This window comes from Jatropha curcas, chromosome 7 (genome assembly GCF_041381405.1).
Source record: "Jatropha curcas cultivar XTBG-Jc1 chromosome 7, XTBG_Jcur_1.0, whole genome shotgun sequence".
NCBI lineage: Eukaryota > Viridiplantae > Streptophyta > Magnoliopsida > Malpighiales > Euphorbiaceae > Jatropha > Jatropha curcas.
The window spans coordinates 20,079,628-20,151,716 of NC_143157.1; the positions used below are offsets into that span (position 1 = coordinate 20,079,628).

The following is a 72,089-nucleotide window of genomic DNA, read 5'->3' on the forward strand; positions in this document are numbered from 1 at the left end:
TTTTTATCTTATTTTTTTGCTAACCAAATTGCAATTTGTAATTAAAGAAATTTAACCATATCCTTTCTAAATCAAAACTGAATCATCTAGATATGTTTATTTAAAATAAATTTAAAAAATGTAAAAATTTTCAAATGCCTCATTTACATATATTATTTGAAATAATTATGTTGAAGCTAAATTATAAATTATCATTATGATAAATTTTTAAAAATTATTAAATTATTATTAATAATTTACATAATAATATAATGAAATAAAATATAATTAGACACAATAAGATAATAATGGCAAAATTTTAAAATTTTGAAATGCTTAATTATCTATATTTATTTATTTGTATTATTATATATTTGGGTTAAAATTTTTTAATTGGTTAAAACTAAGGTTATTTTAGGATATCTTAAATTTCATAAGGACAAGATCGGCAATCACATTATTTCTCATTCTCACTTTTATTTATAATATAGATAGAAGGTAGCACTTTATAAAAAGTTAACCCATGTAATATTTAACTTTTAGCGTTTTATAAAAGCTAATTAAACAGCTAACAGTTAAACACTATTAAGGCTCTATTTGACAATTTCAGTGGTTCTAGTAGATGTTAGCTGTCAGTTATTTTACTAGCTGTTAACGGTTAAATATTAGCTACTAGTGGTTAATTGTTTAAATATTGGTTTAAAATAAAAGTGTTCAGTAAAATAAGTGTTTGATTAGCTGTTTAATATAGAAAGACAAAAAAGGATAAGGTCATATATAGAAAACAAGGCAAAAACAAGTGATGGGCATAGACTTAATAAAAAATTGTAAAACGCTAAACGTTAATGAGGATAACATCTCGTGGAACATCGTCTCAAACTCTAAAAGTTATGATAGATATGACATTACCGAACACAATAAATTAAAATAGTATTTTAACCCAATTAAAACACTAAACATTATTCCAAACGCTCTTACCAAACATAACCTAAATAAACTAACAGCAATTAAAACAATTAATTTTACCGAACAGATCCTTAGCTTTTAGCGTTTTATGAAAAGTTATTCAAATAGCTAAATGTTATTAAAACAACTAACAACTATTGAACCAACTAATTTTGCCGAACAGAACCCTAACTTTTAGCGTTTTATAAAAAGTTACTTAAACAGCCAATAGCTAAACGCTACTCAAACAGCTAACAGCTACTAAAATAGCTAATTTGTTGAACAAACCCTTAGACTTGTGTTCGGCAACAATTGCTTAATTTGCTTTTAGCGTCTTGACCAGTCAAAATGCTAAACGCTACTACCTCTGTTCTATAATACTTGTCACATTTAGAATTTCACATCCCTTAAGAAAACCATTAAATTTATCTAAGTTACAATAAATTATTGAGTACATTGACTATATTATCCTTAATTTAATACTAATTCTCTAAGAAAATCATTAAATTGAAATAATAATTATTAGTCATATATAAAAAGTAAACATGGAAAAAATATTTATTAATCATTGGAACCGCAAATGTGACAAGTACTTTGGAACAAACTATTTTCTAAAATGTGACAAGTATTTTGAAATGGAGGTAGTATTTTTTATAGTATTTGGTAACATAGCGTTTGAACTAATTTTTAGATGTTAAGATAACATATTATAAAAACTTAATCCATGTAATATTTTGTTTTTAGCGTTTTATAAAAAGTATTTAAACAGTTAGTAGTTAAATGCTACTAAAACATCTACAAGCTACAAAAACAGCTAATTTTAAATGTAATGTAACATATTATAAAAAGTTAACTTATGTAATATTATACTTTTAACATTTTATGAAAAACTATTAAATAGCTAACAGTTAAACGCTATGAAAACAATTACCAGCTACCAAAACAGCTAACACATATTAGAAAAAGTTAACCCATGTAATATTGTGCTATTAGCAGTTTTATGAAAATCTATTAAACAGCTAGCAGTTAAATACTACTAAAACAATTATCAGCTATCAAAACAATTAATTTTGTCAAACAGACCATAATCCTCACATATTACAAATTTACTTTTTTGGTCAACTTCAAAACAAATGAAAATTTTTCTCATCAATGGTCCTTTAAGAATAAAAATGACAAATACAACTCTAAAAATATGTATCTTTTAAAGAATGAGAACTTTTAAAAAAAAAAAAAACAAAAAGAAGAAATTTTCACATTTTATTCTCCAACAAGTAATCAAAATCAATTAATCTACTATCTAACAAGTAATAAACCCTAATCTATGATAATTGAAATATTGAGATTGTAGTGAGTGGGTTGGTTTCTTCATTCCGACAAAGACAGATATCAGTGCTCACCATATCCTTGAATCAGGTTGTCAAATTCAAAGTCAAAGTCAAAGTCAAAGTCAATGACAAGCATAAATCAGAAGAAGTTAAATAACTACAGCCTGAGGGTGCCAATACAAACTCAATTACAGTTCTAGTTCTACCGTTATAAGTATAAGAACTAAGGCTAATTTGCCTAACATTTGACAAAAAAAAAAGGTAATTTAACTCTAAATTTATTTAAAATAATTAAAAAAATATAAATTTAACATTTTTATCAATTTAGACCTTATTTTTTTAAGGTACTTACAATGTTATAATCATTGTATAGATCATAATTATGATCGAGTTGTATAATTTATTACAAAAATTAACTAAATATAGAATAAAAGCAAATGATACATAAGTATATATTTTATTCCTCTTTATCTTGATTGATGTTTTTATTTAAACTAATTGGTAGTGCACGATACATAACTCAATCCAAATTGATCGAACTAAATTTTTATTTAATTTTATTTTTTTAATCTATCTATATATAATCCTTAAGCCAAAAAAAAAAAAAAAATCAAAAAGCTGGCTTAACATTCTATTCGTTCAACAGTCTCTTTTATTTTCTTTTTTAAATTTTTGAATTTTTAAATTTATTTTTATGTCTTGTGTTCGGACCATTTAGAGTTATTTTTTAAAATCCACTCTCGTTAATGGATGTTAGTTGGATGTTAAAATTATTTGAATTATAAATTTAGCTTTTATCTAGAATTAGTTGGATGTTAAAATTTGAAATTCAAGATTTTTTCTTCTCTTCTTGAAAGTGGCATCATCTACCGCTACAATGTCTATATATTACTGTATTTGAGTCTCTGCATATTGCACATTCACATTTGCTTTATCATATTTTTTAAACATTTTTGTTATTCATGTGCAGGATATGGACAAGAATTTGAATCATGCAAATGGATTGATATTCAATCATTCAAGTTTTCCTAAATGGAGGATAGCCAAAATGATCAAATTTTAATTGTTGCATTATGGCACTGTAATTTGTTGTGTTATCTATTGTTTGTCTTTTCTCTTTTAATTTAATTATATTAGAACTATTATAAATTTTGCCTACACATATTACTCGCTAACTAGACACTTTATTACTATAATACAGCTTAAATTTTGTGATTTGGAATTTTATTAAGTGAGATTAAAATTTCTCTCTTTATTCTAATGAAAAAAAAAATATGTACATGATATTTATATATCCAATCATAAAATTATTAATGAAATCGAATAATTTTGTGGGTTATACAGTATGAGGCAGTCCTCCTCTTTAAATAAAATCACCAAATTGCTGATAACTTTCGTGGTGAGAGAATTCGAACTCGAAACTTCTCACTCTCTAAATCTTCTCCAAGAGATAGAAAAACCAACCAGACCACACCTAATTGGGTATAATTCTAATTATTGTAATTCAAATGACTGCATTTTTAATATGATGGTACGTTAGCATTTAGAGTTAGACACCTTTTAAGCATGAACTTGAATTATGATCTTGGTATCCAAAATATTAATTTTTGAAATTTATGTAAATTATGAAATAACATTTAATAAACTGTAACATAATAAGTGGCGCAAGGCGCTGACTTTCAGCTAGTTTATATGTAAACAAAAACTTAACATAACCTAATAATTTAGTAGTTTAAACGTGGTCAAATTTCTTTTTATGTAAACAAATCAAATTATCATCTGTTAAATTTGTGTTTTCTACTTTTTTTTTTTTAGTATAATATATTAGGATTTCATGAAAAACTTCAAATCAATATAAATAATGCATACAGTATATAATCTTCACCTGAATATCAGATATAGAATAAATTTATTATAATTAAACAATTGTTATTCGTTGATCTCACTTATTATAATTGGAAGGTGAACTTGAAAAAATTAATAGATCTTCAAAGTGGCTGACTAGACAAACTCCCTAAATCTTTCGCACATAATATCCATGAACTAGTTACTTATAACAAACATAGAAGATTTGCACCACTAAATCCAATGGAGAAACATGCCACGTTACCAGGTTTCAAAAGACAGATATCATAGTATATACAAAAAATTCTCCACAAATTATACATCTGTCCAAATAAACCAAAACAAATGCAAAAAACAAAATAAAAACTCTACACAAGATGAAAAGATCACAAAAACTCCACGAAGATAGAGATAAACCGCGAAAAATAGCAAAAACATCAATAACTTAGATCTGTGCCAAATAGTTATAGATCTGTAACTTATTTACAAAAAATGAAAAATTTACAATGAAATAAAAAATAATAGGGAGAGGCTGTCACGAGAGACAAAAATTAGCCCTTTTCTATATTTACATGCTTAGGGTGTGTGGTGTGTCTACTTATAAAAAACAGTTTTCTGTTAGAAAATAGTTTTCTTAGAAATGAAAACTAAAAAATAGAAATTGGAAAATGTGTTCACTTGGTAACAATAAAAAAATCATATTTTAACTTAACTTCACAAATATCATTCATAACTTTCATAATTAAAAGAAATAAAATGTTATAAAATAAATTTAAAAATTTTTTATGTAAAATTTTTTAAATTTTTTAAATTTTTATTATTGATTATTTATAATAATACTATCATTTTATATCATTTTGTAATTTTTTTAAAAAATAAAGGATATAATATATTTATAAAAATAAATTTAATTATTTAAGCATAATATAAATTTTTATGTTATTTAAATATTTTAATTTTTCAATAAAAATATTTTATAGAAAAAATTAGTTATTGATATTACAATTTTAATTATGAAAATGTCATTTTTTAAAAATGAAAAACAGTTGAAAAGGAAAAATCTGGAAAAAACTTAAAGCCGTTTTCCAAATCTTAGTTAAATTTTAAAAAATTGAAAAAATATTTCCTAATGTTTCAAATAGAAAACTGATTGATTTGAATATAGAACTCTGTTTTCCAGTTTTCTTAAAAAACTTTTCTAGAAAACTTACAAGCGCATACACCTTAAATTTTTATATGTCAATGGAGAAAAGGAAATAAAATTCTAATTTTATTATATGCTCTTCCCTTCGTACTTTTTTTTTAATTTTAATTTTTTTCTATTTTCCTTATTTTGCTATTTGATTTACTATGGATATGCTCAACTAATTAATTTTTGATTTTTGACCTTTTTCTTTTATCTATGACGTTGAAGCGTAACTATAAACTTGTTTTTATTTTCATTATGGCCATCAAGCATATTTAATTATATAGTTTTGTTTTAATTATATTAACTTTCAATATTTTTCATATTCATTTATATATTTTTTATTAAAATCAATATATAATATTAAATAATAATTATTACAAATACAATAAAAACATGTAATATGCAAATTAAATGGGTACAATAATAAACATTTGAAAAATAAAATTTACATTTTTCTTAAAATGAATTTACCCAACCGATTCATACCCTGCCTCACTCTGCCTCGCAGTGGAACGGATGGCGAGGCGCAATAGCAAAGCCGGCCTGGGGATCAAAAAATAATTTTATTTAACTATGGGCGATATAAATAAAATTTTTTTTTTCAAAAATTTTTTACATTAAAAATTAATTAATTTTTTTTTTAATTTTGGGGAGCCACAGCCTTTTGGCTAATGAAACAAAATCTCGTTTAGCTCTTATTATGGCAAAAAGTATATTCAATTTTTAAACTTTGAGTTTTAATTCCTCAATTTATTTGCAGACATGAGCCTTTCAAATTATATTTTTACTAAATTAAACCCTTATTTATGAGGTCATAAAATGTACAGTCACTTGGGAGAAGGAAGATGACAATAATTACAAGATTAGGGTTCTTTTGACAGTAAAAATTAAGAATTTGATATTGTTTCCTTCAATGTTCTGATTTTTATTTACCTTTACTTCAACATCGAGATGAAAAATTGAGATTTTATCGTGCCATATTATTGTTAAATTTGTTTTTAATGTTAATAACTTCAATTCTTGCTCTTAGTTAATAAGGGTTTGATTTTAAAAATTTAAAGTTGTAATGGCACTGTCTGGAAAAAAAAAAAATGCACAGGCTTAATAGGTGAATCTTACAAATTCAAGAGCTTAAATAAATGTTTTGCCTTCTATTTTTGTTAAAAATTTTAAAAAATTTATCAAATAAAAATCTCAGTAAAATGCACTTATTTATATAAAAAATTCCCATTTAATTTCTTTAATTGATAAAAAATAAAGTTTAGAAATTAAAATAAAAAAATTTGACAATAATTATCCCATTTAGGTGGACTCGAAACCCCCTTCTAAGTTTTGACCAAAAAAAAAAAAAAAAAAAACAAAAGTCAATCACATAAATTGGAATTAAAGTGTCCGAAATTTATTTTTTTTTAGAAGAAATAAAACTAGAAATTTCATCCGGAGGAAACTGTACACAACTGTAGGATGAATATAGATAAATATATTTTTACATTTTTATATTTTTGTATAGAATAATACACCACTTATACAAAGAATAAACAAATACAATATTGATTTCAAATATTTGATATTTGTGCTTTAGGCGAGGAGATCTGCACCACAATAATGATAATAATAATTCAAAATTAAATCCGATAATAAAATACCAAAATATGAACAACAATAAATCTCAATATTTAGGGACAATAAATTAGATCTTATACAGATCTAAAGATTATATACAAAAAAAAAAAAAAAAAAAAAAAGGAAACGGGGTGACTATGGGTGAGAGCTTATTGGTGGCCGTCGGTGAAAGAAGAAAATAGAGATTTTAAGTTTTAGGTTTTGGAAGAAGCAAGAAAAAATCTGGTGTTGAAACTTTTCACCCTTAAAATTTTTTTATAATATTTAAGAAAATTATAATCAAATAATAAGAAAAAATATACTTTATTCGTTCCATTTTGTTTGTTTGTTATTCCTTATTTAAATATCAAAATGTTTTCAAGGTTTCTAAATTTATATATGTAAATGATTATTTTTTTCATAATAACCTTTATAATTATTCATTAAATGAAAACTTTTTATTAATATCCTAATAAATTAAAAATAAAAAATTTATAGATTAAAATTTTAATATGTGTATTTTTTCATATCAAGCAAACGATAAAAGACAGAGAAAGTATATACCAAAACCGTGGAAGATTCATCCACTGGACTAAAACGGATGGCTGTTGGTACCTTTTGAAAGTCAGAAGATTACAGGGATGATAGTGATATTAAAGAAAATTTCAAGGGAGGTAACTGATATTATACCTTTTCCTCATCTTCTCAATTCAAGACCCTGTACAAAGACCAGAAAGAATCGCAATGTACCTTAGTCTTGTAGTATATTTATTAACTATTACTATTATGATATAAACAACTCCCCAGCTTTCTCTTCTCTTTCTCTCTTCCTCTATGTTGCTTTTACCTGCATATGTTACGGCATATTAAAGGAAGTGACCTGTTCTTCCCACGGATTTTGCCATTGCCAGCTGGGAACACTACCAGAGGTCAAAGTTAGTTTCAATTTGTGCTGTTGTTTGGTTTCTAAGAAATTTTAAAAAGCAGAAAAGAAAAGCAATGGAAAATAAAATATGGGTTTTCTATTTGTTTGAACTGTTTGCTGAATAAACAAATAAAATGGAAAAGTCAACATATTAACTGAATTAAAGAAATACCTTGCGCCTTTTTATTTTCTTCGCTTTTGCGTTAACACTACATTAAAAATTTATTTTATCAAAGAGAGATTTTTTTGCTTTCTCTCTCTATTGTTTCTTGTGTTACTGTGTACAATTTGATATTTCAATATCTGCTAAAGAAGGTGATTATGGGTTTCGCTTATCTGATTTGTATTGTAATTTCTTGTTCTGTTTCAAAATCTGTTGGGCGAAATCTGTGTCCAACGTTAACTGTTGATTCAGTTCAGGAGCTGTGATATTTTCCAATTTCTGTCATCATTTATCTTTTTGGTGTTTGAAGGATCTGTTGTTAGTGGGGGGAATTCTTAATTTTTGATTTTATTCCTCCACTAATTTAGAATTTAGTACAATATTTATATGTCCATCATTATATTTGCCTTTGCTGCAGCTCATTGAAAATTATTACTTTCACTATTTCAGTTTTGTGTTTTATGTCCTCTACACAAGGAATTAAATATTTTGGCTATGCAGAAGTTTATTTGATTTGCTATTTGTTTTATCTAATTATTATGCCATGTGTTCTGCTTCCTGGGCTCTTTCGCCTTTTCTTTTCATTTTCTTCAGATTGTTAAAATGGTAATATCCATATTTTGAGGGCTCTGATGTGAACCTTTTCCGTTTATGAACTCATATCCTTTGAAGAAATGTGACCCATGTGTGTGTCCATTAGCTCGGGTTTTAGGCAGAGGAATGGATTTTATGGGGAAAAAAATGCATATCCATTATTGCATAAATATGAATGAATATGAGAATAACATTTTGGGCTATTAATGGAAGTGCATAAAATTTTGTGGGAAACTAGTATAAACTATCCATGCTGGCATCAGCATCTTATTTGGTTGACAAATTGATTTCTTGCATTTCCCTTCCAAAGTTTTTGTTAATGTTGAACAAGTTCTGGAAAAGCAAAAATAGCTCATTTTATGAGGTATTTGGGTTCCATAACTACATGTTTATCGTTTAGTTTTGCAGGACAAGGTACAACAACTACCATTGGAGATATTCATTTGCATAAACGTTCCGGTGATGACTTGTTTCCCTTCGTTTTTCAAAAAGAAGGGATCTCCCCCAACTAAACGTGCTACAGAAGTTGACGAAGGTATGCATTTGCATATGGACTTTCTTGTTCTATTAGCAAAGGCCATAGATAAATTTTGTGGGCATTGGAGGATAAATTAAATGATATGATTTCTGCTAGGACCTGTTTATAGCACTATAGCAGTTTAGATGACTGAATTGAATGGAGAAATAGTTACATAAGCTTCCTAATTCTATTATTCTCTAATGTCCTTTTCCTCTTCCATATGCTGAAGATTCTCATGAGTTATCGTGGTGCAGTTGTTTCAAGTGTTCAGAATACAAACTTGTACACTTACAAAGAATTGCGAATAGCAACTGAAAATTTTAATCCAGCCAATAAAGTTGGAGAGGGAGGTTTTGGTTCTGTCTACAAGGTGATTCCATGAGTTGTGGCGATTAGCAGACTGTTTTCTTGATTTAAATGCAAATGCCTGATAAAATTTTCTTGAAATATACAGGGAGTGCTCAAAGATGGCTCAGTCGTGGCTATAAAGGTACTATCAGCTGACTCAAGACAAGGGTTGCGGGAATTCTTGACAGAAATAAAATTAATTGCAGATATAGAACATGAAAACCTGGTTAAGTTGTATGGTTGTTGTGTTGAAGAAGACCATAGGATCTTGGTCTATGGCTATCTCAAGAATAACAGCCTTGCACAAACTCTTCTTGGTAAATCCACCTTTTTATTCTTCAATTGAATTGATCAATTTTGAGGGAATAATCATTTTCTCTTTGCCTTTAAGGTGGAGGTCATAGCAGCATCCAATTCAGTTGGCCTACAAGGTGTAAAATATGCATAGGTGTTGCGCAGGGGCTTGCATTTCTTCATGAAGAAGTCAGTCCGCATATTGTTCATAGGGACATCAAAGCAAGCAATATCCTCCTTGATGAAAATCTGATGGCCAAAATTTCAGATTTTGGCCTTGCAAAGCTTTTCCCACCCAATATGACCCATATAAGCACACGTGTTGCTGGAACTGCGTAAGTTTATATGTTCTACCACACCTGTTCAAGTGTGCATGGAATCCATTAAAGTTTGCTTACAGATGCAAGATTGTATTATACTTGATGGTTTTAAAATCAATTGCAACTTGTATAGTTTGGTATAACCTACTAGAACTGTCTATTGCACTATTATTCTGTTTGGAAACTCTATTGTATTCAAGAAGGGTAAGTTTCATTGGTTGAGGTCCCCTCAGAATCAGAGTGTATCTGATAACTTTAAAATCATATCAAGAAGATAACCTTTACCATCTTTAAGCTGAGATCATATAATATTGATCCTTCCTTTCCTTCTTAGAGATGATGCGTTGGCTGCTATTACACTTGGCTTTTAGTTAGTTTCATATTCTCATGTTTGATGTTTAGCCCTTCAGTTTTCTCAAAAATCAGTCTGAAGTCTGTGATAACATATTATCAGGATCATCAAATGTGATTATTATGACTAGTTGCTGACATGATATGATATTTGAATGGTACGGAATAATATGGAATTTTTTTTTTTTTTTTTTTTCATTTTAACCAGATTTTCCTTTTTGATTTTTTTAGAGGTTATTTGGCACCTGAATATGCTATTCGAGGACAGCTGACAAGGAAAGCAGATTTATACAGTTTTGGTGTTCTAATCCTGGAAATTGTTTGTGGGAGGTCCAATACGAACAGGCGGTTACCCCCAGAAGAGCAATATCTTCTTGAACGGGTATGGATTTTTTAAGTTCACTATATTTTTATCTCGTAATGGTGCTCATTACTGAGATAAAAATGTATGTTTTGTGGTGAAAAGAGGTGATAAAGATAATCATTTTGCACATGCATGCAAAAGACACCGGAGAATCCCCTTGATGAGCCTGTCTGTAGGTTTCTAAAGTGAATACTGGCTCATGTATTTTGAACCAGGGGATTGATTTCCCACTTCTAAGTGTTCATTTTATTGGTAAGAAAGATATCTCGAAATTAAATTAATAAATCAGAGCCATATAAACATGTTTCCTAGAAATGTGGAAAGCATGAATTGAAAGGATATCAGTGTCAAGTGGTCCAAGAGTGTTTAATACGTGATAGCCCTCAGCATCATTGTGGAACAGCAACAAGTTTTTTATCTAACTTTTCTACTTTTCCTGTCTTTCTTTTCTTTTTTTTTTTCCTTTTTTTTTTTTATTCTTTTTGTCTAATCTCAGAAGTGTTGTTTAATGGGCTTATCTCCAAGTTGTTTCTCTAACATTTCTTTTTATCTATTTTTACTCCTCTTGTTTATGTTTTAATTATTATTCTTTTAGCAAATCAAAATTTGAAAGGCTAAAGTTCGAGCTAAATGAGAAGCTCTCATTTGGTTCTTGATTCTTTGACGGATTAATAGTAATAATTTTCTTGTTGCACACAAAGAGACCTAATAAAGTTTTGCCTCCAGGTGACGTGTTGCATGCTGATAAGGGAGTAGGTTTTATTCTCACAAATTGCCCCATTGGTAATTATGAGGAGAATTATGTGTGGAAACACTAGATGGAGTATGTGTAAAGCTTTTGATAGCAGGAAAGATGCTTAGGTATTATGCTGTATGTTTAGTATTTCTTTGGAAAGAAATGCTCATATTATTAAGAATTAGAGGTCTTTATTTTAGTACAATTGTTGAGGGATAAAATAGTTTCATTGGCCTCATTACCAGTCAATTCTCCATCAGTCTTTACCTTGCAGTCTATCTCCCTGTACCTTGAAGTTCTATCTCCCAGTCTTAGTAGAGACTCTTTCCATTCTTCTCCTCGCAGTTGAATAAATATGATCCTTCATTTGTTGTTGAGGTGCAAACTTCCTTTCTTCCGACCTTCAAGAATGGTTCACTATGCAATTCTGTAGAAGCCTTGGTCAGCATCATCTTTTCCTTTGAGAAAAATCTCTTGGTGTAGGTGTGAAATAAATAGACCAGCAGATTCACTAGACTTTTCCTGCAATTCTACGCTAGTGGTTGATTTTGCAATATAGCTTCCAGTAACATTCAAGAGAAAACTTTTGTTTTTGTATACTACTAACTACATACCACAATAGGTTGAACTTTTCAACTGCATACAAAGCTTATCTCCATATAAAGCTTCCATACAACTGACATCAGATTTGGGGTATTGGTACCATACGAGAAGCGTAGGCCTAGTGGTCTACCTGGGTCGATCAATGTTTCATCATCTTTTATCTCTGATATTTATTCTTTTTTTTTTCTCTTTTTTCTGAAGTGAGGTGTCCTCAGGTGAATTTGTAAAGGACGGGGGAAGTTATGAACATGTTGGAGTATTTTTTACACTACCAGTGATCTTAAAAGAGTAGTTGTGAGATAAGACAGACCTCTAATTCCAGTAAAGTATGAAAGTAATGAACTAAGGCTAAGTTTCTTATACGCTGTAATGAAATATAACTTAATGTAATTAGATTGATTTTTAGTTTAAAAATTAAATCAAAAATGAATTTACGTTTGATTATGTGTACCAAGCGTATATATCCTAAGAGTTTATATGATTATATCACAACATTCAATTGCATCATATACTATGTTAAGTTCCTAGTCATCAATATTCTGTTTCTATGCAAAGACTTACAAGTTTAAGTTATGAACGCTTTGTCTAACTTTCTTCTATCAAATGTATGATTTAACGGGCTCCAAAATCATCTTTCTTTCTGATTGACTGGGTCGAAAAGTAAGAGATATTATTATTAAGGAAATATGATAATTGCAGGTATGGGAATTGCATGAGAAGGGAGAACTGGCGACTTTGATAGATCCATCATTGCATGGAGATTATGACACTGAAGAAGCTTGCAAATACATGAAGATTGGTCTTCTTTGCACCCAAGACATACCAAAGCTGAGACCAACAATGTCCACTGTGGTTAAGATGCTAACGGGCGAGATAGATGTGAATGACTATAAAATATCAAAACCTGGACTGCTTGCTGAGTTCATAGCTTTCAGAGGTAGTGACAAAAGAAAGAAAGCTAACGTCTCATCTACTACAGGATCTGCCGGTTCAACTAAGCCGGGCGATGACAATTTATCTTCATCATCGGGGATGGCTACCTCATATGCTACTATGACCTTTAATTCTATATATGATAGAAGCAATTAACTTGTGACATTTTTACGTGTCTTCTTCTTCTTTTTCCCAAGGGGGATTATAATGGATGCTATGTTTATTGTTTAGTTTTGTATGTTCCCTTTTGGTTTTTTAGTGAGGTGAGGTTGTCCTTGTAAATCAAGAGTTTTCCCCCACCTTTTTTTTTTCCCTAGTCCATATTTCCGTTGATCACTATTTTTTTTTTCTTTTATCTTGTATTTAAACTACACCATATACTTATGAGCATTCCTTCATGCCATAAATAGATATTCCTGTAAATATCATGTATTTTTTTTTCCTTTTTTTTTGGAGAAAGGGTCTATGCAATAATCAATAACCCCCATTTGCATTTACTCTTAAAATTATCTCTTCTTACTTTAATTGTTTACTGTAACATTTACACTCCAATCAAGCAATTATCATCTGACAGCAAAAATTAAACCTAATATTTTACAGAACTGCTGCTTTAGCATTGTTCTAAATATTTTACAGAACCATTATTTTAGCATGTTCTAACTCTAAACTCTTCTGACTTGAATTATTCAGGAAATCAGCTGCACAAAAAAATCATATTCTCCTTTAGCATTGCATTTACATCTTCTCTTCTTGCAACTTCTCTATCTTGCAACTCATCTAACCTTGTACCAAAACAATGAAAATGGGTATTAACAAGCTAAAATAGTTTATGAAAATCCAGAAACTAGGCATGCTATTGTTAAATGATAACCTGAAACGAGAAAGATTGCCACAAGGAAGTTAGTTTGTACTAGTGAACTGATATATCCTGTGAGAGAATGATATAAGACCTACCACAGGAATCTCATGTTTAGTATTATTTTTGTTTTTGATTTTTGGTTTCTTTTATTTTTGTATGCTAAAAGTTTGCATCTTGGAAAACAGATGATGGAACAAAGAAAAACTTATGATTTTCCCTTATTGCAGTAACATGGTTTTTTATTTTAAAACACCAAATAACAAAAATCTGGTTTATAATAGATTTTTCCTTTATCTTTCAGTTTCAGGAAAATAGAAAAAGGCCCCTTTATCACCCCCACGAACGAACCAATAGGGCGACTAGCCAACAAATGGAGATAGAAAAGGTAATAGTGTTAGAACATAAGAATGGCAAATCAACAAACTGGCAAAAGAATTGATAGCCGTTCTGTTGCGGAAGCATAAAACCCATTTTGCAATGGGGCAACCTATCCTGTTTCAATGCGAATACTGGAAATCACAGTTCACGGACCAATCCAGCCACCAATGCTTGAATATTGTTGTAGCAGAATAATTTATTATTACTAAAAAACTCCTTCAACAGTGAATCCGAGACGGATGGAATTTTGTAAACCCAAGTTTTTCCATAACATCAATGGAAAATTCAACTCAATGACTTGGCAAAGAATGTAATGAGCAGCAAAGACACGACTTTCTCCGAGGAAATGCAACAAATCATTATCCATAAGAGGTCCACTGAATAGAAACACAAAGGGCTCAAGGATCTGAAAATCAGATTGATCAACCACAGGTATATTGTGCAGAATAACTAAGCAAGTGGCGATGCTAAATCTAAACCTGAAGGGATTTCATTGGTTTGAAAGAGGTTCATGAACTAAATCAACTCAGACTTTAAGCTTCTCACCACATGAAATGCTCTAATTTTATACCCCAGTAATTCTTAATCGTGCAACAAGATATTCTAAGTTCCATCATTAACCTTCTAAACATATTTGCAGCCTCATTGGAATGCACTATGGATTGCCCAGCTAGAGCACCTGTAAAGTAATCACTCAAAATAAGATAGCTTCCAATAGTAAGATAGAGGAATTGAACTGTCAAAGACCACAAAACATTTTGCATTCTAGGGTAGTTTCTAACCGATAGCATACTTGACAAGGAAGAATTCACTTGATATTAATGTTTCTGGTTGTTGCACACTCAACTCAAGTCAAATAAGCTTTAGTAAAACAACTTGGCGCTTAAATTTCTCTTTCTTTCCTTAACATTTGAATAAGAATTCATAGAGGTGATGATGGAAATTAACTGGAGAAAAGAACCGTCTATAACCATCATATTATAACATTTACAGCAGGGGAAACAAATAATAATAAACACTCAAAAAGTATATAAAAATCAATTTCAGAACCAGTTAAGAAAGATCCCAAAAATTTCTGAACACATGTGAATCCTAACTTACAAAATTTGAATGAACATAAGCAACATAGTCTAAATAAAACAAATACTGGTTTTCCTATGATTTTGACATTATGAGAGGAGAGAATTCAACTAAGGCCATGCTACTAGAACTTAAGCAATGGAAAACTCACTACATGTGTCCTCTTCCACAGGAGGGCGGATAGACGAAAAACTAGGGATGGCAATGGATAGGGTTCGGGTTGGGTAATGCAATACCCATACCCATGCCCATACCAAAAACCAATCACATCTTCGATCCCCATACCCTACCCAATACCCTATTGGGTAGGGAATGTTATACCCAGCCGCAAAACCAATGGATTTCGTTATATCCATGGGTACCCATTATCCCTATATACCCATGGGTATACATTACCCACGGATACTCATTTATCCACTTACTCATATTATTTAAAAATTAGATTATATTGAATTAAAAAATTAAAGTATTTATCCAAATGATTTATATCATACATAAAAACGTATGAAAATAAATTAATACATAAATAAATGTTTGAACAATAATAAATTAAAATTTTAATTCCAAAGTTGTTCTTCTTATCATAATACTTCACTCAAATGTAATGGTAGTAGACTATTCAAGTGTAATTAAAATCAATTAATAGAATAACTAAAAAACTCATTTAATAAAATCACTAAATATAAAATATTATTATTTGAACACTTCATATCACTATTATCATTATGCTTTTTCTCCATTATTTGAAATTGAAGTTTACATGAAATATTAAAAATTAAATTTTAAATTTCATGATATAAAATTTTAAAAATTTGACCAATTTAAATTAATATGTGAAAATTAGGTGAAGTTATTTTGCATTACACTTTATTAATAAAAGTAAAATTATAATTTATAAAGATAATTTACAACAAGTAACCCAGTTTATTAAAAATTTTATACCATAATTTTTTAAAAAATAATAAATATTTCAATCTCTTGGGTTTGAATTTCGGGTATGGGTTGGGTTTGGATTTATAATAGTAATACTCATATTCAAAATAAAACTTTCGGGTTTTATCTATACCCTACCTAAACACGGTCAAAATCCTAAAATTCGGATTTGACTGAGTTCGGGTTGGGTGCATACCCATCGGGTCGGGTTGATTTTGCCATCCCTATGAAAAACAGAAGAAGAATAACTAAATCATAAAATTTACCAAAATTTATAACAAATAGGAAACGCAAACCTTGAAATCCCCCTCCCCTTCCCTTTTCTGATTGCCAAAATTGACAGGTACTTTTCAATAGCATTGCTCATTGACGAAATCCTGTCACAAATCGTTCAATACCAGCAAAATCGGATACTGTGTTCACATTGCAGAAGGTTCCAGGACTATTATTCTTCAAGTAATCAACAAGAAACTTGCATTGCTTCTCGCCATTTGTCTGCAATAAGAAGATGAGAAATAAGGTAAAATAATTTTCTAGCGCATAACACCAACCTTACCAAAGTACTGCCCATAGCACTCAAGAGAAGAACCGATTCTTTAATTTCCTAATTCCAATTGTCATGTTGTAGGATTATTTACAATGAATCATCAATAGCACACATCTGATTTTGATGATGGTAGAGTGAACTAAAATATTTTCTTTTCTTTTCTTTTCAACTTAGGAGATATATGAGCTACAAAGTAAATTAAACACTTTAAGATGTACCAACATCACTGTCAGCATCTTAGAATATAAATAAAAGCCATTTATCAGCCTCCCAAATATTTCAACGCGTACACTTACATCTTTGACAAATTGTATGACAATGACTGATCAGCTTCCCATGAATGTATTAAAGAAAAAAAAAATTGAAAATCAAATGAAAAATGTTTCAATCCATAATCTAAAGATGAAAAGTACACTCTTGCATGTAGTAAACAAGACACGATACCTCAAAAGCAAAAAAGCCCCCAGGTTTCAGCATTGCAGCAGCTCCATTGCTAAGATGAAGAAGGTCATCCATGCCGCTGATACCACCATCTAATGCGAGCCTTGGCTCATGTTGACCAACTTCAGCTTGTAACCCAGAGATATCATCACTCGGTATGTATGGAGGATTACTAACAACACCAGCTAGTTTCCTTTCAACATCCATTAGCGGTTCAAACCAAGATCCTTTCCTTACCTCAATAACATCCTGATTTGAACATTAAAAGCAGAGGTTAAAAATGACAATAAGACGATTAGCCCTAGCAAACTGGTATACAGAAGAGGGCAATGATAAACACTGAGAAAGGAAAATGATGGAACTATTACTTCCTGTGTAATAGCCAATATATTACCTCAAAATAAAAAATTACATCGTCACATCATTATACTTCCACCATTTAAACATTATCCTTGTCAAAACTTCACTTATCTTCTCACAAGAAACATCCATTACATATTGTTTTCTTATCAAAGGAGCTATGTTATTACCATATACAATATTAAGACAAAATTGTTACTGAACAGCACCACTATAGGCAACTAATTTTAATTCATAAGCAACAGAACAAGGCATTTTTTGTGAATCTGATACAAATGTATAGCTCCAGTTAATGGAAAAATTATTGATAAAACAGGAATTATTATCAAAATCCAATACCTTCAAAGATAATGAACTATATATAGACAATACTGCAACTTCTTTTTGAAATCCAACGAACTTCAGTTGCACTGAGACCTAGATCAAGATATTACACAAACTATCATCTGCCTGGTCACTGATTCAAGTTCAGATGATTCAATAAAAACAGAACCATTTGCACAGGGTATTACATCGAGTGAAAGTTTCAATTTTCTAAGTTGAATTTTTTTTTTTTCTACATCAAACCAACAATATCTCTCTTCTCATAGATTCAAGAGAAATGCATTACAACATGTTTTCAAAATCTAACAGACAAACTATATTATTCTGATGACTATGCAAATATTATCAACAAAAAAAGAAAAAAAATCCATCAAAGTAAAATTCAGATGACTAAGCAAATATTGTCAATAAAAGAAGAAAAAAAATCCATCAAAGTAAAATTCAGAGCATCACTAATCCTTTTCCTTTTTTTTTTTTTAATTTGAAAAAGATGCAAGTACTACACAATAATCCCTTGTAATTATAATTTCTTCACAAACCTGCAGGCCATATCTCTCTACATTATCAGTGGCGACAGAAACTGCGACTCGACTTATATCAGTAGCAAATACTCTTCCCTGATTTCCCAAAATCCTGCCAATATCAATCGCAATAGCACCACTACCAGTCCCTAAATCTGCCCACAAACCTTCTTTCAACTCTCCACAATTCAAAATCACATCTTTCACCAAATCAACAATTAATTCAGTTTCAGGCCTGGGAATCAGGACCCCTTCTTCTACACTCAACACCAAATCCCTCCAGTGCTCACACCCAACAATATACTGAAAAGGTCTCCTCTCCTCAATTCTCTGCCTCCAAAGAACATATAGTTCATCCAAACATGCCCTTAACCTAACATCCATGGAGTGATTTTCAATACCCAGTTGAGATATCAGTGAAGGGTCTTCAAGTGAGTCTTCTATTAGCCATTTGAGTTCTCTACAAAGAAGACTGGAGTCCGGGCCATTATCTAAGTCAACAAAAGAGTTCCCAATTGAGGAAGCAAGTTTTTTAGCCCAGTCATGCCATTTTTTGAGGTCGGATAAAGAGGTTGAGTATGTGGGTGGCCTTAAAAAGAGTGGGGTTTTGAGTTTTCGCGGACAGAAGGTTGTTGATGAGGATTTTGTAGAAGAGCAAATGGGTTTGGATAGATGGGCAAAAAGAGATGGAATACGACCAGCAGAAAAAACAGAGCAGCTGAGCTTCATCTTTTCTCGGATTTAGCTACGGTTTTCTGGTTCCCCGTCTTCCCTCATGATTAGATTGAAATGGAGGGGGAGACGGTATGGTTCTAAAGCTCATTAACAAAAATTCAGTGTTTCACGACATTGGGGATTAAATGGCGATATCGTTTTGTTCTTGAATGACGGTAATCTGATAGTAAACGGCCGAACGGTCTTGGTCGGGCAAGGACAGCACGTAAACCTACAAATATTTATCGGGGTCATTTGATTTATGTTCTGTGGCAAATCAGAAAATGGCAATGGCGATTTAGTCCGCAAACGACATGTTCCAATGCGATACATCTCTTGTAAAACGACAATCTCACATCTGACGGAACTCGCACGTTCCCTTAAATCTAATCTGATGTACATTTCAGGATTGAGTTTAAGCACAATGTTGTCCATTCAGTTATTAATTTTTGTTCCTCTCCATATAATTTTTTATTTAACCATATAAGCCCTGAACTGAGTCGCAAAATTATATTTCATCCTTCACCGTTTAATTTATAATTTATAATTTTTCTTCCGGATTGTCCTGTGAATCTATGTTATTGACTAACGTTTAATTTATCATCAAACCTCAATAAATAAATAAATATATATATATATATATATATATATATATATATATATATATATATATATGTGTGTGTGTGTGTGTTAAACTTTTTTATCAATATCGGATACTATTATCGGGGGACCGCCTAATCCGGCTCTGAGTTTAGTCACAGTTAAGTCTTTTTACTCCTCATTGCAGGTGTATTTAATGGGAATTGAAATTGAGAGATTAGCCATAACTCGTAGATATATATATATATATATATATAGCAAATGTCCATTTTTTTGTTTGACATATTACAAGTCCCATTTTGACCATACTTGTATAAAGATATCCCAAAGTGTGATGTCAAATACTCTTTATCCAACCAATCTATTGAGTTTGGCGAATAAGGTGGAGGAAGATGATAACACCACCAACACCAACTCTACACGGTCAATTTTCAGCTCACCAAAAATACTTCACAAGCAAACTCATTTTCCTTCCTTCCTTTCTTTCTTTCTTAGTGTTTTCTTGCAACTCTCAAAACTTTCCAAACCCCCACCAAAATATATGAAAATAGAAGCATTGCCAAGTCAAGCTTATCTCCCAAACTCTTAATTAAGCCCAATAATAAAACTATTTGCTTTTTTGTATAGACTTATATTTAATTTTTCATAGTAACGCCAAATTTGGTGTGTTAGCTCATCTCCTGATATTCTTCTTCTCTTGGCTTAGACATACTTTGTTTCTTCATCCCACTTTCACTATCCTTACTTCTCTATCCTTTCATTCTCTTCAATGGATTTACCGGTGAAGTCGCCGGTTTTCGGTGACCAGAAATTCTCATATAGACTAGAAACCAATAATTTATCCTATAAGTTATGCAGCAAATTTGATGAGCTAAAATGGGTTTTTCTTGGTAAAACTCAAAATAAACCTACTAAATTTATTCTCAAGGAAGTAACCTGTGAAGCTAAGCCCGGAGAAATTACCGCCATTGCGGGTCCAAGTGGTGCAGGCAAAACTACATTACTAGAAATTCTTGCAGGAAAGATTTCTACTAATGAAGTCTGTAATCATGTTTTTGTAAATGACAGGCCAATGAATGCAAAACAATTTCGAAGGCTATCAGGCTATGTTACTCAAGATGATGCGTTGTTTCCATTACTTACAGTGCAAGAAACACTAATGTACAGTGCACTTTTAAGACTGAAAGGAGGAGCAAAAGAGGCTACTAATAGAGTCAAGAGATTGATGAAAGAACTTGGACTAGAGCAAGTTGCAAATTCAAGAATTGGTGATGGATCAAATAATAAAGGGGGCATTTCAGGCGGCGAAAGGCGCAGGGTTTCGATCGGAGTTGATTTAGTACATGACCCTTCTGTTGTTTTAATCGATGAACCTACTTCAGGTTTGGATTCAGCTTCAGCTCTACATGTAACGACGTTGCTTAAATCAATGGCAGTAAATCAAGGTAAGACTATTGTTCTAACGATTCATCAACCTGGATTTCGAATCCTCCAATTGTTAGATCATATTGTTTTGCTTTCCAATGGATTTGTTATGCATAATGGTTCATTACAATTCCTTGAACAAAGACTTAAATTGTTTGGTCATCATATTCCTCACCATGTCAATGTGCTCGAATTCGCTATTGACGTTATAGAAACATTGGAGATACAAAATCCTGTTTCGATAAACATTACTCGACGGATTACTCAAGAAAGAAGCAATAACCAAGAACTAGAATTCCATGGGAGGACAACGAAGATACTAAATTCGCCATTTGAGGAGGTTATGATACTGGGAAAAAGATTCTGCAGCAATATTTTTAGAACCAAACAATTGTTTGCTACAAGAATAATACAAGCATTAGTAGCTGGATTTTTACTTGGAACCATATTCTTTAATGTAGGGAATCAGAAAGGAAAAACTGCTTTACAAACTAGAATTGGGTTTTTCGCTTTTAGTCTTACTTTCTTGCTATCTTCAACAACAGAAGGATTGCCAATTTTCTTGCAAGAAAGAAGAATATTAATGAGAGAGACTTCAAGAAGTGCCTATAGAACTTCTTCTTATGTTATATCAAACACTCTCATATTTCTTCCTTTTCTTTTACTAGTTGGCCTTCTTTACTCTACTCCAGTTTACTGGCTAGTGGGATTGAGAAGAGAAATTGATGGGTTCTTCTACTTCTGTTTAGTGGTTTGGATGGTGCTTTTGATGTCAAATTCTTTCGTAGCTTGTTTTAGTGCATTAGTGCCAAATTTCATTATGGGTACTTCAGTAATTTCAGGGCTAATGGGATCTTTCTTTTTATTTTCTGGGTATTTTATATCAAAGAATAAGATTCCCAATTACTGGATTTTTATGCATTATTTGAGTTTATTTAAGTACCCATTTGAGTCTTTCTTGATCAATGAATATGGAGGAGAAGAAGGTAGAAGAAGGTGCATAGAAGTTGATGATAGAGGAGGAATGTGCAGTTTGTATGGAAGTGAGTTTTTGAAGCAGCAAGGTTTAAAAGAATCACAAAAATGGAGTAATTTAGGAGTAATGTTTAGTTTTATTATTGGGTATAGAGTGCTTTGTTATGTCATTTTGTTGTATAGATGTTATAGAAATAGATGAAATATTTTTCCTGATTGTAGAATTTTCTTTTTTTATCTTTGTGATTTTACTCACTTTCTACAGGAAGATGAAGCCAATCCATAATAAAATTTGTCAATTTATTTATTATAATAAAAGAAATTCCTGCTATCTATGTTTTGGCTTTGGACAAAAAGGATATCAATTCCTTTTCTTTCTTTCTTTCTTTTTTCTTTGGTTATATATATATAGTTTGATTTGATGCAAATATTCTGCAAGTAGTTTAATAATTGAAGACCTATTTTATAAGGTTAAACTTTATAATAATCTCTCCTCATAAAAAATTTCTGATGAGGCAAAAATAAAAATAGGATGGACTATTATTCTAATTGGACTATAATATATAGGGATGAAAGTAAGACGAGTATTTTAGGGTACTCGCTCCGCTCCAATCCATTGAGAGTACGAATATTTATAAATGGATTTGAGATGAATACGGATGTTGAAATTACTATCTGTAACGGATATGGATAAAATACAGATATAAGACTCAAGGTACCCAATAATCATTATCATATCTAATAAATAGTTTACTCATTTATTAGTAAAAAAAAAAAAATTGCAATTTAAATAAGTTTGAATTTTGATAGTTTAAAAATTGCAATTTAAATAAGTTTGAATTTTGATAGTTTAAAATTATGGATACTTTATTTATTTAAAGAGTGTTTTTAAACGGATTTAACACGGATACGGATAGTAAAAATACTGATACTCTGCCAGACAAAGTCAGGAGTGTTTGGCTTCTACAAAATTTTTTAAAGTAACAAAAGTTATAGAGTAGTTGCTAGTTTAATGGTAAGGGTATTGTTGCCAAATCATGCGACTTGAGTTGAATTCTTCATAGCTGCAATTGTTTTTCAGCTAATTATTATATCAGTTAGTTTTTGCTAGTTATTATATCAGTTAGTTTTTGTTTGGGCAGTTTGGCAATATCATTAATTTTCTGAATTTTTTTTGAAAACTTAATAATTCATTAATAATAAATATAAATTGTGTAAGTCATAATATTTCTATAGGAATAATAAATACAAATATAGAAAATTGGAATATGTTCTTCATTTTGGCAGAAGAGGTTAATTTTTTGAATAAAAACTAGTCCATTTTCAAATAGGATAACAAAATAAACCTTCCATAATATTGTCTCGAATATTGTTTTTTTGGAAACGTTACAACTGACACTTGCAGAAGAGTTTAATATACCAAATTTTAATGAAAGAACAGACCACACTACCAAACTCCATTGGTAAAAGAAACTTACCCGAAGTTGAAGATCTGAAATTTCAATCACAAGCAACTAACTATCTATCTTGTCTTTTGAACTGACTGAGAAATATAAGATCCACATAAAAATTTCTTAATAACGAGGAACAACCCCATAAAAGGAAAAAAAATATTAATAACCGCACTAAGAGAGTACCAAAAACACTCAAGATCTATAAATTTAAATGACTAAATCTAAATTTTGTTCCAAACGATCGTAGATTTAGAAATTATTAAAAAGAAAATTAAACAAAATAAAGAAAAACGATAGAGATGGATAAAAGAAACCACCGCCGACCAAAGAAGACGATTCATGGTGATTTAAAAATAAAATCTAGAAGAACACAAAAAAGAGAGAGCCACAGACAGATACGACTAGAGTTTAGAATTGGAGCCCCTTATTTCCATTTCAACAAAGTCCCAATTAGTTGCAATTTTTTTTAGCTAATTATTACATCAGTTAGTTTTTTGTATGCACAATTAGCTATATCATTAATTTTAATTTTAGGTTATATAATTTTACTTTATTTTTAAATTTTAGTTTTGAGTTTGATTAATTCTATGAATACATAAAAATTCACATAAATGTTAAAATAGACAATTATAAATATGAATTTCAATTGTTTATTATTGGTTATTTAATTAAAATTTAATAACTTAAAAACTTCATAATTTTAAATTCATTAAATGAAAACATATGATATCTAATTCATTTAAAGGGATAAATTTAATATTACAATCCATGATTCCATTTTAATATTTTTTAAAAAAATTAATATGAATTACATTGATTGAAATTTAGAATTATAATAATATATTTAAAATTTTTTAAATGCTAATAGTTATTTTTATTGTAATTTATACTCCGTACATTTTAGGAAGTCATTGTTTTTTTTCTCATTGAAAGTCATTATCTATATTAATATTTTTATTATTTTATTGTCATTTATACTGTTTTATTGATGTGATTATACTATTTTTAGTGCCATATAATTATATTATTTTTAGGTGCTTTTTTATTCTATTTATTTTTTATTCATCATATGGAGTTAAACATATTTTTCTCTCTATAAAAAAATCCCGATTCTGTTACTGCTCGCTCCGCTTTCATCCTTAATGATATCCTACTGATTTACTGTGAAATTTAGAGTATGACTTTCAAGTGGTTATAGGTTTGAGACCTACTACTTGAGAAATTTATGATTTAACTAAAAAAAAGAACTTCTAACATTTGTGAAAGAAATTTACCTTGATGATTTTCCAAAGTTAATGCTTGATATGGCATAAAATTACTGTTTTAAAATAATTAATTAAGCCAATTAGGTATGACCTTGTTAGCTCCTGATTTCCTCTAAAAGAATAGGGGAATTAGATGTTTTCAAGTTGAGTCAGTTTACTCATTAAATCTATCTGTATCAATATAATAAATATATATAATACAAGTATGGAAGTTGATATGACATAAAATTTTTGATTTCAAGTGCTGACATCTAACTTGGTATTATTTAATTTAATTAATCTATTTTTATATTTATGATTTTGCTGAAAATTAGGTTAAATAATTGTTATTAAATAATGATATCAAATAAAATCTTTGGCTAATGAATCTTAATTATGACTAAGCTCTGAGCTGGATTAGACGGTTCCTAGTAATAATCCGGATAAAGGTGATTTACACTAAAAAAAAAATATCATGAGTGATTGTATTAATAACGTCAAACCAATAGTGAGGAATTGAAAATACAATCTTCTCCATATCATTTTAATTCTTAATTTAAACTATAAATTTTCATATGTAGAAGTACAACCAACCTTTTATAACTTTCGTTGCTTTAAAAATATATAAATTTCATTTTATTTTCTTTAAAATTTTAGAATAACATTGGTACTCGGTGGCTTCATTCGCCGGTGGTGGGCAGTGGTGGCGCTTCAGGAAGTCGGTACACTGTGAATCCCTCTAATTTCGGGATGGGATCTTTCTCTGCTCACAATTTGAATTTGAATGGGGATGATTTGGTTGGCAAGTGTCATGACAGGAATATAGGGGAGAATAGTAATGCTGGTGGACTCTCGGGTCAGTATTTTTCTGATGGATTGGTTTTCGTTTCGTTGATCCCAAGAGGCGCAGAGCAGGCCAGGATACAAGTGTTGAGATGGGCCATGGTATTCGTATGGATAATGTTGTTTCTAATGTTACAAAAAACTTTGTAGAGGCGGGTCTTGGTTCCCATGCCCACCCAGCGGAATGAGGTCTCTTAATTGGAACTGTAGTGAGCTGGGCAACCCACGTTCAGTTCAGGCCCTTCAAGAAATTGTACGAGAAAAACGACCCAATTTTATTTTTCTTATTGAAACATTATGTTTGGAAAATAAAATTAATGAAATAAAGTACATTATTGGGTTATGATGGTTTTTATTCTGTTGGCTGTTTGGGCCATAGTGGTGGCCTTGCTTTTCTCTGGAAGTCTGTTATCTCTACTCATTTGCTTAATAAGTTTGTTCGGTATATTGATGTCGAAGTTGAGTTAGAAGATATTGGGAAGTGGAAGGTCACTGGTTTCTATGGGCATCCTGAGAGATCCCGTCGTCATGAATCATGGACACTCCGTAATATTGCGGATCATAGTTCGCTGCCTTGGATCTGTTTGGGGGATTTTAATGCCATTATGGCGGCTCATGAAAAGCGAGGTGGTCGGCGGCAGTTTAATTCCCAGATGCAAGCTTTCTGTCAAGCGGTGGAAGATGTTGGTTTGTGTGACTTCACTATGGGAGGTTATAAGTCTACCTGGGAGTCAGGGCGGGGGTCGGACCACTTGATTAAGGAGAAGCTGGATCGTGTTCTTACTTCTTTTTCACGGCGGAGTTCTTACCTCATGCTCAGGCTTATGCTCTGGATTTTTTTCTTCCTTGGGCCATCTTCCCATTTTTGTGGAGGTGCACCAGTTGGTTCCTAGGGCTGTGGCGAAGAGGTTTCATTTTGAAAACTCTTGGGCTGTTGGACTTTTAGCAATAATATCCTACTTTTGACATTTGTAGTAAGCTTCAAAAATGTGGGGAAAGCGCTGTATCGCTGGGTTTTGGATTTGCGTGATGTGGATAAACGGGAGTTACAGCAGGGTCGCGTTCCTATGCGGCGTCTTCATGGGTCAAGGGTGCGAGAGGAGGTTGAGCAATTTACTACTGCTAAGTCTCAATTTCATGATATTCTCAATAAATGAGAGCTCCTTTGGAAGCAGCGTGAAAAGATGTTTTGGCTTAAGGAAGGGACTCTAATACCCGCTTTTTTCATGCCATGGCCACTACTAGGCATAAGCAAAACACTATCCGGCGTTTGAAAGATGGGTCTGGGGTTTTGGTTTTGGGGGGGGGGGGGGGGGGGGGGGGGCGGTGCAGTTTGGAGGGTGTTATTTCTGATTATTTTTTCAATATCTTTCATGCTAACCCAGGTGATATGAATCCGGTTCTAGAGCATGTGGTGGAGTGTGTGACTTCAGAGTTTAATGAGTTGTTGCTGGCACCCTATTCGTGCAAGGAGGTTCGAGCGGCGTCCTTCAGTATGCAGCCAGATAAGTCTCCGGGCATTGATGGTTTTAATCCGGGTTTCTACCAACATCATTAGGACATTATTGGGCAGGATATTGGGCAGGATATTGCAATGACATGTATTGGTTTTTTGCATTCGGGCACTCTTCCTTCTCATCTTAACGAAATTGCTCTTGTTCTCATCCCGAAGAAGGCTCATCCAGGGAGTATGTCTGATTTGCATCCTATAGCTTTGTGCAGTCTCTTTTATAAGATCATGTCGAAGATGATAGCTAATAGACTAAAACAGGTGTTACCGGCTATAAGATCTCCCTCCCAGAATGCGTTTTTTCCCGGACGAAGTATTCATGACAATAGCATTATAGCCTATAAATTAATGCACTTTTTTAAATGGAAATGGAGTGGTCGGGATGGTTTTGTTGCTTTGAAGATGGATATTAGTAAAGCATATGACCGATTGGAGTGGAGTTTTATGTTGGCTGTGCTTAATAAAATGGGTTTTGCTGCCCCATGGGTTCGGCAGGTTATGGAGTGTATTTCTACGGTGCATTATCGGGTGGTTCATGATGGTATAGAGATTGGGCCTATTTTTTACCGTGGCTTGCATAAGGGAGACCGATTTCCCCCTATATTTTTATTTTGTGTGCTGAAGGGTTTTCCCGTTTAATTTCGTTTCATATTGTTAAGGGCAGTTTACATGGGAGTCGGATCACAAGAGGGGCTCCAGAGATTTCGCACCTCTTCTTTGCGGATGACAGTTTGCTTGTGTTTCAAGCTCAAATTGCAGAAGCAATTATTGTTAAACAAATTATTGCTCTTTATGCTCAGGCTTCCGGGCAAGTGATCAATTTCTCAAAATCTTCTGCTTGTTTTAGTGGCAATGTCTCGTGAGTCACCCGTGCTTCCATTTATTTTGTGTTGGGGGTGGTGGAGCAGCGAAATTTGGGTTGTTACCTTGGTTTGCAGACTGTGATTGGTGGCAACAAACTGGAAGTATTTCAGTTTCTTAAGGATAGGGTTTGGTAGAAGTTGTACTCTTGGAAACGACATTGTTTATCGCGTGCGGGTAAAGAAGTGATGCTCAAGACTGTACTATAGGCCATGCCAAACTATGTCATGAATTTGTTCTTGCTCCCTAAAACGCTGTATGCTGAGCTTCAACGTATTTTTAGTCCTACTGGCGGGGTAAGGGTCTGCAGCATGAGAAGGGTATTCATTGAATGAGCTGGGAGCGAATGAGCAGGTCAAAATGCCTTGTTGGGTTAGGTTTCAAGCGACTCCATGAGTTCAATCTGGCTATGCTGGGGAAACAGGCTGGGTCTCTTGTTTCTTCTCCTACTTTTTTGGTCTCTCGGCTCCTTAAAGCATGCTACTTTCTGGATACATCTTTTCTAGAGTCCTCATTGGGCTCGAATCCTGGTTTTCTTTGGCGTAGCTTCTGGGCTGTTAGAGATTTGTTGAAGACTGGTGTTTATTGGAAGGTGGGTTCAGGTTCGAACATTTTGGTTTGGAATGATTTTTGGTTACGGTGCTCTCCTTCATCTATGATTTCCACAATAAGACCTGCTTCTACTGCTTCTACTGTTTCAGATCTCATTCGTGATGGTAATGGGATGAGCAATCGACTAGTTTTTTTTTTTTTTTTTTTTTTTTTTTTTTTTTTTTTAATTAGATAAATTTATTAAAGAAGAAGATTATTTACATATTATACTGATTAAATCTATAATTAATTGAGTTGAACCGAATTTTCTTGAAATAGTGCTTGATTTGTGAAAAATATATTTTTATTTGAGTTTGATACGAACTAATTTACAATTAAAAAGAAAATTAAAACAAGTAAATTCCAATTTAGTCATAAGAAAACCTACTGTTTTTCAAGATCTTCTATTAATAATAAGAATTTTATACTTATAAAACAGGATTATTTGTTAAATCTTTTGAATTTATCTATTAGATTTTAATAAAATTTAAAATGATAACAAATAATTTTTATATTATAAGTTATAAAAGTTAATTTTACAGAATTAAAAAGGTTAATTAATCTTTAATTCAATTGGCTTGAAATATATCAATAATTTTTCAATTTATAGTGAAAAAAAGTTTTTATTAGTAAAATATTTAAAATAATTTTTATGTAAATTTTCCTTTTATAATATGGAAAAATTAAAGTTTTTATTAGTAAAATATTTACAATCTTTTAAATAAAAATGCACAATTGACCTAAAGTAAAAAACATTATCGTAAATTTAATTTGAAATTTAAAGAAAAAAATTATATAAATATGATGGATTAATCTAAGATTTTAATCGAACAGAAGTGCAAGAAAATTCGGAAATGACGATAAAACCCGACAACAAACAGAGTAATAGATAATTATTTGCGTGACAAAAATGTTATTTTGCTGAACCGGAGGGTCAATCTTGCCCGCAAATCCCGATCATAAGAGCCTTTCAAAACCCTCAGATCAATTCCTCCCAATCCCATCATAAAACCCTTCAAAACCCATGCCCTCAGACTCCATCAAAGGTTTCTGCAGAAAAACGAAAATGGCTACTCATCTCTTCACTCGCTCTCTCTTGGTCAGACCTACTACCATCAACAAAAGCTTAGTTTCTCTTCTCTCGCGCTACTTCTCTTCCCTTCCATCAACATCTCCTGGTTCTCGCTCTTTCTGTTTTCTCCGTTCTCTTCGCCCACTCTTCACGGCTACAAATTTTGTGTCCTCTAATTCCCGGGCCCTCACAACCCGTTCTTTCTCAACCCGTACTACGACGTCATCGCTCAACGATCCAAGCCCTAACTGGTCTAATCGGCCTCCAAAAGAGACGATCCTGCTGGATGGGTGCGACTTTGAGCACTGGCTTGTGGTTATGGAGAAACCAGAGGGTGACCCTACTAGGGATGAGATTATTGATTACTATATCAAAACCCTTGCTCAAATCGTAGGCAGGTAAGGTGTCTGTTTCCCAAAACTTCAACTAGTTGTTTTTGTTGCTCTTTTTAGTTAGTGGGTTTGTTATTTCGGCTTAATAGTATGTGTTTTACTTTCTTCTTATTAGTTAGGCTATGCTTGAATTTCTAACTTCATGGGCATGTATAAAATTATCGCAATCTCTTTGTTTAGACGGAATGCTGGAGAAAGCAGCGGTTTACTAGCTTAGTTAATCAGATATTTTGCATTTACTAACTTTCCTGTCAATAGTTCCTTATCGTATGTGCTCTGCTATGTCAAGGTTTTCAGTCTCCGTCAATTAATTTTCTGCAAATTTTGTATAACAGAAGATCCATTGTGAGGATCCTGGCTGTCTGGTCTAGTCATGACGTAATTTGAAAAGAATAAACTTGAGGGTCTATTCCATGATTGTAATGAATATTAAAATTAGAATTTGATGATAAACGATTTTTTTTTTCGAACTGGATGAACTGATTCAGGGCATGACAAGTGAAAATTTTGATTCTTTTGTGATAAATTTGTGTTCTTATTAATTATTTTCCCTAGAAATATGTGGCACCCTAAACAACTTTGTCCAATTTTTTTCTGTTAAAAGGCCTCTATATATGTTGGACCTCCTCTTTAAGTATATAAGCGTTACTTATTCAAGCATTAGGATATTTATGGGGAGGAAGGATCAATACTGTTCCTTCTGTTTTCTTTACTCTTACAAGGATTAAACATTTTTTTTAGACTAACTTGTGTCACCAATCCAATTTCAGCCATTAATTTTTAGCTTTTTATTTAGATTACAGCATCTTTGATGTGAAACTTTTATGCTTTCAATACCTTATGCCTAAGATTATTAGATCAGCATATAAAGCAATTTTGAAACTAGTGCAACCTTCAATAAGTCCCCGCATGAGTGGAAATTGAACTCAGACTAAGATTTTTAGATCAGCATATTATTCAGACTACAAATCAAATTTGTTACAATTGGAACAAGTGTAATCTTCAACAGATCCCCAATTGAGTGGAAATTGAACCTGGGACCTTTTGATCTCCTACCTCAATTTCGAACTTGGATTTCAATTTAATCACTAGGCTCAAACCTCAATGGCTAACTAGTAGTAGCTTTGTTTATGTTAAAATAGTAATCAATTTCAGGTTATTTTACTTTATTCTACAATGGATTAATTGTTAAAAATTCTACTATAATATTATATACCATTGTCTCTATTGTTGCAAAAATGTGAATTTCTCATTTCATGGGCATTTATAAAATTGTTATTCACAATCTCTTTGTTTAGGGGGAATACTAGACTAACCAGTGTAGGTTAGTTGAGTAACTTGACTAGTCTTAGTTAATCAGAATTTTAGATATACAAGGATTTAATCTTCCTGGTACGCACTTCTTTTCATGGTGGGAAAAGAGAGTAAACCGTGGTCTCATTTATATTATGGTAGATTTTTCTTTTGTTTTGAATTATGTATGTGAATTTCTCATTTCATGGGCATGTATAAGATTGTTAATTGCAATCTCTTTGTTTAGATGGAAGGCCGGACAAACCAGCGTAGCTTACTTGAGTATCTTTACTAGTCTTAGTTAATCAGATATATTTTGGATTTACGAGGATTAGATCTTACTGTTATATGCTTTAATTTATGGGGGGAAAGAGAGAGCCCTGATTTCATTTGAATTATGGTATGTTCTTCTTTGTTTTCAAGGTTCCTTAATCAATAGTCCTCCCCAACTGATAAATAATTTCATTATGGATTTTAAGTATACTATATTATAGCAGTTATTAGGTAATATGGATATGTCAAACGACAACCCTTGCCATATTGTTTAGCTTTTGTTGTGTACAACTTTTATTTTATATCATGTATCCCTTGTTAGTCTGTCTCTCTCTCTCTCTCTCTCTCTCTCTCTCTCTCTCTCTTTCTGTGATTGTGTGTCGAGAAAAAATTGAAGCATGTTAGGCATGTGGCTTCTCATGGACAGTTTCGTTTCTTACTTTGCATATGGTTCACTTGCTTCTAGTTTTTGCGTTGCATATGTTGTTTCTTACGCAGAATAGTCTGGCTGTTGATTTTAGTTTATTGATTTTTTATTTTTATGTGATTTATGGATGTGAATGACAGTGAGGAAGAAGCAAGGATGAAGATCTATTCAGTTTCAACCAGGTGCTACTATGCATTTGGAGCACTTGTGTCTGAAGAGCTCTCTTACAAGATCAAAGGTTCATCTAGCTTCCAAGCGCTTAACTTATGCTGTTATTTTTTGTAATTGCTTTTTGATCTCTGATGGATATCTTGTTTTTTTTTTTTTTTTCTTCTTCTCATTCTCTCAGAGTTGCCCAAGGTTCGATGGGTTCTTCCTGATTCATACTTGGATGTGAAAAACAAAGATTATGGAGGTGAGGTGTTCACTTTTTTGCTTACTGGCATTAACATGTCTGCTAGAATCTATTTAGGATTTAGGGTTATAATGAATTTAGGATTTCAAGATATCCATGTTATCTTTACTTTGTCTAGGTTTTAAGAAGAATATCATGTCATATGCATTGGTTTGAATGAAACTTGTCTTTTTATTTTTCTAGTTTTATCTGTAACAGTACAATTGATCGTAAAAGCACTTGGTATTTCTTGGTATTTGATTTTATTAGTTCTGAAATTGAGTCTAATAAGGTTTTTAGGAAAAAATAATGGTTTCAATGCATTTTTAAACACCTGAAAGGATAAAGCCAGTAGCATTTTTGTAGGAAACATTTTGTATCCTCTCATCCCACTCATTGTCTTTTTTGCATTGTATCATGGGTTCTAGACATGCTGTTAGATAATTCTTGCTACATTATCAAATAACCTCTTTTCCTATGGCTGTTATGGTACCTGCTTTCTGCTTTGAGGGATTGCAACTTTCTCATCTGTTTATTTCAGGGGAGCCATTCATCAATGGGCAAGCTGTTCCTTATGATCCGAAGTACCACGAGGAATGGATAAAGAACAATGCTAGGGCAAATGAGAGAAATAGGCGCAATGATAGGCCTCGGAACTTTGATCGCTCAAGAAACTATGAAAGAAGAAGGGAAAACATGCAGAACCGAGATTTTCAGAGCACAAGAGCGGCTCCAATGGATAATCAGGCAGTAAACATGAGTGGACCAGGTGGACCTCCACCACCCCCGCCTCACAACTACTCGGCTGGACCTCCACCACCAGCTCCTCAAAACTACTCAGCTGGACCTCCACCACCCCCTCCTCAAAACTACTCAGGTGGTTCTCCACCACCCCCTCCTCACAGCTACTCGGCTGGACCTCCACCACCACCTCATAGCTACTCGGGGGGACCTCCACCACCACCTCCTCACAGCTATTCGGGGGGACCTCCACCACCTAACAACTATGCACCACCACCTAACAGCTACCGCCCACCACCACCAAACAATTACCCGCCACCGCCAAGCATGCCAAATTCTGGATGGTCCAATAACATGCCTGGGAACATGCAGCAGAACTTCCAGAATGGTCCCACCAATAGAGGCATGCCTCACCAAAATGCACCTTCCAACTACCAGAACTACAATGGAAACAGGGATTGAGTAGACACTAGGCATGGAAGGAGGAAATTTTTGGTTATGGGTTGTATTTGATAACGTATCGGTCACAATGTTTAGTTTCCTGATGATATTCTGCATGGTGCTACTTGTCTGATCAATTTTAAAAATAGAATTCAATTTGTAGTATCTGTTTCAACCTGCTTATTGGATGCTCAAAAAATTACTCTTCTACTTTCATCTCCATGAATACTCTTTGACTACTACGCGTGAAGAAGCACAGGTTTGATGGTGGAAAGTGCATGTTCTGTTTAGCTTTTCATGTTCATCTTTGAAACCCCGCCACAGGTCGATCTCCTGGATGACTTGTGAGCCCAACATTGTAATGATTTCTTGTGCAAGAATGGAGAGGATTGCTTCTGTCATTTTTAGGGAAAATGAGAGCTACGGAAGGTCTTTGGTGGAAATTGTTTCAAGCTTTAGAGAGAAGATTGTGTACTTGTTGTGACTAGTGAGGCCGCCTTAGTCACTGTCTGAAAATTCTCGTGTTTCTGCATTTTGGGACCAAGCGATAATGGTCTTTTAATTCTTAATCATCGGGTGGAATGCACTCAACAGCAGAAACAGGTGCCATTCCGCTTTTTTTTTAAAGGATAATTTAGCGGCGATGTCCCACAAAAAATTTCACTCATTCAAAACCAAAAGCATCTCATGTATATCTCTTTAACCAAAAAAAAAAAAAAAAAAAAAAGGGTCTTTCCATAATTATTAGGAATTAATTGGTTCAGTTACAGTTTATAATGTCTCATTTAGCTAGCAAAAAATCTTCTTTATACCCTAGAACAAGTTACTTCTTTTGAATTTTATTAAATGGGTGTTCTAGTATTTTTCTAGAGTAATCAAAACTTTTAACCGACAGTTTCGGTCTAGTTTCAATTTATTTACAATATGATTTGATTTTAATTCATCTACAGAATGGTTCGATTTCGGTTTGATTTTCAGTGCAAAATGAACCGATGACCATGCCTACTTTTAGGTATAAAAATTAATCCTAACTTTACAAAAATCGTTATTTTACTTAAAGCCACTTTTAATGAGTGGAGTAAATTATGTTTTGTTCTGCGTTATACATTTCAATTGAATATAGCATATTAAATAACTACACGATGTTTTTAGCACTATATAGATTTTGTTAGCTTGTAGGTCATCATTCATATATAAAACTTAACAAATACAAAATATGATTCAACATGAGAAGGAAGAGATTTTCTTGAGAAAACAACAAAGTTTTAGAGTCTTTGGTATTAGTTTTTATCTTATTAGTTAGTAAGAGTTTGTATGTCTGAACTACGTTATTGAGTTGAATGATTAAGAAGTGTTATATCAAGAGCTGATTGTCAAATGATTAAGTGGTATATAAAATCATTTTATCTTTCCGTACAATAAATAAATTATATTGCTTTCTTTAATGGATTCTAATAAGAAGTTTTTGTTTTTTTTGTACACCAAAGCATAGCTTAGTGATTAGTGTATATACGAACTGACAATAGATTCAGGTTCGAATCCCTTCCCCAAATACTCTAAAATACAAAATTTAATTTGCAAATATGTAAATATAAATAAGCAACTTATTATTAATTCAGTTCTATAAACAAACTTATCCTGAATTAAAATTTAGGATTCGAGCCTGCAATCCACCAAACAAAAACAAAGGCTCTTGTTCATAGAATTTCTTCCTTCCTTGAGTACACATGGAAAACTTACTCAGTAGAATACACAAAAACTAATGTCAATGTAGAACTTAATGCAGCACAAGGAAAATATGGTCAACAAATAAAGAGTAATCAGAAAAGAAAAAATCCTTGGCAAATGTACGGACTTTTAGGTGGGCTTTCCTCGATGAAGGTTGCAATTTCACATTCTACAGGTTACTAATAATGAATCTAGCTTGGAACATAAATCAATGTATTGCTTTATCTCAGCCATGTTGTGGGTCCCTCCGACATGTGGGACCCACAAAAGTTTGAAGAAAAGAAAAAAAAGGTCTTATTTTGGCGGTCAAAGAAGGCCGTAGAAGGAGAAAAAAAAAGGAAAAGTGGACGCATAATTAACGCGTCAATGAGAAAAAAAAAAAGAAAAGTGGACGCGTGATTAACGCTTCAACCACGTCCATTCGGTTGATGTGTTAATGACGCGTCCACTCGGTTGACGCGTTAATGACGCGTCCACTAAGCAAAACACACAAAAATAAAAGAATACGAATACAGAATTAGTGTAGCGAATTTTAGAAAAGGGTTCTTAAAATTGAAAAAGAGAAAAAATAGTAAGGATTATAATTTTTGGGGTATTTTTGGAAAATACTTAGAGTACCACTATTTTTGTAATCTCTTTTGTACCTACTATTTTTAGTGGAAGAATTATTTGGAGTTTTTATCCCGTGGACGTAGCCCATAACAGTTGAGGGGTGAACCACTTAAATCTCGCTGTCCTTATTTTTCATCTGACAGTTGTGGTAATTATTTATTTTTTTACCGTGGTTATTATTTCTGGTAGATTCGATCGTCAATATCCAATACGTAATTATTGGAGGTATATGTGGTAATATTAATTTAAATCTTGATCGGTGCTATTAACTTTTATCGTCGGTAATTTTATTTTACTTCTACCACCGGCATTTTTCCACAGGCCCACTCCGGATCAATTATAATCCCAACAAGCCATACTTCTAAAACTAAAAAGGCTGCAACATAATACAATAGTAATAAACAAAATGATTTCATAAGAATGCCATAACCTTCAACAAAAACACTGTTTAAAAATCTTTAGTTTCATTAATTCGGTTCATAAGTGGAGTTGTAAAATTTTATAGGAATTTTATAAAGAAATTAGAGTAGTAATAATTGAATTATTGTTGTCCTTTAAGAGACGAAAAGGGTCCTATATATATTTAGTACAACTTTTAGAATAACTATTTTCTTATTTTTTAATTATGATTTAATTTCATAAGTTGAAGCATTTTAATGTTACAATTTTATAAATTATGGCATTCACTCGGTCAAAGTGAAATTAGAGGTATCATAAAATTTTTTATATACCTAGTTTTCGACTGTTTAGTTTTCCAATTATGGAACCGAAACCATAATTTATTTCATATCTATACCTAGTTTTTCTGTTTGTAATTTTTCCTAATTTTTCGCTTTATTTAGATTTTGTTTTTCATTTTTTGTTTTATTATTTTATTCCTTCATTTTTGGTTTTGTTACTTCGTTTTCTATTGGTTTATTTTTCTTTGTTGTAGAATACATCTTTTGTTTGATACTACTTGTATGTATGAGGGTGTGACGTGGATTCATTAAGGTTAGTTTGTGAATTATTAATTTATTTTTTTACCAAAAATTAGGTTATCTTCATTTCTAATATCGATGTTTTCATTTCTAATATCATTTTAAAATTGACACTTGTCTAGTAATTTAGGGGCTCTATTAAAATAAGATAAAATTTGAATCTAAGGTGAAATTGTAATTGAATGTGACCCCCTCATTAGAACAATATATTTGCTATAATTTGAATTCAACGTGTAGTTGTGATAAAAAGTTAAAAGCAAGTGTCTGAGTGATTAATGTCATTTTGGGGTGAAATTGTTAAAATCGCCAAAGTTTGGGTATTTTATAGTGTAATTTAGCCAACTCATTATTTGGATCAAGTTAATTCAAGTATAAGTTGTAGGACCCATATTTAATATATATTATTCATTAATTTTGACCAATTTCGAATTGAGATATAATTGTGATAAAAAATTTTAGTTGGAGTGCTTGAGGTGTTTAAGTTGGATTTAGGGTGACATTATTACAAGACGCAAGGTTCGAAGGTATTTAATGGTTTACCCAAATTTTGAATAGACAATTGAAATCATCTTTATTCATTATTTAATAAAAAGTCTCTTAAAGATTTTCAAATAAATTAATTTATTTTTTGTCATTTTAAAGTCATAAAAATGGGAGTGACTTGTTTTACCCGGTTTTTGGGCTCACTATGAACAGAACCAATGAAAAATTATTTTTTTATTAATTTGAAGGTATTTTTAATCATACAATGAAAAAAGAAAATGAAAATAATTTTTAAAATGTTCATAGCTATAAACCTCGTCTTGACAAGTCTAATCTTAAAAATACACTATCAAGTTAGTAATTCAAAAATCTTACTTATTTGAAACTTAAAAACTTTATAAAACTTTTTGATAAATTATAAAATTATGAAAACAACAAATTTTTAGAGTCTTTGGTATTAGTTTTTATCTTATTAGTTAGGAAGAGTTTGTATGTCAGAACTATATTATTGAGTTGAATGATTAAAAAATGTTATATCATGTGCTGATTGTCAAATGATTAAGTGGTATATAAAGTCATTTTACAATCGCAGGAGCAATTTTATCTTTCCGTACAATAAATAAATTATATTGCTTTCTTTAATGGGTTCTAATAAGAAGTTTTTGTTTTTTTTTTTGCACACCAAAGCATAGCCTAGTGATAAGTGTATATACGAACTGACAATAGATTCAGGTTCGAATCCCTTCCCCAAATACTCTAAAATACAAAATTTAATTTGCAAATATGTAAATATAAATAAGCAACTTATTATTAATTCAGTTCCATAAACAAACTTATCCTGAATTAAAATTTAGGATTCGAGCCTGCAATCCACCAAACAAAAACAAGGGGTCTTGTTCATAGAATTTCTTCTTTCCTTGAGTACACATAGAAAACTTACTCGGTAGAATACACAAAAACTAATGTCAATGTAGAACTTAATGCAGCACAAGGAAAAAATGGTCACCAAATAAAGAGTAATCAGAAAAGAAAAAATCCTTGGGAAATGTACTGACTTTTAGGTGGGCTTTCCTCGATGAAGGTTGCAATTTCACATTCTACAAGTTACTAATAATGAATCTAGCTTGGAACATAAATCAATGTATTGCTTTATCTAAGCCATATTGTGGGGTCCCTCCGACATGTGGGCCCCACAAAAGTTTGAAGAAAAGAAAAAAAAAGGTTTTGTTTTGGCGGTCAAAGAAGGCTATAAAAGGAGAAAAAAAAGGAGAAAAAGTGGAGCATGATTAACGCGTCAATGAGAAAAAAATAAAAAGAAAAATGGACGCATGATTAACGCGTCCATTTGGTTGATGCGTTAATGACGCGTCCACTAAGCAAAGCACACAAAAATAAAAGAATAAGAATACACAATTAGTGTAGAGAATTTTAGAAAAGGATTCTTAAAATTGGAAAAGAGAAAAAATAGTAAGGATTATAATTTTTAGGGTATTTTTGGGAAACACTTAGATTACCACTATTTTTGTAAACTCTTTTGTACCTACTATTTTTAGTGGAAGAATTATTTGGAGTTTTGTCCCGTGGACGTAGCTCATAACAGTTGAAGGGTGAACCACTTAAATCTCGGTGTCCTTATTTTTCATCTGATATTTATGATAATTATTTAATTTTTTACCGTGATTATTATTTCTAGTAGATTCTATCGTTAATATCCAATACGTAATTATTGGAAGTATATGTGGTAATAGTAATTTAAATCTTGATCGGTGCTCTTAACTTTTATCGTTGGTAATTTTATTTTACTTCTACCACCGGTATTTTTCCACGGGCCCACTCCGGATCAGTTATAATCCCAACAAGCCATACTTCTAAAACTAAAAGGCTGCAACATAATACAATAGTAATAAACAAAATGTTTTCATAAGTTGTTATAACCTTCAACAGAAACACTGTTTAAAAATCTTTAGTTTCATTAATTCGGTTCACAAGTGGAGTTGTAAAATTTTATAGGAATTTTATAAAGAAATTAGAGTAGTAATAATTGAATTATTGTTGTCCTTTAAGAGACCAAAACAGTCCTATATATATTTAGTACAACTTTTAGAATAACTATTTTCTTATTTTTTAATTATGATTTAATTTCATAAGTTGGATCATTTTAATGGTACAATTTTATAAATTATGGTATTCACTCGGTCAAAGTGAAATTAGAGGTATCATAAAATTTTTTATATACCTAGTTTTCGACTGTTTAGTTTTCCAATTATGGAATCGAAACCATAATTTATTTCGTATATATATCTAGTTTTTCTGTTTGTACTTTTTCCTAATTTTTCGCTTTATTTAGATTTTGTTTTTCATTTTTTGTTTTATTATTTTATTCCTTCATTTTTGGTTTTGTTACTTCGTTTTCTATTGGTTTATTTTTCTTTGTTGTAGAATACATCTTTTGTTTGATACTATTTGTATGTATGAGGGTGTGACGTGGATTCATTAAGGTTAGGTTGTGAATTATTAATTTATTTTTTTACCAAAAATTAGGTTATCTTCATTTCTAATATCGTTTTAAAATTGACACTTGTCTAGTAATTTAGGGGCTCTATTAAAATAAGATAAAATTTGAATCTAAGGTGAAATTGTAATTGAATGTGACCCCCTTATTCGAACAATATATTTGCTATAATTTGAATTCAACTTGCAGTGATAAAAAGTTAAAAGTAAGTGTCTGAGTGATTAAGGTCATTTTGGAGTGAAATCATTACAATCGTCAAAGTTTGTGGTATTTTATAGTATAATTTAGCCAACTCATTTTTTGGGTTAAAGTTAATTCAAGTATAAGTTATAGGACCCATATTTAATATATATTATTCATTAATTTTGATCAATTTCGAATTGGGGTATAATTGTGACAAAACATTTTAGTTGGAGTGCTTGAGGGGTTAAGTTGGATTTAGGGTGAAATTATTACAAGATGCAAAGTTTGAAGGTATTTAATGGTTTACCCAAATTTTGAATAGACAATTGAAATCATCTTTATTCATTATTTAATAAAAAATCTCTTATGGATTTTCAAATAAATTAATTTATTTTTTTGTCATTTTAAAGTCCTAAAAATGGGAGTGACTTGTTTTACCCGGTTTATGGACTCACTATGAACCAAACCAATGAAAAATTATTTTTTTATTGAATTGAAGGTATTTCTAAGCATGCACTGAAAAAAGAAAATGAAAACAATTTTTTTTTTTTGATAGTAAAATGAAAACAATTTTTAAAATGTTCGTAGTTATAGACCTCGTCTTGGCAAGTCTAATATTAAAAATACACTATCAAGTTAGTAATTCAAAAAGCTTAATTATTTGAAACTTAAAAACTTTATAAAACTTTTTGATAAATTATAAAATTATGAAAAAACCAAACCATGCCAACTTTATTTCATTTAAAACTAAATAGTTCTTAAGCATTGGAATGTCTAATTAGTTATTTAATCATCATGGCACCATGCATTATTTTGGGAAAAAAAAAATTTTAGTTATGTCGTTTTCTTTTGAAATTTCTCTTGAGATTTACTTTTGTATTCATTTCCTTATCCTAGCATATCAAAGGATTGCGAGGTGTTAATTTATTTATAAAAAAATAGAAAAAAAGAGAATATTGACTTGTCTAGGGCCTATGTTTGGGTCCACAACAAAGTAAAGTCAAAAGTGGAATTAATTGCGTTTGTCTTTACACTCACTTGTTTGTTGTTGCCTCTATGTTCTGTAATAAATTTCTAAAAACACATACAAGTGAATTGATTACATCTTTTTGTCTTTAAACTTACTTATTAATTTGTTGCCACCTCAATGTTCTGTTTTGACCCTAAATTTCCAAACACATGTAATAGTTAGATATTTCTAACCATATATATATATTTTAAAAAAAAAAGATAAAGTCAAACCGTGTTTAAATATCCTTAGTTTGATTGATTTGATCTATAAGTGCTGCCATGGCATCCGTCTAGGCAAATTTTTTCCCTATAAATATATCTTCATCTGCATCTTAAATTCCTCAACAACATTTCTCTAATCCCTCATTATTTATAAGCAACTACCTACCGATTATGCCATCCTCCTTACACAAATCTCTCTCCTTCTTCTCCCTTAATACTATGCTAGTAATTATATTATTCTTTCATGTCCTTACTTTTGCTTCTACTACTGCTATTCAAACTCAAGCAAATGCTCTTCTAAAATGGAAAGCTAGTCTTGATAATCAGAGCCAATTTGTCTTATCTTCTTGGTCTGCAACCAGTGCTACTCCTTGCCATTGGTTTGGTATTCACTGTCATAAGGATAAGAGTATCTCTGCAATAAGACTTGTGGATTCTCATTTAGAAGGTACACTTCAAAATCTTGATCTTCTCTTGTTTCCCAAACTTATTTACTTTAACCTTCGCAACAACTCATTTCATGGAAATCTTCCTTCCCATATTGGTAATCTTTCCAAACTCAATGTGTTTGACTTGTCTATTAATTTAATCTCCGGTATCATTCCTCAAGGTGTTGGAGTATTAAGCTCTGTCACATACTTTGACTTGTCAATCAACCTTCTGTCTGGTTCAATCCCAACTTCAATAGGAAACTTAACAAAGCTATCAGTTCTTAAACTTCATGTCAACCAATTTTCTGGTCCCATACCTCAACAACTTCGAACTTTGACATTTCTCACGATCCTTTCATTGTCATACAATAATTTCTCTAGTTCAATCCCAGCTTCCATAGGAAACTTGACGAAGGTATCAACTCTTTATCTTCATACCAACCAACTTTCTGGTTCCATACCCCAAGAAGTTGGAATGTTGAGGTCCGTTACTGATTTGAAATTGTCAGACAATCAACTCACCGGTGCAATCCCAGCTTCCATAGGAAACTTGACCAAGGTATCAACTCTTTATCTTCATGCCAATCGACTTTCTGGTTCCATACCATGGGAAGTCGGACTGTTGAGGTCCGTTACTGATTTGGAATTGTCAGACAATCAACTCACCGGTGCAATCCCAGCTTCCATAGGAAACTTGACCAAGGTATCAACTCTTTATGTTCATACCAACCAACTTTCCGGTTCCATACCTTGGGAAGTCGGAAAGTTGAGGTGCGTTACTGATTTGCAATTGTCACAAAATCAACTCACCGGTGCAATCCCAGCTTCCATAGGAAACTTGACGAAGGTATCAACTCTTTATCTTCATACCAACCAACTTTCTGGTTCCATACCCCAAGAAGTTGGAATGTTGAGGTCCGTTACTGATTTGAAATTGTCAGACAATCAACTCACCGGTGCAATCCCAGCTTCCATAGGAAACTTGACCAAGGTATCAATTCTTTATCTTTATACCAATCGACTTTCTAGTTCCATACCATGGGAAGTCAGACTGTTGAGGTCCGTTACTGATTTGGATTTGTCAGACAATCAACTCACCGGTGCAATCCCAGCTTCCATAGGAAACTTGACGAAGGTATCAACTCTTTATCTTCATACCAACCAACTTTCTGGTTCCATACCCCAAGAAGTTGGAATGTTGAGGTCCATTACTGATTTGGAATTGTCAAACAATCAACTCACCGGTGCAATCCCAGCTTCCATAGGAAACTTGACCAAGGTATCAACTCTTTATCTTTATACCAATCGACTTTCTAGTTCCATACCATGGGAAGTCGGACTGTTGAGGTCCGTTACTGATTTGGAATTGTCAGACAATCAACTGACCGGTGCAATCCCAGCTTCCATAGGAAACTTGACCAAGGTATCAACTCTTTATCTTCATACCAACCAACTTTCTGGTTCCATACCTTGGGAAGTCGAAAAGTTGAGGTGCGTTACTGATTTGCAATTGTCACAAAATCAACTCACTGGTGCAATCCCAGCTTCCATAGGAAACTTGACGAAGGTATCAACTCTTTATCTTTATACCAACCAACTTTCTTGTTCCATACCATGGGAAGTCGGACTGTTGAGGTCCGTTACTGATTTGGAATTGTCAGACAATCAACTCGCCGGTGCAATCCCAGCTTCCATAGGAAACTTGACCAAGGTATCAACTCTTTATCTTCATGCCAACCGACTTTCTGGTTCCATACCGTGGGAAGTTGGAATGTTGAGGTCCATTACTGATTTGGAATTATCACACAATCAACTCACCGGTGCAATCCCAGCTTCCATTAACAACCTTACTCTCTTAGAAACATTAGAAATATATGAAAATAGATTGGGAGGTCACCTACCAAATGACATATGCCTTGGTGGGCAACTTCAACATTTCAGTGCAATGAGAAACAATTTTACGGGTCCCATACCAAGAAGCCTTAAAAATTGTAGCAGCTTGAGAAGAATCCGTCTTGAGAGAAACCAACTCACAGGAAATATATCTCAAGATTTTGGGATATATCCACACTTAAACTATTTGGATTTAAGTGATAACAAATTCTATGGTGAGCTTTCATGGAAATGGGAAGATTTTCACAATTTGTCAACTTTGAAAATCTCCAAGAATAATGTATCAGGCACAATTCCATCTGAACTCTGCAAGGCAACTCAATTGCATTTGCTTGACCTCTCATCTAATCATCTTGTGGGGAATATACCGAAAAAATTGGGAAAGTTACAATTATTTTACCTTTATCTTGGCAACAACAAGATTTCAGGTGACATTCCTAAAGAAATTGGTATGTTACATGATCTTAATGATCTTAATTTGGCTGCAAATAATCTTAGTGGATCTCTTCCCAAACAGCTTGGTGAATGCTCAAACTTACTCTTCTTGAACCTCAGTAAAAATGAATTCTCAGGTAATATCCCCTCAGAGATTGGGAGTTTACGCTCTCTAGAAAGCCTTGATCTAAGTTGCAATTTGTTCAAAAAAGAGATACCAGAGCAGCTTGGACAGTTGCAAAGACTAGAGATGTTGAATCTCTCCCACAATTTATTGTCAAGTTCTATTCCAACTACTCTTGATTACTTGATAAGCTTAACATCAGTGGATATATCCTATAACAAGTTAAAGGGCCAGATTCCTAATATTAAAGCTTTCCGTGAGGCTCCATTTGAAGCACTGAGAAACAACAAAGGCTTGTGCGGTAATAACACCAACTTAAAGACTTGTGATTCCTTCATAATCAAAAAAACCATAGGAAAAAAAGACAAAAAAGTAATCAAACATATTGTTCTTCCAATCTTGTCCGCCAGTCTGTTTCTGTTCTTTCTCTTCATAGGATGTTTTTTCATTTTCCGTCGAAGAAGTATAAGGAGAAAAGCCAAGTTAAGTAGTGAGGAAGGTGTTCATGCAATATGGAGCCTAGATAAAGATCTACAATATGAAAACATTATCGAGGCTACAGAAGGTTTTGATTCCAAGTATTGTGTTGGAGTGGGAGGGTATGGAGTTGTCTATAAAGCTGTGTTGCCAACAAGTAGAGTGGTTGCTGTGAAGAAACTTCATAACCAGTCACAAAATGATGAGATGTTGAATGTGAAAGCATTTGAAAATGAGATTGTTGCACTGACAAACATTCGCCATCGGAACATTGTGAAGTTATATGGATTTTGTTCTCATGCTAAACACTCATTTTTGATTTATAACTTCATAGAAATAGGAAGTTTGAGAAAGATATTATGTGATAAAGAACAAGCAAAGGAGTTAAATTGGAGTAAAAGGCTAAATGTTGTTAGAGGAATAGCTAGTGCATTATCTTATATGCACCATGATTGCTTCCCTCCAATTATTCATCGAGACCTTTCCAGCAACAATGTCCTACTAGATTCAGAATTAGAAGCTCATGTCTCTGATTTCGGTACAGCAAGGCTCTTGATGCCCGATACATCAAATTGGACTGCATTTGCCGGAACATTTGGATACACAGCTCTAGGTAAACACCTTGACATCTTAATTAGTCTAAAATATATGTATTTGACATATTTTGCACCATTATCATTATTGTAAACTGATGGGTGTATTGGAAATTTTTCTAGAGCTAGCTTACACAATGGTAGTCAATGAAAAATGTGATGTCTATAGCTTTGGTGTGGTAGCACTGGAGATAATAATGGGAACACATCCAGGAGATTTCATTTCATCTCTTTCGTCATCTTCAGCAGCAACGAACCAGCAAACCCTATGGAAAGATGTGATTGACCAACGCCTACAAATTCCTCAAAAAAGAGATGCTGAAGGCTTGATTTATGTTTCCAAACTTGCATTTGCATGTTTGAGTATGAATCCTCAATCTCGGCCAACCATGGAACAAGTTTCTTCAAAACTAGTTGCTAAATGGCATCCGTTAACAAAGCCATTTTCTGAAATCAAATTAGGAGAGCTTTTGCTTCAAGATGGCCAAGCTGGCTAATCCTTTATTATTGTTCATGTGTACATCTTATTTAAATTTCATCTATGATCTCTTTTTTTTTTTTTTTTTCGTCAAACAACTCAATAAAATAAAAAGGTGCATGGTGAATGGGGTCTCTTAATTTCTTTCTTTTTTTTGTTTTTTTTTTAAGAATGGAAGTCTCTTAATATACATATGAACAAAGAATTTTATAGTTCATGTTTTATATTTTTTAAAAGAAGTTTAGGTTTGTATATTCATTTATGATGTAAGTTTTATCGAGCTTATTACACTTAAATTGTTTGAATAAATGCTTGTGTAGTTGTGTGTAACATTACAATAATCGAATGAACCTTTAAATTGGAAAATTTTTTTTTTGTCATTTTTATTCTGTCATATTTAAAAAAAATAAATATGATTTAATTGCGTTAATATGTGGAGATTTATGATAATATATACGATATTGCTAAAAAAAAATTTGATAATTATGGAAAATTTATGCTGATTGGTATTTGTATTATTGGTGGAAGCAAAAAATTAGAGATTTATGATAATTTATAAGAAATTAGTTCAAATCAAAATTGCAACAAAATTTATGATAATTACGGGAGGTTATTACAATTAATATTTGTGTTATTTGTTATGATAATTATGGAAGATTAATGATAATTAATATTTGTGTTATTTGTTTAATGGCATGATCTATATTCCAATGAAACATTTATAATACTAGGATTATAAAATCAACAACCATAAAAGAATTCAAACTATATGAAAAAAAATACTCAATCTGTCTCATTTTATTTGCAGGGTTTGACAAAACACGCATATTAATAATTTAGTCAATAAAAGTTATTTTACCATTTTATATCCTTAACTAATTAAGATATTAATAAAAGTCATTCATTTAATCAATAATCATAAAGGTTATTATGAAAAAAGTAATTATTTGCATTTCTAAATTTAAAAATCTCACAAACATTTTAGACATCCAAAACAGAAATAACGAGCAAGTAAAATAAGTCGGAGGGAGTATGTATTAATTATAATTTATATATTTTAATTGTACAAACTGTAAAATGTACTAATATTGAGTAACTAGTTGTGCAGGTCTTTGTCTATTTAGATTAGTAATTTGAAAGCAAGTAGTTTTATTTAAACTTTAAAACTTTATAGAACTTTTTGATACATTATAAAATTATGAAAAAGCCAAACAATGACATCATTGTATCTATGACAACAAGCCTTGGGGAGTCTCACCCAAACACAGCATATTGGGCAGACCAGATGTCACGACCCGTTTTCACGGATCAGACCGGCACTAGAGTCTAGGTAAACTTAAGATTCCCAAGGCCCGTAATAAGTCTAAACTATAAAATTGAACTATATCAATGTCAATTTTAAACATTCAGCCCATATTGCCATACACCATAAATCTCATAATTATTTTATACTTTGACCCAAATTTAACATCTTAAACATTTTATCGTTCGGACCCATCTTGTAATTCACTACATTCATAATATGGGCTATCGGTTACATGCACTTAGAAAAATAATTAAAACATTTATGGGTTCATAAATCATTATACCTATTTTAATACATGGCTAGGAGTACATAACTCCTACAACTGTGGAGTTCACTAACAGATTAATATAAATAAGTTTGAGTACATATAACTACATAATTTAAATAACTACTGATTTTAAAAGTTATTTTTTCTAGCTCTGCGGCGAACGAGATAGAGCTTTAATCGGAACAAGAAGTATTTACTTCCTAAAAAAAAAAAAAAATAAACAAAAGAAATGTGTGTTTAATAATGTATAATAATTATTGCATAACACAAGCATTACACCAAATGCTTCCTAAAATACCAAAATAAGCATTCATCCAATCAAACACATGACATATCATCAGCACTCACAAATAATTACACCTTCAAGTAATCAAACACGTGAAAATTGGTCTATGGCGTCACCAAAACCCCCGATGAGCTGTCCTCACACGTGGCTCATCCTCTCATAACGTGTGCACTAAAGAGCTGATCCCCCATACATGGCCGACCGATCTAATCCTCACTTGACTGGCCCTCTCATTTTTCTTATACTCTCTTTTCATTTCCACACCAATAGGCGGGCATTCTGTGGTTTTCCATATAATCCATATCATCAGATGCACACTGGGACACCAATCTTCTATACATGGCTGACGGTATCAAAGACTACCCTCACAAATCCATGGTGACCCACTTCATCCCAATTCCACACAAACAAGGCATAGCAATATCACAATACAAATAATCAAACATAGCGTTTAAATGCAACAGATTAACAACAAAAAAATTATGCAAATGTACAAATAGATTTTCATTTATAAATACAAATAAACATAAGAGTATTCAACACTAATAATTAATAATTGATATTGAAAAAATAAATAAACAAGTAAATAAATAACAAACAAAGACGAAGCATTATATAATAATGAGTTTATATATGATGCATATAGTATATATACTACCTATTATTACTTACATTGCTAAATGGAAAAAACACTCTAATTTCAGGTCCTAACTTATTGAAGCAGTGAACAACTAGAGCGATCTAAACGAAATGGCATTTGAACGAGAGAAGAGAATTGAATTGAATTAAGTACTCTATTTTAAATATATCAAGTTAAAGAATTATTCCAAATAAATATATTAACTTAACCATTAAATATAACTAGCGTAGATCCTAACGAAATTTCAACAGAACCTCCCCTAAAATTAGATTAAAACCACCTGCTTAAGACTACAATTCCACAATAAATTCTCAAAGCCCATCCATCGAGCAATTCATCTAAACATTTACTCAATTCACACAGCCTATCGACTTAGACAACATTTATTAACTGTTAAGCACACATATATGCATTTAATAATTCTAAGATTCTAAACCAATTAATTAATCACAATCGGCTACTACAAATAATGTAAACCAATCAAAATTAATTTATTTATAACAGACTAAAATATTCAATTTATATATAAAACTATTCAAATAATCTAATTTCTTGTTATTTAATTATATCTACTCCAATAATAAACTAATCTAACATAAAGACTAAAATATCTACTTCGAAGCAAAAATTAAATATACTACATGTATTCCAATTTATCTTTCATGTTTCCATTTATAACATTTATTTTAAATGACTAGTATTCTTAATTTATCAGAATTAAGTGAGTTTATCTATCAGGTTTTACTAGCGGGAATCACATTCAATTAACTATTTATTCGGAATCGACTAAATCGACTAATAATCTTAAATTTGAAATTTATATAAAAAATTAGGAATTGATTTAAGAGCGTACCAATCGAAAATGGGACTATAATTTAGCGAGGAAAAGTTGATTCTGCCTGTTGGGGCCCACCGGGTATTCGTCGGCCGGTCGCTGTACCGCCGCCGCTGTCTGCGGTGGCCATTAAATCCCAAACAATCCAGAATTTTGTAACACTGACACCAAAATGCTCGAAACCACTCGTAGAAGCTGAATAATTTGGTGTCGTTTTGAGGAGATAGTGGCTCGTTTGGCCGGATCGACCGCCACAGCCATCTCCACGCCGCCGTTCATGGTGGTTTCAGTTCCCTCCACCAAATTCGTCGATTCTTGGGTGGAAAATGTTCACACAAGAGGGCGGAACTGATTAGAACTCACCTTGAGGCCTTCAGCCGCTTGAATCGAGCTAATCGTCGAAAATCAAAAATTAGAAGTTGTCGGAGGTGACAGTCTCATTTCGTGCCATTGGGGACTCTTTTTGCGTGAAAGGAAGCCGGAAACGTGATCGGCGGTTCTTTGGGAACCGGTCGCCACTTGCTCTCGTCGTGCGATGGTCGGAAAACCGGAAAGTAAGGTGAGGGAGGAACAGCGCCGCTCGAGACCCAGGAAGAAGAAGAAGAGAAAGGGAAAAAAAAAAGGAAGAAAAGAAAAGGCTGGTTTCTAGGCTATTTCGGTTCGATCCAAACCGGTTTGCTTTAATTCAGTGATTTGGCTCAGTCTTTACTTGTTTAAGGGTTTTTCACCTGATTTTTGAAAAATTCAAATTGATTTACAGGTCTGATTTAGTAATAAAAAAATATTTTTGCTAAATCTCATCGTTTAAAATTTAAAATTAAATTTTTAAATGCAAAATTTTTAAAAAAAAACTTTCCGGATCATTTCACCGTACCTATTTGAAAGAGACAGAGAGAGGCTACTTTTTATTTAAAACTAAAGTAAATAAATAAATGAATAGTTCTTAAGCATTGCAATTTCTAACTAATTATTTAATCACCATGGCACCCTTTTTTATTTCTTACTTTTTATTACTATTTTTGGGAAAAAATATATTTTTTATTTATGTTGTTTTCCTTTGAAAATTTACTTTCATTTCCTTATTCTGTTCTTCTCACTTACTACTATGTTATTAATTATATTATCTTTCCATGTCCTTGCTTTTGCTTATGCTACTATTCAAACTCAAGCAAATGGCTTTCTAAAGTGGAAAGCTAGTCTTGAAACAAAAAGCTAGTGATGTAAACGAGGTAAGCTGCTTATGAACTGTTTGAGATTCAGCTCGGTAAAAGCTCGCTTGAACTCGTTCAATAAGATTATCGAGCTAAGTTCGAGCTTGTCACGAGCCAGCTTTATCGAGCCGAGCTCTTGAGTTAACTCGTGAGCTAAGATCAATTAAAACCTACATTAAAACGACGTCATTTTGATTAATATATTTCGAGCTCTAGCTCTGCTCATTTATGGTTACCAAGCTAAGCCCGAATCAAGCTCGAGCTTGGCTATTTTTAAACGAGCTCAGCTCGAGCTTAGATTTCCGAGTTTGAAACGAAATCGAGTGATACGGATCCAATGGTGCTTCCTAGTGGGACAATTACACGGAGCCATGCCAATCGATATATGGGGGCAGCCATGTCCTTATATGTTGACCAAATTACACAAGAGCTTCATTATGTGGCATTTAACGAGTGTTGAGTGGAACTTGAAGGCACACCGAGGCTTCTTACAATGTTGGAGACATGTGCTGTTTGTGTAGCACATCCTAGCCATGCTAATATGTAAGGGATGTGGGCTTGGATGTGGTCTTATCCCTTGTTGCTTGTTTTAGTCTAATTAATATGTAAGGGATATGGGCTCATAGTGTTTATTTAAGTTGTTTTCATGCAATCTGCCCAATATTAATTTGTATTTTGGGTTGGAAATGATTCTATTTTGTGTGTAATAGTTAGGCCCATGTGTTTTGGCCTTAGGGCAGCCTAGTTAGATACTCTTCTTTAGAGTTAGGTTTGTTTAAGGCATATAAATAGCCTCCTTAAGATGTAAAACGGGATTTTTGGCAAAAATTGAATTTAAGGCAGAATTGTTCATGCTCTTGCATGTTCTTCTTAATTAGAGTGATTGTGAGAATTTGCTATCCTCTAATTACATCAAGAATTAAGGTAAACTTATCAATTCGTTTGTGGCGTTTATCTTGTTCTTTGCTCGATTATTGGTGTTACCGTTTCATTATAAATGTGGGGTGCCATAGAGCATTTTAATCTCGATTATTGGTGTTTCCGTTTCATTATAAACGTGGGGTGCCATAGAGGCGAACTTACATCTCATTCCTTTGATTCCCGATCCCGGTTCCGCGTCATTTTGGTATCAGAGCCAAATCAAAGTTTTGGGGTAAGTTCTGTTATCTTAGTTAGGAATTTGAGTTTTCTTGTTGTTGGATTCATTGTTGTTTATCTTCGTGTTTTCTTTTCATTCTTAGATCTAGACATTATCTCTTTAGATCTTGTTGGATCTAGACATTATCTCTTTAGATCTTGTTGGATTTAGATAATTTCTCTTTAAATCTTCTTGAATCTAGTTTTCTCTTTGTATCTTCTTATTGTTTGTATCATTTTCTAGTTACCCTTTTGACTAATTCAAGATCTATCTTTGAATATTCTTGTTGTTTGCTTGTTTCTTGATAAAAAAAAAAAAGATCCAGACATTGCAGTCTTAGATCTTATTAATTAGATCTTACAACACAAAAAAAAAAAAAAAGGTCATTGTTAAAGAGAGGTAAGTCAGAATTTGTTAAGGTCATTACCTACTTAAGTTGAATTGGGAGACACAAAATTGTTGGACAACCTACATACTAAGTCAATATCTACCTAGATTGAAATTGCAAGACACAATTGCTAGACAACCTAAAGGCATTTTGACTTGATTTGGGAATTTATTGATTGTCTATCTTACATTCAATTGAAGGATATCATATTTTGACTTGATTTGGGATCTTATCTTGAGAAAACACAAAAGTCATTGTTGGACAACCTAAATATTAAGTCATTACCTACCTAAATTGAAATTGGGAGACACAAACCATCCACTTATACCTTGTTAAGGCCTTACCCTACCTAAATTGGGTCACATTTGGGGGTTAAGTGAGGATACAAGTCAAGCATGCCTGCTACAGTAACTTGCTACAGGAACTCAGAAGCATCCGTGCTACAGTACCTAAAAAAAAAAAAAAAAACATTTTTTTTTGGGTTTTTCTTTGTTTGCTTGCTTTGATTGGGTAGAATTAATTAGGTCCATATTTGGTTTGCTTTGTAGTGAACTAAATTCATACATTATATCTAGAAATTGTCTTTTAAATTCTAGTTTGTTTATTCTTGTTTTGAGCTTTCTTTTGCCTCTATTACATTATTAGGGTGTATTTGTTTATTCACTACACTCTAAATTAATATAATCAAGTAGTATATCATCTTGTCCTTGTACTACCATCCATTATCGTTTTGAGTCTTCTTTCTAGAGGTTGTGCTTAAGTTTTATTGTTAAGATTTATTTCCTTGATTCTAAAAACGTGCTTTCGAATTGGTTGGTTAATCTACGATTCTGAAGTACAATTGGAGGAATTGCAAGGAGTGATTGAGGAGTGTAAACACGTGAGGGAGTGCTTTATCACTAACTCAAATGTTTTTGTGATTTCTATTTTGTACACTAACCATGAGTGCAGGCACATTTGGAGATACTAGTGGGGATGGAAATCAAATAGAGGATCCCCAATTGAAACTTGTAATGCCGTCAATCCTAGGACAGTTTAGAACTTTCAATAATTCTGTCCAAGATATGAGAAAGGATTTGCAGGAGATTAAAGCCGCCCAACGCTCTAATACAACAAGAGCTCGTCCTACTACTGCGCCAACTAGATTTCAAACTCCTAAAGATGAGGAGGTCGATAATCCTAATCATTACTTTAGGGATTTGAACAATAAGTTAGGAAGGGTGCAAGGAAGGAAAAATGTGGATTACCTCAATAGGTATTCATTCACAAAGGATGGGTGGATGACCGATCCAAGATCATTTTCCTCAAAAGAAGTGTATAAAAACCAATGTGAAGAGAAAAGTATGACACTTGAGGCTGTAAAGAAAGAAAAGGAGAGTGAAAATAAAATGAGTGAAAATACATAGAGTGCAAATAAAAAGAAAGAGGGGGAAGAAAAGGAAAAACAAATTCATCCTATATTTGTACCTTTGTGCAAAGAAGTTTATTTTACTACCAGTGATATTAAACAATCTTTGCCTAGTGTTTTTGTTGATCCTTTGCAGGAATCTGAAGATGTGTTTCCAAAAGAAATCGCTCAATCTTCATTTGACGGAAAAGAGATGATTCTTACTCCATTGTCACCTCAAGAAGTATGTACTGATCAACAGAAGCTACAAGAGGGATAGGCTTCAGCTTTGAGGGAAAATGGAAGTGAAAAGAGTGAAAAGAGAGAAAAGAAAAATGAAGGAAAAGGGGAAAAAGAGGCCAAGAGTGAAAAGAAACAATTAAATGGCCCAATGGTGAGTGAAACACCGAGAGAGAAGATAAAGAAACAGACTTCGCATGTGAGAGGGAGAGAGATCCAAAGTAGTGTTAGTGATGGTAGGTCGATCTTGATGATTCGGTTGAAAGAATTTTGCATAATTTGCCTAACATTGACACTTCTACTTTGCCTTCTAATATTGTTTCTTTGTTACAGGAGTTTTCTAATGGTGAGAAGAAGGCAGCCTTAGTCAAGGAGATACACACTAAGGCTAGAGCTAATATAAACATTGAAAGGAGGAACAGAAAGTATGTTGACCGTGTGACCAAGAGAAGGAAGAAGCTACTATTTAAACCGGGTGATTGGGTTTGGGTGCACCTTCGGAAGGAGAGGTTTCCCAACCACCGAAAGTCTAAAATGGATGCATGTGGAGATGGTCCATTTCCAGTCATGAAGCACATCAATGACAATGCCTATAAGATAGCCTTGCCAAGTGAGCATGGTGTTCGCGCAACCTTCAATGTTAGTGATTTGTCTCCTTTTAACATGGATGCAGATTTGAGGACAAATCTTTTCGAGGAAAAGGGGAATGATACGGATCCAATGGTGCTTCCCAGTGGGACAATTACACGGAGCCATGCCAATCGATATGGGGGCAACCATGTCCTTATATGTTGACCAAATTACACAAGAGCTTCATTATGTGGCATTTAACGAGTGTTGAGTGGAACTTGAAGGCACACCGAGGCTTCTTACAATGTTGGAGACATGTGCTGTTCGTGTAGCACATCCTAGCCATGCTAATATGTAAGGGATGTGGGCTTGGACGTGGTCTTATCCCTTGTTGCTTGTTTTAGTCTAATTAATATGTAAGGGATATGGGCTCATAGTGTTTATTTAAGTTGTTTTCATGCAATCTGCCCAATATTAATTTGTCTATTTTGGGTTGGAAATGATTCTATTTTGTGTGTAATAGTTAGGCCTATGTGTTTTAGCCTTAGGGCAGCCTAGTTAGATGCTCTTCTTTAGAGTTAGGTTTGTTTAAGGCATATAAATAGCCTCCTTAAGATGTAAAACGGGATTTTTGGCAAAAATTGAATTTAAGGCAGAATTGTTCATGCTCTTGCATGTTCTTCTTAATTAGAGTGATTGTGAGAATTTGTTATCCTCTAATTATATCAAGAATTAAGGTAAACTTATCAATTCGTTTGTGGCGTTTATCTTGTTCTTTGCTCGATTATTGGTGTTACCGTTTCATTATAAACGTGGGGTGCCATAGAGCGTTTTAATCTCGATTATTGGTGTTTCCGTTTCATTATAAACGTGGGGTGCCATAGAGGCGAACTTACATCTCATTCCTTTGATTCCCGATCCCGATTCCGCGTCATCGAGCCAAGCTTGAGCTCAAGTATATCCTTGTTGAGTCGAGCTCGAGCTCACTAAAGCTCGACTCGGCTCGTTTACAGCCCTATTTAGAGTCAATTTATCTTGTCTTCTTGGTCTCCAACCGATGCTACTCCTTGTAACTGGAAACTTGACAAAAAGTATCAAGTTTACAAATATATTACAATAGATTGGGAGGTCACCTACCATACAGCATATGCCTTAGTGGATGACTTAAATATTTTGCTGCATATGGAAATGATTTTAGGGGTGGCATCCCAAAAGGCCTTCAAAATTGCAACTCCTTGTTAAGACTCCATCTTGAGAGAATCCAACGCATAGGAAATATATCTCAAGATTTTGGGATATATCCATATATATATGAACTATTTAATTCATGCCGTAACAAGTTCTATAGTGAGTTTTCATGAAAATGGTAAGGTTTTCATAATTTGTCAACTTTAACAATAATATATTTAGCTTAAATCCTGAACGCTGTTTTTGACCGATCAAAACGCTAAACACTGTTTTTTATAGTATTCGATAACATAATATTTGAACTAGCTTCTAGAGATTGAAGTAGCGTTTTATAAAAAGTTAACTTATGTGACGTTTAATGTTTTAACGTTTCATGAAAAGCTACTCAAACAACTAACAACTAATTTGTTGTACACGCACTAAAGCATTTCTTGTGGCTCCATTTGAAGCAGTAAGAAGCAACAAAGGTTTACGCGGTAACAATACCAACTTAAAAACTTGTGGTTCCTTCGTAATAAAAAAACAAAAAAATCAATCTTATTGTTCTCCAATCTTGTCTACTAGTCAATCAAATAATATTTTTCAAAATAAATTATTTTTCAAGCACAAGTGGAATCTTCATTAAGCAAATTTAAGTGATAATATTCCAGTTAGTTGTGTTACTTTCTTTTGCAGGTATACTGCATCTAGCTTAGTAAATAAGGGATCCATTGACCCATCTTTGAAAGAAAAAAAAAAATTTATTTGCTAATCCTAAGAAAAAAATTTTATGGACTCAACATTGTTTGCAAGGACACAATGAAAGTAAAGGATGAGTATTCAGTTCAATTGAATCGCCCCAATTGAAAAAATCAAATTTTAAATATAGAATTCGAATCAAATTGAGTAAATATGAAAAAACAAATTAAATTGAATTGAAAAGATTTAATTTTATTCTTAAAAATAGAACTAAAGTGAAATAATCAAGTCAATTTTTATTTTTTAAAAAAAATAATTTAGTTAAAAAAATCAAATCAAATTGATTGAAATCATGTTGGTTTAGTTGGCTTTTCTAATTTGAATTGATTAACCTCTAATTTTGTGGTTATTTTGGTCTATTCAATTTATAGAATACTGAGTCAAAATTAAAAATTAAAATTTACATTTGTAATTAATCAAATCGAATTAATCTTGTTGATAAATCAAATTTAATCAAACTAAATAGCATCGGCTTAGTTTGATTTTTCAGTTAAAATCGAAACTTGCTTACCCATAGGTCAAAGTGATAATTCGAACCTTATCGATCAGCTTGAGAGGCAAAATATGGTTAAATTTAGAGATAACTTTTGCAAATTAAAAGGTTTGATCCGTGAAAAAAACACTTCTAAACCGGTAGGGTAGGGTAGGGTAGTTTACTCTTATCACAAGCTTTCCGGCGATGGTCATCACTGCCCACCCGTAATTTCTGGTAATTTACTCTTATCTTTCCCTGTAATCTTCCTCTTAATGTGTTGGGTTATAGATGCTATTTGATCAAATTGTATGGTTTATCAGTTGAGTTTCATTCTCTACCTTTTGTTGGAAGACTGTATTTTTTTATATATTCCTACTGCCCCCTTTTATGCTAAGCTTTGTTATGTGATTGCCTTTTGTGTTCTTTTATGTTGTACAATATAATGGATGCATAAAGGGGAAAATTTTATTTTCAGGGAAAAACAAAGAAGAGTTTTGAGTCAGCTCGTATGGATTGATGATTTTGATTTTCATGTATGTATGTATGCATGCATGCGGTACTGATGAGGCCAACTGCATAAAGTGACTGAAGAGAACGCAAATTAGACCGACTATTTTATGACTCTATTTTGATTGTTATTTTGTGGTTTTAAATTTTTAACTAGAAGACAGATTCTGAGAATTTATATGCTTTAAATATTTCAATTTTCAAGAAAACAAATTCTTTTGCACAGGGAAATTCTTCCACTTTCACAATTATTAAAAAGTTTATTTCTTTCAATTAGCCTGAAGTTGTTCTTGTGCTGGTTAAATTGTTGTCCTGAACTTGGAATTTGTATCTAGTTCTCTAAGCGGGTTCTGCTCAATTTTCTTGAGTGTAATACATATTTATAAGGATTTAAAATCTAAAGGTATAGCCTGGGTTGGGAACATTTATCAGAGGTTTGAAACAATGTGCCAGGTAGTCGACAGCATTGTGAACCAGGTATCGATTCTTCTCTTTTCTTTTTTTCTTTTCTTTTTTTTTCATTCTTTTATCTCCTGGATACAAGCATTTTCCACTTGTTTTAGCTGTTCTTCTTGAGAAGTATCTGCTCATGTTTACTTGAATGAGTGTAATACACACACACACACACACACACACACACACACACACACACACACACATATACATCAATATCCTTGCATCACAATTGTAGATTATGTTCTTGGTAACTGCATTCCTGCATATATCAGATCCTCAAACTTGATTTTGCAATTCCCCTGTGCTTGAACTGCTTCTTTTACAGAATACTGTTAGATATGTTGAAAACCAGGTGCACACTGTGGGTGAGAGCATGAAAAAGTTTTGCGATGTTGTTCAAGATATTATTCCTCCTATAGTTGATCCTGTAAGATGTGAGGCTCAAGCAGTGGCTATAAAAGGAAATGCTGTTGTTGGTACCTATATTAAATCAATGATTGGTATTGAGGAAGATCATGGACGTATGGATCCCATAAAGCAGTCATTTGCAGAGCCCAGTGATTTTGATGTGAGGAATCAGCCCAGTAATACGATCAGTGGACACCACTTTGTAAACCAATCAACTACTGCAACCCCCATGGATTCCCTTGAGGTGACAGCATTTGACTCTGATCCAGGAAACATCAACGATGTTTTGACAAATGATTTGGGCACACCAGGTCCAGGAAAAATTGATGATATTTCAACAAATAAAATCTCTGATTTGAGCACAGAAGAAAATACAGTATTGGAGAAGTCCAATATACCTGAGGCTTTGGAGTTAATTGCTCCTGAAGAGAAAGAACTACTCCATGCATCAATACCTGGTGAATTCATTGATTGCACTCACGAAAGTGCTCGTGTTTCTCCTGAGGAGAAAAAGTCATTACATGTATCGCTATCCAGTGAATTCATTCATTCTAATGGTGAAAATGCTTTTGTTTCTATGGGTGAGGTGTCACCTGCAACTTCAGTTCATGAAGAGGAGCATAGGTCTGCCCAAAAGATGGAAACAGCTTGTTACAGCCTTGCAGATGATTCTTATTCTGTGTCTGATTCTTTAAGTGTTGTTTCTGTGTCTGAAATGGCTTTTTCAGCTGCCTCCTCCTGTGGTTCAAAATATACAGAACCTCGTACTCTGCATGAGAATTCATTTAATGACATCCTCACAGTAGTGTCTTGTAGTAACCCTATTAGTGTGGCTGGCCATGATTCTCATGGTTCGAATGCACTCTCCTCATCTATTTCTGCTCCAGTTGCATCTAGAGACAGGAAGTAGCAGAGACTGGGTCCACTTGCTCCAACAATGTCCTGTCATTGGAATCTGCCGGTTGGTTTTCCCAATTTTATATTCTAGCATTCCTTCTGTATTTGGTAGAAGAAGAACCTGTAGAATGTGCTTATGAAGTTAATTATCTCATCATGTGTCTTGTACTATCTCACTAGGTAACAAACAGAGTAAGCGTTTGGGGATATAGAGACTTGACCAGCATTTGCACATTTAGACATCTTGGGAGACAATATAAATCTTATTAGGAAGATAGTCTTAGCATTGTAAATGACCTTATCAATTGACAAACTGACAAGTATGTAAGATTTATTTATTCATAACTAGGAAGAATCAGTTTTATGTAGTTGTTTGCTTATGTAGGGTGTGCATGTGAGCCTAGTAATTTCTGTGCATCTTTTAGAAAATGGGCACAACAATTTCTTTTGAAAAATATATCAGATGATATAGTCTAATTGAAGAAAAGGAAAATAGATGCAATGTACACATATTATACCTGGAGCTTCCATGCATGTGTATTTAATGCACATGACGAGCATAATTTACTTGCTTTTCCGTCTGGTCACTTATCAAGGTCATTCTTTTTGAGGTGAAGTGTGTTGATACTATTTTACAGTACACCTTATTGCTTAGATGGCAGCATAATACAATTGGTTTTATCTTTTATAAAAATTGACATGCATTTGTCTAGTGTTTTACAACATTTCTAAATTGATATAGTGTTTTACAATTGATACTTATCTAGTAATTTAGGAGCTCTATTAAAATAAGATAAAATTTGAATCTAAGGTGAAATTGTAATTGACTGTGACCCTTATTAGAACCATATATTTGCTATAATTTGAATTCAAGGTGCAGTTGTGATAAAAAGTTAAAAGTGAGTGTCTGAGAAATTAAGGTTATTTAGGGGTGAAATTGTTATAATCGCTAAAGTTTAGCGTATTTTATAGTATAATTTAGCCGACTCATTCTTTGGGTTAAGTTAATTCAAGTATAAGTTATAGGACCCATATTTAATATATATTATTCATTAATTTTGACCAATTTCGAATTGGGGTATAATTGTGACAAAAAATTTTAGTTGGAGTGCTTAAGGGTTTAAATTGAATTTATGGTGAAATTATTACAAGACGCAAAGTTTAAAGGTATTTAATAGTTTACCCAAATTTTCAATAGACAATTGAAATCATCTTTATTCATTATTTAATAAAAAGTCTCTTACGAATTTTCAAACAAATTAATCTATTTTGTCATTTTAAAATCATAAAAATGGGATTGACTTGTTTAGACCCGGTTTATGGACTCACTATAAATCAAACCAATGCAAAATTATTTTTATTTATTGAATTGAAAGTATTTCTAATTATAGACTAAAAAAAGAATAAAATGGAAACAATTTTAAAATGTTCATAGTCGTAGATCTTGTCTAGGCAAGTCTAATCTTAAAAATGCACTATCAAGTTAGCAAATTTGAAAAGTGAATAATTATATTTGAAATTTTTTGATATATTATAAAATTATGAAAAAATCAAACCATGGCAACATTATTTCATTTAAAGCTAAATAGTTCCTAAGCATTGGAATGTCTAATTAGTTATTTAATCATCGTGGCACCATTATTTTGGAAAAAAAAATATTTTTTAATTATATTGTTTTCTTTTGAAATTTCGTTTTGTATTCATCTCCTTATCCTGGCATATTAAAAGATTGCGAGGTGTTAATTTATTGAAAAAAAAAAAAAAAAAAAAAAAAAAAAAAAGAGAATGTTGTCTTGTCTAGGGCATATGTTTGGGTCAAAAAACAAAGTAAACTGAAAAGTGGAATTAATTTGCTACATTTGGTTACATGTGTTTGTCTTTAAATGCAATTGTTCATTGTTATCTATGTGTTTTGTAATAAATTTCTGAAAACACATACACGTCACTTGATTACATTTTTTTGTCTTTAAACTCACCGATTTGTTGTCATCTAAATGTTCTGTTTTGTCCCTAAATTTCCAAAAAAACACGTAAGAGTTAGTTGGGTATTTCTGACCATGCACTTATAAAAGAGAAAAGATAAAGTTAGAACTGTTAGAGTTTTGGGCAAAGAAGTGAATGAGAAATAACATTATCTGCAGAACTTTTAGAAACAAATTTTGCAGTAAAGAAAGGAACAAATTCTGCAGATTTTAGGCTTCAAAGGAGAAGGATTATGAAAAACATTATGAAATAGGAGTTTTCACAGTGGGCATAATTCATTGATCAAGTTTCATACTTAAATACAGAAAGATTAAAGTATCACAAATACGGTTTACTATCAATCTCATATTTTCCCATACTTTAATCTTTACTTCGTAACTTATCTCATAGTTAACTATCCAAGCCATACTTCTAAAACTAAAAAGGCTGCAACATAATATAATAGTAATAAACAAAATATTTTCATAATGTGACGACAAGAATGTCATAACCTTCAACATGAACACTGTTTAAAAATCTTTAGTTTCATTGATTCGGTTCATAAATGGAGTAGTAAAATTTAATGGGAATTTCATAAAGAAATTAGAGTAGTAATAATTGAATTATTGTTGTCCTTTAAGAGACCAAAAGGGTCCTATATATATTAGTACAACTTTTAGAATAATTATTTTCTTATTTTTTTAATTATGATTTAATTGTCCTATATATATTAGTACAACTTTTAGAATAATTATTTTCTTATTTTTAATTTCACAAGTTGGAGCATTTTAATGTGTACAATTTTATAAATTATGGTATTCACTCAATCAAAGTTAAATTAGAGGTATCACAAGATTTTTTACAAAAAAAATAAAATAGTAAATTTATACATTAAACTTTTTTTTTAAATGGTTCCTACACTGGGGAAGGTAGTACCTTTTTACTTATATATATATATATATATATACTTTTCTTTCCAAAAGCCTTGATTAGAATCTTCCCTTAACATTAATCTTGTAAGAAAAGTAGTTTTATATAATTGAAAATCACTTAATTTTTTACATTTTAAGTTACTTAATAACTCTGCATTTTTATCTTTTAAATGAGATGGATCTCCTATAAAATGTAACGAAATAGTGAGAATTAAGGTTGACACAGCATCCTGAATTACATCACCATTTGCATCATAAATAGGTTCATCATCTTCATTAATTAAAACGGAATTTAATATTTCTAAATGTTGTTGGGGAGTTAAATGATAATCCCACCAACCTTTTAATTGGCCTGTGAAGCCAGCAATGATTATTTCAGCTATAGCCTTATCAGACACAAGGGACTGAGTTTTATAAGCATTAGCTGCCATAGTCATTTGTTGTAAAATACTTAATATATTATATTCACTTAAACCATCTATATTCCATTCATAAATAGTTGAAGCATTATATTTAAATTGTGACAAAGAATTTGGTTTATCAATGAGTCCTAAATCTGAAGCTCTATTTACTATAGCATTATGATGTATAGGATTTAGTTCAAAATGTTTATTATTTTCAAAATGTTTAATGTCTTCTGAGTCAGGTTCACTAATCTCAGAATTAGAATTATTAGAATTTTCTTCTATAATATTTATGTTTCTTGAAGTTTCAGTATCAGGAACTACGTGTTGAGTAGTGTCTGAACTTAGTTCAAGTTTAGTTAATTGGTCTTTTAATCTATTTACAAATTCATTTTGACTTGACTGTGAAATTTGATAAGGTTTAAAAACATGAGATTTTATTGGTTCTTTACCTTTCACAGTTTCATTTAATTTTGGTTTATCTTCCAAAATATGTTCAATTTTCTTTAATTGTGTATTTATGCAAATTAAACTAGCATTACTAAAATTATTTTGTTCAATAATTTTTTTATCATTATCATTTTCTCTTGCTATTTTATAAGGTGCACAAATTATTTCAGTATCTTGATGTTTTAATTTACTAATTGTTTTAGGAGGAAAATCCTTTTTAATTGTTTGATTATTTACAATCCATTCTGGACGTTTGTCTCGAACAGATATGGGGTTTAAAGTTTTTTCAGACATAGCTTTTTTATTTAATGCAAACCATTCAAAGAATTTTAAAATGTGTTTAGTATTTTGTGTATAATTTAAATACTCAGATTTTATATCTTCAAAAGAATGAGTTTTTAAAATCTTTTTCATCTTAATTAAATTTTTAGTTTTTGAAATTTCTTTTAAAAATCTTTTCTCAATATCAGTTTGTTCTTCTTTAATGAGTGCATTTAATTCTCTATTTAATTCACTAACATTTTCAGTTATAGCTGAAGCTGTTGGTGATTCAGGTGATTCATTGTTTAAATGTGATTGCTGTTGAATATAAGTTTCTATAGGGGTATAAACCGCCTGTGGTATAGAAGAACTATAATCAACACCTTTCATTTTAAAAGACTGATTTGAATTAGGGATATCCGATGTAGAATATCTTGGTTTTATTAATGTTTGGATTATTGGTTTAGATTCAGTGTCTTTATATTTAGCATAAATAACAGAAGGTATATGAGAATTAGGTCTATCATTTTCTTCTGAAATAACAGAGGAAGACGACCCTGTATATCTTATACTATGACTTCTATTAAATTTTAATGTAACTTTACCATCTTCAAACTGTTCAATTTTTTGTAAATTGATGTTTGGTTTGATTTTATCAGAAATTGGAGGAGGAACAATGCCTTCCAAAATCCATTCCTCAGGAAGTGTTATATCTTTCCATTGGATGGTTTTAGGTATAACAGTATGAGTTTTACTCAAATCTGTTTGCAGAAAACGTGTTTCTCCAATTTTAGGTTGTAATTTATATTTAGTTGCAAAAGCTGAGTTCATAGCTTTATAATGAATTTTATAAATCAAAGCAATAGGAATAGATCCTTGCTTCATCTTATAATTATGAGTTTTAATTTCCAAAATGATACTTTCTAAAATATTTAAATCATTTAAAGAAACAGTTATATCAGGATATGCTTCAAAGGATATGGGACCTTCACTTAAGCTAGTCTCCACTGATCCGAATAAAGAGTCCTGAAAATTTAAAAATCTAGCATCTCTTATGACTGCAAGAATACTAGTGTTTAATCCTTCTCTGGTTAAAGGTTTTATTCCAACTTGAATTAATCCAATATGAATATATTTATATTTTTTATTTTTATGATGTTGTAACGTTTTAGAAGAGAGAAGAGTAATTCTTTCAAAAGGTTTACTTAATTGAAAATCTCTTTCTTCTGTTTTAATTACATAATCAGTTTTAAATAAATTAAATTTAGAAATTTTATAAATTTGTTCTTTATCAACTTTAGGTATTTCCCATTCATCAATGGCTTTACTAAAATCTTGTAAAATTAATTCATTTCTGTTTATAACCTTTTTGATTTCTGAAGATTCAGAATCATTGGATTTAATACTGCTTACTGATCTACACAATAAAGGATCCATTTTAATATATCAAATAAGTTTTGGACTTAGCCGGTTATACCCTGCCCGGTTATACCCTGCTCGGTTATACCCTTTCGATGCCCCTCATGGGTCTTATACTACTTATGGGTTCAGTGGAAGAGGGTTCAGTGGACACTGCCAACACTAAATTGATATACTTCAAATGAGTACTTTATTAATGTTTATCAATAAGAGTTTTAAATCGTTTGGCTCTGATACCAACAAAAAAGACAAAGCGGAAGCAAACTTAGATGAATTAACTTATACTTGATTTTAGTTACTGGAAGCAATTATAAATGGATATACAATAAACAAACATACAATATAAACAATAATAGTTTCTGATGTGGAAGATCAGTTTAAACTGCAACCACAGAGCATACTTATAATTTATTTTTATTTTAATAATTTATTTATCAATCAACTCAATTTATTTTATTTTTATTTTATTTTAATGGTTTAGGGTTCCTGCAACCTTAACCTGGGATCCCCAGAATTAAGTCAGAGTGATAGAGGGAGAAGAGAAGAGTGTGCCGTTAACACGGTCTTACCAAAGTAGCAATTTATATATGAAATTTAAATTTACAATAATGAAATACAATATACAAATATAATTTATAAACTTATAAATGAAACTTTAATGACGGTTGTTTATACTTACAAAGAAATAGATTTTTAGTTAGACTTTCGCTAACCTTGAATCTTTTACAAAGGGAGAAGTTTTAGAGAGAGTGTTTAAGTGTCCGTTTTAAACCGTGCTTACAAATGAAAAAAGACTCCCTATAAATAGAAAAAATAAGGAATCTATACTATTTGGCTTCTTTATCTTTTACTGTGGCTGAACAGTGACTTGTTCCTTGCTTTTCCTGCAGATGAACAGTGACCTGTCGCCTTCTTTTACTGTGCAAATAGTGGTTGGCTTCTACTGTTTGAACAGGAGCTTGACCTTTACTGTGGACCTTTTACTGTGCTTGTCTTTTACTGTGTTGAACAGTGGTTGACCTTTACTGTTGGTGAATAGATGTTGGTCGTCCACATGATCTTTACAAATAAAACGTTATAATTTTCAATTATAATGTGAAGGAATAAGGTTCCCTCTGCCTTGGTTTATATGGACTCAGAACAGGATGAGGACGAAGACGTGTCCTTCTTTTTCTTTTTTATTTTTTCTTTTTCTTTTTTGGCTTTTGCCTTTATTCTTTCTTTTTCTTTTTCTTTTTTGGCTTTTGCCTTTATTCTTTCTTTTTCTTTTTCTTTATCTCTTTTGGCCTTTGTGCCTGTTTTACTTTGAACGTTTATGAGTGACATGGCGTCACTATCTTCAGAATCGTCAACAGAAGATAAGGAATCTGTTGAAGAAGATGAAGATAAAATGACTTTAGATTTGCCTCTATGATGGGCTTTAGATGATTGTCCAGATGATGTACTCTGGGCTTTACTAGTTGATGGATTTACCTGAGGATCTGAACCTGTAGAAAGTTGGGAAAACATTTCTTGACAGATTAGTTTATATTCCTCGGGTGTTTTAGCCGCAGCTAACCGGGCCTGGCATTGGGCCTTCTGGATACCGAATTGTGGGTTATCCTGAATAGCTAATGTTGTGGCATAGGTTATTGCTGGTTTAGATGGGCTGGAGAGTTTGGACCTGATCCATTTATTTATGGTTAACTCGGTGGTGGTATTCTTAAAAGATCCCCACCATTTTATCTTGTGACGTTTTAGTAACATGGGAATTTGGGTTCCCTGTATATATTGGACTTCAACATACCATTGGTAGACCCATGGAGTGAAGAAGGTTATACAGAAATACATCAAAGATGGGATATGCACTTCTGCAGGTGTAGGTTTATAATGGGCTTTAAAATAGTGATATAAGGAAAGATATTCAGAAGGAATGATTTCCTCTGAAATGCCTTTAAATTGCCACCAATGTTTAAACCAATTGGGGATTTTAAGATCAATACGAAAAGTCTGATCAAAATATATCAACCAAGAATGGGTGGTATTGGGATTTTGAATACAAAATACTTTATCCCAAGCCTCCTTATAATCAAAATAGTTATACGTAACATTAGTCGTATGTTTATGTAAAACTTTAAATTTTACTGGAGTATAAAGAGAAGATACGGGCCAATCTTTATTGTGAATGACGCGTTTTATTTGAATAGAAGAATATAAAATAATAGATTTATTATTTCTATCAAATGTATGTTTAATTTTGACAGATCCAGTATCTACCAAAATATTTAGATAATATTCCTGAGGTTTAGAAAGATCAATTGGAGTAAAATACCAATCCTCAGGGTAATAGTTTTTAACAATTTGCCAAGGATTAATATGATTATATCCATCCTCAACTGTAGTTTCAAAATTATATAAGGATTTAATAAACCATTTTTGCAAATGATTTTTATATTGGATTTTTGGCAAATCCACAGCCATCAACGGATTTGATAATTCTTTACTGTCTACCGTTTGAGACAGAATAGCCGTATCATGAGCGGATACGATCGCTTTAGATTTAGAAGACATACCTGTCTCTTCCGCTGTAGAAGAGGCTATACTCTGTAAGGCTTTAATGACTTCAGGGGATTGGCTAAGTTCATCAATCCATCTTTTAAGGTCTGGTTTACTGTTTAAGGTTTTAGTGATGTCTTCGGAATGCTCAGACAGAGCTTTAGTGGGTGAGTTGATAGGGGAGTCTGGTTCCTGTTTAGGTTGTTTACCTTTATCCTTCTTGCGTCCCATTGCGCTGTAGAAATTCTCTAGTAAGAAAATCAGGGATATTGTTAGAAGTACCTTTAATAAACTCAATATCAAACTCAAAAATACTTAGTAAGGCTTGCCATCTGGCAAAAATCTGTTTAGCAGCAAGATTTTTAACATCTTTTTGCAAAACATCTTTTGCAGATTGACAATCTATCCTTAATAAAAATTTTTGATTTAACAAATCAGACTGAAATTTATTTATACAAATTACGATACTCAAAATTTCTTTTTTAATAGTAGAATAATTAATTTGAGCAGGATTCCAATGACCAGAGGTGTATTGGATTATACGCTCTTTACTATTTATGGTTTGTTTTAAAATACCTCCATAACCAATATCAGAAGCATCTGTTTCAACAATTTTGAAAGTAGTTGGATCTAGTATATACAAATAAGGTATTTCTTTTACTAAAAGTTTTATCTGTTTTACCAATTGAGTATGCTTATTAGTCCAAGGACTAGCATTTTTACGTAATCTATCATGCAAAGGTTTTATCATGCAATTTAAATTAGGATAAAAATCTATAACATAGTTTAAACAACCAAGAAATCTCTGTAGTTGTGTTTTATTAGTAATAATATCAGGAAATTTCTCTCCAAATACTAAAGTTCTTTCGATAGGCTGTATTATACCTTGCTCGATATAATGTCCTAAGAAACGTACTTTAATTTTAAATAAGTCCATTTTAGTTTTACTGAGTGCTAAACCATTTTTTCTAATGATCATACAAAATGTTTTTAAATGTTTAAAATGATCATCAATAGTTTGGCTAAAAATTAGCACATCATCAATATAAACAATACAAAATTGAGAATAAGGATTAAAGATATCATTCATAATCCTCTGAAATTCAAAAGGAGCATTTTTTAGTCCAAACGGCATTACATTCCATTCATACTGTCCAAATGGAACTGTAAATGCAGTTTTATATCTGTCTCTAGGGGCAATTTGAATTTGCCAATAGCCAGATTTCATATCAAATTTACTAAAGATATTAGCATTATAAAGCTTTTTTAATAAATCTTTTTTATTTGGAATAGGATACCTAATCCATTTTAAAGCTGTATTTAAAGGTTTATAATTGATTACCAATCTTGGAACTCCACGTTCTATTTCTGCATTTTTATTCACATAAAAAGCAGCACAAGACCATGGGCTTCTAGATTTACAAATCAATTTTTTATCTGTTAAGTCTTGAATTTCTTTTTTACAATGTTCTATTAAGTCTGGACTCATTTGAATGGGCCTAGCCTTAGTAGAAATAGTTTTTTCATCAAAATTATTTTCATAAGGTAAATCAACTACATGCTGTTTACGATCCCAAAATGCATTTGGATGATCTGCACATAATTCTTTTTCCATAAATTCTTTTAATTTATTTATTTGACTTTGAATAACTTCTTTGTTTAATTGTTGTTTTATTCTATTTAAATGTACATTATTTTTTAAATCTTTTAAATCTTCTTCTTTAGATTTAAGCAAAGAATTTATTTCTAATGTTTTAATAGAATAAGCTTTTAATAAATTTAAGTTTTTCTTTCTAGGTTTTTCTGTGAAATCAAACCTAGCTTTGTTATTTCTAATTTTAAATGTAATGCAATCTTCTTTAACAGAATAGGGGGTTATTAAATTTATCAAAAGTGTGCCCAAAATAACATGATAATTTATTTGAGGAGATAATAAAAATACTGTGTTTATTTCTAAATCATTGTTTACAATATATGCATCAGTTTTACCAATAATTTCTAATTTAGTTTTATTAGCTGTACTTAATTTTTCATTGGTTTGTGACCAAAATCTTTTAGGAATTAAATCAGATTTTATACAATTTAAATCAGCACCGGTATCAAATAGTGCATTAACATCTATAATAAAATCATGTGATAGTTTAATTGTGATTTTTACCAAATACTTTCGTGAAGTTATTTCTTGTAATAAATTTAGAAAATTACAATCCATATTGTCATTTAAAGTATTTATTTCTTCATCTATTTCATCATCTGATTTCTCAGAAGAAGAACTAGATATAAATTTAGCTTCTAAGTCTTTTATTCTTTTAGAATTTTGTTGAAATTGATTTTTTAATTCACTAACTTCCATTTGTAATGTTCTAATTTCATTTTTTAAATCTTTATTACCAATATCTAAATTAATCTTTTTATGTTTATTTTTGTTTAGAATAGTCGTTAAATCATATGTATTAGGTTTTATAATAGGGACTATAGATTCTTTTATGGGTGTTTCTTCGTCAAAACTTTTTAATAATTTTTTAAGAAGTTTAGTTTTAGTTTCTTGATTATCAAGTTGATTAACTACTTCTAAAATTGTAGTTTGATCTTTAGTTAACATATTTAAAGATTTATCTGATGAACTAGTTGTTGAACCTAATTCATCAATTTGATTATCACTTTCTGTAATCTCAGAATCTGAAGTATCAGAATTGAGATATAGAGCGTGAATTTTATTTAAAATATCTTCATCTAAATTTAATTCATGTAATTTTTTATTGAATTTACAATATTTAGAAGTGTGTCCTTTCTGACCACAGTTATAACAGGTTAAATCATTTAAAGCTTTTGTGAAGCTTTAAATGGTTGCTTTCCTTTATGTTTGTTATAAGGTTTATAAGGTTTTGATTTTTTATTATGGTAATACTCATTTTTACTCGGGTTTTTCCTATAATATATATATATATATATATATCGTTGAATCGGAAACCTAATTTTCGACTGTTTAGTTTTCCAATTATGGAACCGAAACCATAATTTATTTCGTATATATACCTAGTTTTTCTGTTTGTACTTTTTCCTAATTTTTCGCTTTATTTACATTTTGTTTTTCATTTTTTGTTTTATTATTTTATTCCTTCATTTTTGGTTATATATATCTCGTTGAATCGGAAACCTAATTTTCAACTGTTTAGTTTTCCAATTATGGAACCGAAACCATAATTTATTTCGTATATATACCCAGTTTTTCTGTTTGTACTTTTTCCTAATTTTTCGCTTTATTTACATTTTGTTTTTCATTTTTTGTTTTATTATTTTATTCCTTCATTTTTGGTTTTGTTACTTCGTTTTCTATTGGTTTATTTTTGTTTGTTGTAGAATACATCTTTTTTTTTTATACTATTTGTATGTATGAGGGTGTGACGTGGATTCATTAAGGTTAGGTTGTGAATTATTAATTTATTTTTTTACCAAAAATTAGGTTATCTTCATTTCTAATACCTGACATTTTGTTTAGTTTAAAACTGCATTTTTGACATTTATTAAGGACCTTTTATTAATGTAGAGATTGCAACATTTCTATATTGATTTAGATGGTTTTACAATTGACACTTGTCTAGTAATTTAGGGCCTCTATTAAAATAACATAAAATTTCAACCTAAGGTGAAATTATAATTGAACGTGACCCCCTAATTGGAACATTATATTTGCTATAATTTGAATTCAAGGTGCAGTTGTGATAGAAAGTTAAAACTGAGTGTCTGAGTGATTAAGGTCATTTTGGGTGAAATTGTTACAATTGCCAAAGTATTTAATGATTTACTCAAATTTTGAATAGACAATTGAAGTCATTTTTATTCATTATTTAACAAAAAGTCTCTTACGGATTTTCAAATAAATTAATTTATTTTTTGTCATTTTAAAGTCATAAAATGGGATTGACTTGTTTAGACCCGGTTTGTGGACTCGCTATGAACCAAATTAATAAAAAATTATTATTTTTACTGAGTTGAAGGTATTTCTAATTATATACTGAAAAAAGAATAAAATGGAAATAATTTTTAAAATGTTCATAGACATAGACCTCGTCTAAGCAAGTCTAATATTAAAAATGCACTGTCAAGTTAGTAATTTAGAAAGTGAATAATTATATTTGAAACTTTTTGATAAATTATAGAATTATGAAAAACCAAACCATGACAACATTATTTCGTTTAAAACTGAATAGTTCTTAAGCATTGGAATGTCTAATTAGTTATTTAATCATCACGGCACGATGCATTATTTTGGGAAAAAAAAAATATTTTTTAGTTATGTCGTTTTCTTTTGAAATTTCCTTAGATTTCCTTTTATATTCATCTCCTTATCCTGGCTTATCAAAGGATTGCGAGGTGTTAATTTATTGATAAAAAAAAATAGAAAAAAAAAAGAGAATATTATCTTGTCTAGGGCATATGCTTGGGTCAACAACAAAGTAAACTCAAAAGTGGAATTAATTTGCTACATTTGGTTACATGTGTTTGTCTTTAAACCCACTTGTTTGTTGACCTATGTGTTTTGTAATAAATTTCTGAAAACACATATATGTCAATTGATTACATCTTTTTGTCTTTAAACTCACCTATTTGTTGTCACCTCAATGTTATGTTTTATCCCTAAATTTCCACAAAACACGTAATAGTTAGTTGGATATTTCGGACCATATATTTACAAAAAAGAAAGGATAAAATCGAAACTGTCAGAGTTTTGGGCAAAAAAGTGATTGAGAAATAACATTATCTGCAGAACTTTTACAAAACAAATTCTGCAGTAAGGAAAGGAACAAATTTTGTAGATTTTAGGCTTTAAAGGAGAAGGATTGTGAAAAACATTATGAAATAGGAGGTTTCATAGTGGGCATAATTCATTGATCAAGTTTCACACTTAAATACAAATACAAAAAGATTAAAGCACCACAAGTACGGTTTGCTGTCAATTTCATACTTGCCCATACTTTTACCCTTACGTCATAACTTATCTCATAGTTAACCTATCTAAGCCATACTTCTAAAACTAAAAAGGCTGCAACATAATACAATAGTAATAAACAAAATGTTTCATAAGAATGCCATAACCTTCAACAGAAACACTGTTTAAAAATCTTTAGTTTCATTGATTCAGTTCATAAGTAGAGTTGTAAAATTTTATGGGAATTTTATAAAGAAATTAGAGTAGTAATAATTGAATTATTGTTGTCCTTTAAGAGACCAAAAGGGTCCTATATATATTCAGTACAACTTTTAGAATAACTATTTTCTTATTTTTTTTAATT

General features: G+C 31.7%; 5 protein-coding genes and 1 non-coding gene across 15 annotated transcripts; 5 read left to right on the forward strand and 1 right to left on the reverse strand.

Annotated features, from left to right (window-relative positions):
* Positions 1-7,587: 7,587 nt before the first annotated feature.
* Positions 7,588-13,462, forward strand: LOC105639199 (cold-responsive protein kinase 1). Of its 6 annotated transcripts, none has more exons than XM_012223176.4 (7): positions 7,588-7,823; positions 8,971-9,105; positions 9,345-9,460; positions 9,545-9,755; positions 9,830-10,067; positions 10,635-10,785; positions 12,806-13,462. In XM_012223176.4, the coding sequence occupies exons 1-7, from the start codon at positions 7,742-7,744 to the stop codon at positions 13,193-13,195; spliced, it is 1,323 nt and encodes a 440-aa protein (XP_012078566.1). In that variant the 5' UTR covers positions 7,588-7,741; the 3' UTR covers positions 13,196-13,462. The 6 variants fall into 6 exon arrangements, with proteins under 6 accessions (XP_012078566.1, XP_012078567.1, XP_020536995.1 ...); XM_012223177.4 differs by having other exon boundaries at positions 7,588-7,817; XM_020681336.3 differs by having other exon boundaries at positions 7,594-7,823; positions 8,979-9,105.
* A 70-nt stretch (positions 13,463-13,532) lies between these two features.
* LOC105639200 (RNA methyltransferase family protein) lies at positions 13,533-19,499 on the reverse strand. 5 transcript variants are annotated; one of them, XM_089723795.1, is made up of 5 exons: positions 18,501-19,499; positions 17,977-18,054; positions 17,281-17,526; positions 16,586-16,784; positions 13,533-13,821 (listed from the first exon to the last, which is right to left on the reverse strand). In XM_089723795.1, the coding sequence occupies exons 1-4, from the start codon at positions 19,209-19,211 to the stop codon at positions 16,653-16,655; spliced, it is 1,167 nt and encodes a 388-aa protein (XP_089579921.1). In that variant the 5' UTR covers positions 19,212-19,499; the 3' UTR covers positions 13,533-13,821; positions 16,586-16,652. The 5 variants fall into 5 exon arrangements, with proteins under 5 accessions (XP_089579921.1, XP_089579923.1, XP_089579920.1 ...); XM_089723797.1 differs by having other exon boundaries at positions 16,556-16,784; XM_089723794.1 differs by having other exon boundaries at positions 13,533-13,816; positions 18,501-19,498.
* Positions 19,500-20,430: 931 nt separating this feature from the next.
* On the forward strand, positions 20,431-22,531 carry ABCG10 (ABC-2 type transporter family protein). Its single transcript, XM_012223210.4, has one exon. It carries the CDS (start codon positions 20,566-20,568, stop codon positions 22,396-22,398), a length of 1,833 nt encoding a protein of 610 aa, XP_012078600.1. The 5' UTR covers positions 20,431-20,565; the 3' UTR covers positions 22,399-22,531.
* A 7,149-nt stretch (positions 22,532-29,680) lies between these two features.
* On the forward strand, positions 29,681-33,907 carry LOC105639198 (multiple organellar RNA editing factor 8, chloroplastic/mitochondrial). Its single transcript, XM_012223174.4, has 4 exons — positions 29,681-30,169; positions 32,297-32,394; positions 32,506-32,571; positions 33,092-33,907. The coding sequence occupies exons 1-4, from the start codon at positions 29,724-29,726 to the stop codon at positions 33,751-33,753; spliced, it is 1,272 nt and encodes a 423-aa protein (XP_012078564.1). The 5' UTR covers positions 29,681-29,723; the 3' UTR covers positions 33,754-33,907.
* A 7,709-nt stretch (positions 33,908-41,616) lies between these two features.
* Positions 41,617-46,016, forward strand: LOC149494901 (uncharacterized). The gene is made up of 2 exons (XM_089723685.1): positions 41,617-45,436; positions 45,540-46,016. The coding sequence occupies exons 1-2, from the start codon at positions 41,635-41,637 to the stop codon at positions 45,911-45,913; spliced, it is 4,176 nt and encodes a 1,391-aa protein (XP_089579811.1). The 5' UTR covers positions 41,617-41,634; the 3' UTR covers positions 45,914-46,016.
* A 10,812-nt stretch (positions 46,017-56,828) lies between these two features.
* Positions 56,829-59,338, forward strand: LOC119371455 (uncharacterized). Its single transcript, XR_016321635.1, has 2 exons — positions 56,829-57,548; positions 57,853-59,338. It is a non-coding gene; the product is annotated as an uncharacterized LOC119371455 (transcript).
* The last annotated feature ends 12,751 nt before the right edge of the window (positions 59,339-72,089 follow it).

Bases quoted from the DNA above. Each gene is read 5' to 3' on its own strand.
- LOC105639199 (XM_012223176.4), top strand. From the start codon at position 7,742: ATGTTACGGCATATTAAAGGAAGTGACCTGTTCTTCCCACGGATTTTG. The intron at 10,068-10,634 runs GTAAGTTTATAT...TGATTTTTTTAG, and splicing joins ACACGTGTTGCTGGAACTGC to AGGTTATTTGGCACCTGAAT. The intron at 10,786-12,805 runs GTATGGATTTTT...TGATAATTGCAG, and splicing joins AGCAATATCTTCTTGAACGG to GTATGGGAATTGCATGAGAA.
- LOC105639200 (XM_089723795.1), bottom strand. From the start codon at position 19,211: ATGAAGCTCAGCTGCTCTGTTTTTTCTGCTGGTCGTATTCCATCTCTT. The intron at 18,055-18,500 runs GTTTGTGAAGAA...ATCTTGATCTAG, and splicing joins TAGAGAGATATGGCCTGCAG to GTCTCAGTGCAACTGAAGTT. The intron at 17,527-17,976 runs GTATTGGATTTT...TGTTCAAATCAG, and splicing joins ATAGTTCATTATCTTTGAAG to GATGTTATTGAGGTAAGGAA.
- ABCG10 (XM_012223210.4), top strand. From the start codon at position 20,566: ATGGATTTACCGGTGAAGTCGCCGGTTTTCGGTGACCAGAAATTCTCA.
- LOC105639198 (XM_012223174.4), top strand. From the start codon at position 29,724: ATGCCCTCAGACTCCATCAAAGGTTTCTGCAGAAAAACGAAAATGGCT. The intron at 32,395-32,505 runs GTTCATCTAGCT...TCATTCTCTCAG, and splicing joins GCTCTCTTACAAGATCAAAG to AGTTGCCCAAGGTTCGATGG. The intron at 32,572-33,091 runs GTGAGGTGTTCA...TGTTTATTTCAG, and splicing joins GAAAAACAAAGATTATGGAG to GGGAGCCATTCATCAATGGG.
- LOC149494901 (XM_089723685.1), top strand. From the start codon at position 41,635: ATGCCATCCTCCTTACACAAATCTCTCTCCTTCTTCTCCCTTAATACT. The intron at 45,437-45,539 runs GTAAACACCTTG...AAATTTTTCTAG, and splicing joins ATTTGGATACACAGCTCTAG to AGCTAGCTTACACAATGGTA.